Source organism: Ochotona princeps, chromosome 28 (genome assembly GCF_030435755.1).
Source record: "Ochotona princeps isolate mOchPri1 chromosome 28, mOchPri1.hap1, whole genome shotgun sequence".
NCBI classification, from domain to species: Eukaryota; Metazoa; Chordata; class Mammalia; order Lagomorpha; family Ochotonidae; genus Ochotona; species Ochotona princeps.
The window spans coordinates 9,184,017-9,256,105 of record NC_080859.1 but is presented as its reverse complement, the minus strand read 5'-3'; the positions used below and the strand labels follow the sequence as shown (position 1 = coordinate 9,256,105).

At 37.6% G+C, this 72,089-nt stretch overlaps 1 protein-coding gene across 1 annotated transcript; it reads right to left on the bottom strand.

The window, feature by feature from the left end:
* Positions 1-59,860: 59,860 nt before the first annotated feature.
* Positions 59,861-60,076, bottom strand: LOC131478154 (large ribosomal subunit protein P1-like). Its single transcript, XM_058656192.1, has one exon. The coding sequence runs from the start codon at positions 60,074-60,076 to the stop codon at positions 59,861-59,863; it is 216 nt and encodes a 71-aa protein (XP_058512175.1).
* Between the last annotated feature and the right edge of the window lie 12,013 nt (positions 60,077-72,089).

The window sequence follows — 72,089 nt, the reverse complement described above, 5'->3', positions numbered from 1 at the left end:
ATAGATAGACATTAAGGTAAAAATCAATAAAAGCACCAATATGGGCTCAAGTAACCAGGAAGAAAGGCAAAATGAAGATTATAGTACTGGACACAGCAGCTCACAGACTGCCACTAAGTGGTAAGAACTTTGGGCATTTTTCACAACCTGGGCATTTCATTCCAGAGCAGTGAAATTGAGTAAATACTCTTAGATTTACACATACAATCGTTTGGCTGTCTATTTGGGTATTTTTGCATTATGTGCAGGCTTTTCCTGTAGAGCAAACATTTCCGACGACTTACCACCATTTGTCTGATTTCCATTGTCTTGTTTCAGATGGAAAAACTGCTTTTTCTGAAGTTGTAATCCCCCATAAGAATTCTTCTCTCTTATGAAGTTTTTAGGGAATGTTCTTTTAAGAACATTTTATTCTACTGAGAAGCAATAGGGAAAGGGGAACTTAAGATGATACAGATTTAGAAGGAATAAAAATATGGTCTCTAAGACACAGCCTGTGAAACAAAAAGCTCTATTTTGTACCAAAATACCAAGTCAGTAACAAAAGACAGTCCCAAAATCTACCAAAGTAACAACAGGTCTTATTTCAAAAACAGTACACAGTGTATTAAACCAACTCCCAGTCTGTGCAAGTTTTAAAATATGCATTTCTTATTACTACTACATGGGATGCGTTGCAATGACGGTACACATCTTTAGACCGTGTCCATTGGAGCAAATGGACAGATTAGTCCTAATGTCAGGCTGCTAATCACCAAAACTAATCCTAGCTGGCATCTCATGGTGCAATGGACAGCCAGTGCTGGACATTATGAAGTTAAGTACTCTTTGGTCCACACTTTGAAAATGTTGTGCTCCAAGCCCTTTTAGACAATGACTAGCTGTTAAACTCGAAACTAATTAACATTTCAAAAACTAGTGTTAATCAATATTAGGAAGACTCTAGGGAGACATTTCCCCACAGACACCCTTTCCTTCCTTTGCTTTCGAGCCATAACTTGTAAATTATTACTTTAAATGTTGTGTTGGGCTCATGGTAAACAAATCCAAACATCAGTAAGCTAAAAGAAACAAAATCTCCATTGTTTCCTCATTTTTTTTTTCTCACTAACAGAGGAAATCTTTCTCTCCAGGTTTTGCCTGCTTATTGTAACTGACTCTACCAAGTGAAGTGACACTCCTCATCAGGACAGCTCATTAACTCAGACCCTGGAATCAATGCGTGAAAAGAGCAAGTTAGTCCCCTATAGTATTCACCCTGTTGTTGCTACCATCTACAGATTTGGGAATGCAGTTAGATTTCCAAGTTCTATGATATTAATGTAACCTGACGTAATAGTTCACATTTATATCTGGGAAGGACATTTTCAACCAAAATTTCTAGTTATTGACTCATTTTACACCTGCCAGCACTGAGGCCCAGAGCACATCTTAGGGTATAAATGTCTTTTATGTCTACTCATTATTCTCATTGGTGAATAAGTGACCAAATGATAATAACTGTGTGATTTAAACTCCAGCTTGAAGAAAGTATTTGGGGAGCAGGGAAGTCACCACTTAAGAACTGTGCATCTTTGGACCAGTATTCTGCCATATATAGCAGGTTCAGATGCCACTTGCGCCACTGATAATCCAACGTGCAACAGTTCCCACACAGGCTGCTCCATGTCCAGTCCATTCCTTGATAACATGCTGGGTAGGTCATTAGAGGGCAGTACAAATCCCTGGGTCCCTGCACTGACATGGGAGTCTAGGGAGAAGCTCCTGGCTCCTGTTGTTAGCTGGTCCAGCCTCAGCAATTGTGACTATTTGAAGAGTGAACTAGCAATGCGAGATCTCTCTGTGTCTGTCTGTCTCTTTCTCTCTCTCTCTCTCTCTCCCCTCTCTCTTTCTCTGACCTCTCTTGTTCCGTTTGTAACTCTGCCCTTCACATAAATAAAATAAATCTTCAAATTGTGTATTCCATGTTAGAATGGCCAGGTTCATGTCCCAGCTCCAGTTTTGATACCAGCTTCCCTCCAATGAGTGCCCTGGGTGGCAACTGCCAAAGACTAGAGAATTTGAATACCTGTCACCTTTGTGAGACATGAGCGTTAAGTTCCAGTCTCCTGTCTTTGACCCAGCTCTGGCTATTGTGGCCCTTGGGTGGTCAACAGGGACATAGTAAATCTCTGTATTTGTCCTTGGCTCTCTATCTGTTCCAAATACACAAATTAAAAGAATACTAACAATTCGAGTTTCATTTAGGTGAAGTATTTAAATAGCAATCAACCTCTATTTTGCAAAGAACATGTGAGATGTCGTAAAAGTATATATTTTTATATTCATAGACACATCCAGAAGGTGAAGCCTTTCCTTCTTATATTGGATCTGGGTACCACTTTTAATAAGCAATTTGTTACATATTGGATGAAAAGAGGACTCCTTGAACTCTAGTCCTTATTCCTGTACTTTGGTAACTCTGTGCCTTTGTAGATAAGGTCATTCCACTAAACTTTTGTTTTCTCATCTGTAAAAGGAAGATAATAATACTACCTACTGCTCACTGTGAATCTGAAAAGAGAGACTATGTATCTAGTCCTGCTTCACACATAGTAAGAGTTTAATGCTGCACCAAAATAGATAAAGGACTGTTTGGATAGCAAGGTCAGGACCAAGTGGAAAAATCATCTCATAGCATGGAACATTGAAGTACTACAAGATGCCTCTGAAACCATGGATACATTTGTGGGGGGACTTTTTCCTTTTGTAGCAGTCTTATCAAAGAAGCTGCATGTGACAATATAGATATGAAGTGATGTGTTCCTTGTTACCTTGCCTTTAAAAAATGAAATAAGTGGTTCCAGAGAGTTCATGGAAGAAGATAATCTGAGAAAGGACCTCCTACCTGGGAAGATTTCAAACAGTCACAGTGAGAGTGATAGAAGTCTTTGCTGACACTTTTTTTAGGCTTACAGACTGCATCTCACAAGCTGAGTAACAAATATAATCTTGAATCCTATAATGGTTTGAGGTTGTGTGGAAAACGATACTGAAGACTTGTGCTTTGCTGGTACAATGTGCTCATCCTAAAGCCCTCTGTGAATTGTCTCTCGTCCTAGCAGGCCAAGGCTCTGCACTGCCTTAATATAGTGTCGAGAGCTTTGCAATAGATTTTTATACTTAATGACATCCCGTCCAACCAGCTTCCATGGACATTTGGTTTGGCCACGCAAGCTGAGGCACCGTGTCCCCGTAATTGAACTCATCACTGACATAGAAAGGGCTCTTTGAATGTAAGTGTAGCTAAGGAAAACTCAGACTTTATGTAAGGATATTTTGCTGTTAGTTTTATGCCATTCAGAAAAGACAGAAGTGAGAAAGAAAGAAAGAAGAAAGAAAGAAAGTGATGGGAGGGAGGAAAGAGGGGAGATCATACTTCTTATCTCTCCACGTTACGTCTAATGATTACAGGAGACAAAACAGTCACAAAATCGTGAGGTGGCGCTTTGTTCCTCTCCCAACTGAATTATTTGATACCCCAAGCCCAATTAGTACGACCTACCATTCAATCTGCAGGGCGTGGTAAACATGAACACCATGCTGAAGAATCTCTGTAAATACTCAGTGTCCTATTTATTTTCTTTATTCATGCAATCTAAGAGCTTACGGGGAAGGACAGGAACACTGGAATCAAGTGGCATGCTAACCTTCTCCGTTGAAAAGCTCCCCTGAATTCCATTGTATTGTGGCTCTTGGGTGAATCTGGTTCCAAATGCTGAAGTAGGAGACAAAGACTGGGCAAGAGAGGATTATTTAGGGGCAACAAATGTTGCTGAGAGATCCTAAGATGATAAGAGTAAAAGTTATCTGACCCCTTAGTAAAGAAAGGATATGAACAGTTCCTACTGTACACATGACAGCAAACATTCGAGATGAATAAAATTTATATTTTAAACATAAAAAGTAACTATGTATATCAAGCCTATCCTTTGGGAGAAAATAAGTTCCAGACACGTCTTGTGAAGTTTATGGCATGTATAACATCATCTGAGGCTATGAAAAACTGTGGTTTGAAATGTACAGAAGAATAATGTATGCCCCAAATACTGAAAAATGTTTGCCTCCCTGGCAAAACAGAAAAATAAGGAAAGGATGTTTTTTTTCCCCTTGCCACATAATGCATATATGTAATGTGTAGAATTCAACATCATTGAAGGTTTATTCTTTTCATAAAATAAGGGTGACAAAAGCAAGCTCTATATTCAGATCTTTGGGGATCAGAACTCATGTCTCCTCTGTATACTAACTAGTATTTAATATTTGTATGAGGCTGTTTCCATATATGTAAAATTATGGCCATTCTAAGTCTAGAATTTTAAGATTACATGGTATAAATTAAGTACAATTCACAGGTGACTGGCACAAAGTAACTGTCAGTGTTAGTAGTAGTGCCATTATTTTTACTAATCAGGAAAAGCAGCAAACATTAAAAAAAAATACTGCAAATGTACTTGGAAAGGACCTGCAAGAAAACACTATTTCTTGAAATTATTTTCCTTCTTTTTGAGAGAGAACAAAAGTAATTTATTTAAAATAATTCATGTATATCAGTATGGACAATAAAACAGCATATTCAAATTACTGTAGTATATTTATTAGATTCTAGATTTTCAGACTGGATGTTTAAATCTTCAACTTCTTTCACATTGGAAACATTTTTAAAACTACTTATGTAGCATCTGTTATTTTTTGGTTTGCATTACTTCTAGCTAGTGAGAACTTCGTTATTCATTTTTTTAAAAAAAACATTTTTTAAATGCTTAGAAGTTATTTGCCTATTTATTTTTACTTGAAAGGCAGAGACAGAAAGAGAGAAAGAGTCAGACAGAGAGAAATCGTGCTGTTAAATCGTTCATTTCCCAAATGTCTAGAACAGCTGGGGCTGGGCTACACTGAAATCATGAAGCTGGAACTCAGTCTTGGTTTTTCCTGTTGGTGGCGGGAGCCCTTCTGTTTGAGCCATCCCCTGCTGCCTCCCAAGGTCTTTGGTAGCAGGATGCCAGAGTCAGAAGCACCTGTAGTGCTCCAAACGCTTTGATGTGGGATAGAAGCTCCCCAAGCAATGCTCCTGAACCAAATGCCTGCTTTTGACCACTGTCTCTATGTTCCTCCCTTTTCCATTTTCTTCTTCATCTGTATCATTTCTCATTAACTGTGTATTCACTTGCTCATCTTCTCCCTGTTTGTAGAGAAAGTTATCTCCCTGGATAGTAACCCAACACAGCTCTTCATCTCAAGAACCGGCACAAGGTCCTGCCACAGCATACAGAGAGTTCATATCTGACTCAGTCTTCTTTGTTTTCACACGATAAGATCCCAGTGCTGATTGTCTTGATAAGAGCCAGATTTCTGGGCTTCCATAGCCAATTCTGGAGCGTGTGGGTTTAAAGATTCCAGCCCAGTCTAGATTAAGGGGGTTCTTCAGGTACCTAACCTGAGTCTCTTCATGTTGGCATCTTTTTGCCCTTTGAAAACTCATGGTATTACACAGAGTGTGACTTGAAAAAAAGCCATAAATTTACATCCTCCTAGCTTGCCATGCAAAGGGGAAATCACAGAGTCTGTTACTGTGAGAAGACCCTGGGTTCTCTCACAATGTTTGGTCTAAAGAGGAGAGGCAGATGGGCAGCACTCCCAAATGTTGTGAAACTGTTCTGGAAGAGACAAGCAATACTGCAGAGAAAAGGTAATGACAAGGAAAGATGACATGGATGCCTTCTAACTGTTAAACCTCCAGATGTTTTGCTTTGTTTAGCATTGTTTTCTTCAGAAACAAAATGTCAGCATTAATCCCAGACTCCGTTTATATAATATAAACACAAGAGTTGATCGCTGAGGTAGAGTGAAGTTAACAGAGGCACACAGATGAGGCTGTGTGGATGAAGATGAACTTTATGCATCTAGCAGGTTCATTCTACCATTTTGGCTTGAAATAAATCGTTGAAGGAAGGAAGGAAGAAAGAAAGAAAGATGTACAATATTGAGTCCATTTTATTTCTTATTCTCTTCCTTTGTTGTAATTTTTAAATATTCCACTGCTTTAACTTCTATGGACATGAAATTAATGTCTGGGTGGCTGAATTAAAGAATCAGTGGAATTTGGTGATACTTCTTGAAAAAGTTAGTTTTCAGATTTAAAGATCGGTTGCTCTCAAACACCTCATGTTTACACCGAAATTTCTTTGACGTCTGGTGTCTGAACACAGCATAAAAAATGTATACTTATTGCACTCACTAACACATTTAGTATCAGAATCATAGTATATATGTTCAGGATAGTTTTAAGCTGATCCACGACCCACGAGTGGACACGCACAGGGTCATTTACTGATGGCGGAAAATCTTTGACTGCTTTGATAAATGCAGGTGATGATGAAGTGTGTGACATTGTTCCCACTAGGCAGCGCTGAATCAATCAGTGCCCTCAGTCAGCCTGATGCAATGGGTGCTCGGGTGCTCTCCTGAATACCACAGAGTGTGAAAATGAGGTCATGGCCACTTTCCATGGCACTTTGTGGGGGTGGGGCGGGCAGAGGGGAGGCAAGCTTGGCTACATTCCAGCTTGTCTAATTAAATGCTGTCTTTCTAAGATTCTTTTACAGTTTTAATTAGGGATGGTATTTCTCATGTAGTATATGGAATTGTTATTCACTGTCATAAGCAGTAGTGTATTTTATCACAAGGATCAAAGCCAGGGAACATGAATATAACTTTGAAGAGTGTTTGCAATGCTCTGAGCACTGCAGGAAAGCACTGAGTAGGAAAACAATGGTGTTCTTTAAATGTGGAATTTTGCTGCTGTCATTTTTTAAGGAAAATCTGAATATTGAAAATGTGTCTTCGGGTGCAGTTCAAGAAAAATGATTTAACTGTTTTACAAAAGAACACAGTTGTTATTTGTAGATTTAATAAAAATGTTTCTGTCTCTCGCAAGTCTGTATATTATCTATGTTTAGGGAAAATTGTTGGCAACTTCTAAACCTTTCTAAGAAGACACTGTGGGAGACACTGGTTTCTTATCACCAAGAAGAAAACCATTGCCTCTCAGTTTCTGTATTAGCCAGTGTTTTATTTACAGCTAATTTCCTCTTCCTTCTACACAGATTGACAGTCTATATTGAACAAATACACTCCTAGACAAATGATAAATTTTAACATCATGCTAAGGCTTTGTTTAGCCTATTTTTAGTTCTCTTAATGGATTGGTTCAGTCACACCTCTTGTGGGAGGCAGTACATGTACATTCACCCGTAGGAACAAACACAAAATAAGATCTCTTTAGCACAAAGATTGGATAGAAAGAAGGGGACAAGCAACTTTCTACTACGAGATAAAAGAGTTGATAAATTACTTCTCATTTTCCATGTATCTGTGGCTCTGGAATCAGTTTGATTTGACAGAGCACAATTAAATAGAAAATATAAGCAGTGAGGGCATTTTATTTGTTATCCATTAGTGTTTGCTTGAATATAATCTTTGATAAATCTTGATATTTTATCTCCCTTATTGTGTTATGTATTATAGTGCTTCATGCATTAGAAACTCTGTGACTATGAGTTAATATAAATTTACATATAGTGACGACAAGATTGATTCTTGATGCTTTATTTATATATGGGAAAACAATATATAAGCCAGAGGTTAAAAATACTTGCAAAAGGGCCCAGCGGCATGGCCTAGCAGCTAAAGTCCTCGCCTTGAAAGCCCTGGGATCTCATATGGGCGCCGGTTCTAATCCCGGCAGCTCCACTTCCCATCCAGCTCCCTGCTTGTGGCCTGGGAAAGCAGTCGAGGACGGCCCAATGCATTGGGACACTGCACCCACATGGGAGACCCGGATGAGGTTCCTGGTTCCCGGGTTCAGATCGGCGCGCATCGGCCCGTTGCGGCTCACTTGGGGAGTGAAACATCAGATGGAAGATCTTCCTCTCTGTCTCTCCTCCTCTCTGTATATCTTGCTGTAATAAAATTAATAAATCTTAAAAAAAAATACTTGCAAAAATATGAAGTGTTGCCATCGTTCTCACTAATTTTTTGGTTTGGAAAATGTAATCCCGTTCCACAATTTTTTTTTTTTTTGCTAGCCTTGTGTTTTTTTTAGTATAAAGTAATAAACACTCCAGAATTCAATTTATGATATGATAACAATGAACAGATATAACCCGTACACAGAAACCACTAATTTTAAAACTCATTGAGGAGATTTAACAGGCATATTAAAACAGAGCACTCGCTCTTAGAGAACACGCACTGTTGTTACTCGATGATAAACACAAGGAAAGCCAGGCGATCATAAACTCTGAGAGGTGAAGTTGTGTTTATCCTTAGTCAAAAAGTAAGTGGCTTATATTCATTCATCACAAATTCAGTTTTTCATTTAAAAATCAGTGTTCTAGGAACAGAGAGACATGGAATATGAGAGCTAGAGTGCATATTTAAGGATGAAAGAAAGACAGAGAATTTCCACAGACTGATTGGTTCACTCCCTGTTGGTAAGCTAGGACTGGGCCAGGCCAAAAGCTAGGAACCAGGAGTTTCATCTGGTCCCCCATGTGAATCCAGGGACCCATAGACTTGGGTCGTCTTCCACCTCATTGCCAGGCACTTCAAGAGGAAGTGGGATTGGAAGCGATACAGCTGGGAATTGGACCAGTACTCATTTTGAATGCCCGTACAACAGGTGGCTCTTCTACCCATTATGCTATAACACTGGCCCATTTTCAACACACTTTTATGCAACTAAGCTGTGGGTATACAAAGATAAAACAAATGATTACACCATTATTTCTTTTGTAGACCATAACTGGTCTAAATCAGTAATTATAAAGCAGTATAGCTGTGGGATCATATGGAAAACTTTTGTTTCATCAGGATTGTTGTTAAGATTACAATGAAAATACCTAGCATTATGAATAAACATGCTCAATGAATAATGTGGAATGGATCAGCATATGTTATAAGTAACACATGTTCATTTCCCACGCTTTACATATAGCCATATTTTTTTCTTATTCTACAAAATCAGTCACATTACATGATTTTTATAAGTTAATTTGGTACATGTTAGGTTTAATACAGGCGCTTATACAACACGTTTCTTTCTTCTGCAAAGTTATGCTCCTAGGTATATTTCAGTAGACGTAAAGAGAACACAATATAATCTACTGGCTAATTGTTGTCCTAGTTTCTTGTATGACTGATGTCCTTGACTTAGTGAGTATAACCATAGGAGTAACCTTAATGCCTCTTAAATCATCTCTCTACCGTGAGGAGAAGTCTGCACTCAGCACTGTGTTAACACAGAAGTGTGGTTTTATGCATTTGAAACTATATTGACAGGTTCATGCTATTTTATTACACACTTGGCTTTTTATCTTCTTGTTCACTGTGGTGATCAGCTTGTTCCATGGTGACCACCCCCTTCTGTCTGGCCCAGTATCTGAGCCAAGTACCCTGGGCACCCATGGGGTGAACTTGGCAGCTGTGAGCCCCAGATGCTCAGCTCCAGTGTGTAATTTTCCAGCAACAGCATCTGGGTATTTGGTTGGCCTTTTATCTGGCTTATGTTGTCTGTCATGGTAGCTGTTGACACCCTGTGTACTTGGCACGAGTTTCATCTCATCTACGGCCTAACTTGTCCACACAAAGGGCCTATCTTGTTATTTCCTGTTGTATTTCCATTTAATTCAGTACAGTTCTCCTCTGCTATGCTGCTGCTGGATTTAAAAATCAGAAAAAACTTCCCTACAAGTCATTTTACACATTAAACCTTTGGGCACGTTCCCACCCACCCTCTATTCATCTGTCTTCCCTGCCCATTCACACTGTTTTCTGCTTCCATTCTGTGGTCAGGTGTTAACTCTTGTTCCCATTTCCACTGTGAGTAGAAAGTGTAATAAAATGATTCGGTAGCTGGCACATGCGTGTATATGGGAGCCGTTACCCTGTGATTGGGCCCCCAGGGCTCCAGGCTCCTTTTGCTTTCAGGTTCTAATTTTAGACCCTATCCAAAATGCAATTCACATCTTATATGCCGTTTTTCCTTGTTGGAATCAAAGAATAAGATTATGAAAGTTAAAATAGGTTGGTTTTAAAATCAGAATATTAACATAACATGGATGTGTTTCATGCTCTATTTCTACAAATGGAAAATGTTTTAATTTTGTGTCTCCTCTAAATGTGATGATTTGAAAGAGTTGTATGCCTTCTTCTCTTCTCTGCTCTTCTTCCCCTCCTTTCTCTCTTTCCTTCCTTTTGTTTCTGGTTCTAGGCTATTAAAAGAAAAAAAAAAAACCTTTCCATTTTATGGAGGACCTAAAACATTTCAGTTCATTAAGACCCCAGCTTCTTCCCACCTGCAAAATTTACATGGTTTCTTTTGTGTTTTTGCATGAATTTAAAGAAACAATGTGTTCCAAACAATTATTACCAGAAAATGTGCTAAATTAGAAAAGTTGAAAGCTGGAATAACTGTTATTGGATTGTAAAAACTAGATTAGATTTATGTTCCCTACAATCTAACTGATGAAAATATAAACAATATAGACATAAAACGTCCTTGATGTTATAACATAGCTCCCTGTACGGGGGGACAGGAATATGTGACATCTTTCCAACTGACAAGTACTTACAATCCTGTTCATTAATTTTATCACTAACATAAACTTTTAATACGCATATGATCAGAATGTAGGACTTCCAGGGCAGCTTAAAGTGACTGTAACCTGTAATTACTGTTCCTGTACTTGATTAAAATAATCTGATTGCAATTATTCGTGATTTTTAATACAAGCCTCAAGCTACATAACAATAATTCAAGTGCAGTGATTGGGAACATGTTTCTGTTTGGCTGTGAAATGATGTTCTAATCCATAGTGATTCAAAGGTCTAACTGTAGTTCTGTGCAGGTAATTAAAGTGCATTAATATTGTCAGGTAAAATAAGCTTATTTGAAATAGATTAATTATTGTGAACAGTCCATATAAGAGAAAACAGCTCATTACCATGCATCCTTTAAGGAAAGGTAATTAAAGATTCTCTTGGTTGGGTCAATTGACCTAGGATGTGTCTCTTATAAGCACATTAATGTTACCTTAAATCTTGCCACTCAACTAGGGTTCTTGAAAAGTTTCAAGGCCAAATAAATAATGCACAATTCAATCTGTAGAAAAGTTTCAAGACCCAAAACTCAAAAAAAATTGATAAAGAAATAATTTCAGATATGATGAGGCAAGCGGACATATGATCAGGACAGAAACTTATCTTTGTCAAGTATTTTCAGGGAACTGTCTCTAGAAAGAAAATATCCTTGAAAGAAAAACTTATTGGCTATTTGATCGGTGGCATTCTGCTGGATTTTATGTGGGTATTTCTTTCCTTTCCTTTCGTTAGTTAAAATTAGCCAGCAGTAACCTTTTACTCCGAAGCAGGAAATGTTGAACACTAAGTAAGGCTCCTAGACAATCTAACAGTGAAGGAGTAGTTCAAAATGAGAGACATACTGTTCTATACGAGAGGAATAGTTTTAAGATACTGTCTTGAACTAAAATGTCAGAATTACTGGACTGCCTGAAGGGGTAGAAGAGGCAGACCCAATAGACTTTCTTGAAAAATGGATCCCTAAGGCTCTTCAACTCAATCTAACAAGTGACCCAATTTTCTTCTAGAGGTGCTTAAGAATTCCAGGAAACAAAGGAGCAAGGGAGGAAAGCATAATCCTGATTTTTTGTTAAATTCCCAATTGGAGAACTAAAGAATGAATTATCCTCTGTGTGACAGATGAGGTGCACAAAACACAAAAAAGTACTTTCTCCTTCTGACATTGGACCCTCAATTAGGGGAAAGGATCAGAAAAGTGAAATGAAAACAGACATGATCGCCCAGCAATTGAGGTTCAAAGGTGTTCTTTTAGTTTCCATGTAAATGTGAAGCGTGCAGTCAGGTGAGAATAATCTGGTTTAGAAGAAATCTCCTAGGACTACTCAGAAAGGAAGGGGTGTTTCCGCACAGCTGACCCATCCATCATTCCCAAGGCTTATTCACAGCGTAGGGTGAATCTGCCAACAGGGCCACCACATGTACTGGGCAGTGTTTCTGAAGCGTGCTCCCAAGTACAGAAGCGTATGCATCACCAAACTTTTAGTTTGGGCCTCGGTATCAAATCATCTCTACCCTTTTTTGCTAAAACAAGGAGAAATTTACAGCATGGAATTTTTCCCCCTTAGAAGTAATTGAAAAAAAAAAAAGGTTTTGAACACAAGATGAGGGGCAGGGCAAAATATAGATTTCATGACTTATTTTCTTACATGCAGCTGGGAAGAAAAAAACAACCGTGTTTACAGGAATTATATGACAGTGGCAAATTACCTAAATTTGACAAAAGAGATTTAAAAATGATTACACAGGCATGATGTTAAGTATCAGTCTCTCTCACCATGCTGATTCTGATTCTTCGTATCGCTGGCTTCAGGGTACCACATTGCCTCCCGGCAGAAGGCCCCTATGAAGACATTGTTAATCTGATCAAGTTTACCTGGAGATAAAACTCAAAGTCTGCCAAGTCAGAAGAATTCTTTACATCCACTACTTGCTCCCTGGAAGATGCAAACATTTTTTTTGCAACTGTGGATCTTCTCGTTTCTAGCTATGACACAGGATTATCTCCTGCTAATCTACAAGAGACAGTATTTCAGCACTACAAAAATATGGTACTTACAATTTAAAATAGACTATAGCAATTTGGGGGTTTAGTCCTGGGTTCTACTAAGATATGTGGTTGGCCAAATCATATGACAAAAATGAAAACTCATGCTTGTGTAGGGGCATAGGGCTATTGGGCTTCTGGAATTCTCTGGAAGGATGTTGCGGAATCACCAATGGTTTCCACTCACACGTGGTTTGTAAGCAACAGTTTCATTCTTGTCAAATATTAAAAACCAAAGGAGTCAGCCTTGTGGACATGAGGGTTTGAGTCCCAGCTGCTTTACCTCTGGTCCAATCCCCTGCTGATGTCCAAGGAAAAGAAAGAAAATGGTCCCCATGCTTAGGCTGCACCGACGTGTAAGGCCTGGAAAAAGCTCCTGGCTTTAACCTGGCACAGCCCTGGCAGTTGTAACCATGCGGGCAGTAAATCAACAGGCCAAAGATCTTCTCTTTTTGTCTTTCCCTCTCTCACTGGAACTCTGTCTTTCAAAAAAACAAAAACAAATATTTGAAAGCAAAGACCATTTTTAGTTATGTTGTTATCAATTGGTTTATTATTAATTTGGTTTACTCATAAACCATAATTATAGAATTACATTTATTGCATTTTCATTTGGGGTTTTAAAAAAAAGCTCCAAGTTGAGATTAAAAGCATTATGATACAAATATGTACCACTTACACATTCCTTTTTCTTATTACTTTCTTCTGAATCTTCTAATCTGAATCCTTGTTTAAGAATCTTTGTCCATTTGTGATTTTTTTTTTTTTTTTGGTAACACAATAAATCTTGGGCGGACAGTTTTCTATAACAAAGCTTTTGAAGTGATGAAATTAAAACAGGAATGACTGTGTGCTGAGATTCAGTGAATTACGCATTTACTAAGCTTGTGTAAAGATTTAGTATGCTACTATGTGTGCAATCATAAAAATTTAAAGTGATGCCCTCAAAGATGACAAAAAGCACATATTCCATGGATGCATAATTTTGTTATGTACAAGTGTTTAAAGCGTGTAAATCTGAAACATTCTAAATACGTTAAGCTCCCCTCTTACTGAACAGTCAGTGATGCTCTCCAAGGAAGGAAGGCTTTTAAATATCCAGGATCATCTATCTATCTTGTGCCTATGTTGCCCCAAGGCAGCCCTGCCTCCACAGCAACTCGCGAAGCTTTCCCACACATAGAAACAGGGGATGCCACAGGACTGTTGCGAGCTGGAGTCCCTGTGGCCAGACACTGATAGAATGGATACCTACGGGCTAACCTTGCAAAAAAAAAATCCCAATGGAGAAAAATGTCCTGAAAGTCATTCATTACAAATGAACGAGCTACTGAAGAAGCCTAAGACTGAGGTAAGGGGACAGAGGTGTTAGATGTGAGTAGAAATTGTGAACTTTCTCTAAAGAAGTCAGAAGAAAGGGTGCAGGAGGAGTCATATCCTAGAAAGTAGAGCAGTGGGAGAGTGAGTGGAGCTCATACCCTGAAACCGTCTGCATGTCTCTGTTACATGCCTCAGCCTGACGCTCTTGGTCATTCTGAGAAGTAAAAGGGAAACATATAGACCCACTTTTAGTATCAGAACAACACAGAGAACAGGCACAAACAGGAAACTGGACCCCCAGAGGAAGGCGGCGAAAGCATATTCCTGACATTCCATGCTACACATAGCCACAGTTTGGTCTGTTTTCTTCACTGCAGCATGATAGAGGGGCTTCTCATATTTTATTTATGCATTAAGAGATTTCTTGAGGGAAGCTAAACTATGTCAGGGAATATGCAAGCCTATCTTTGAGTTACAGGTGAAATCTGTAAACAAAACTACGTTTTCCTCTATGTTTTTCTTATAAGATCTATTTATTTGAAACTAAAAGCCTCAGAGCCAAAGGAAACTACAGAGCCACAGCAAAAGAGACAGGATGACAGAGATCTTCCATCTACTGGTTGACTCCCAGGTAGCTACATCAGCCAAGGCCTGGATCCAGGGGCTGGGTGGGTCTCCTATGGGGGTTCAGGAGTTCAAACACATAGGCTGTGTTCTACCACCCCATGCCAGGAGGAGGATTGAAAATGGAGTAACTGGGACATGAACCTGTGCCCATGTGAGATGCCAGCATTGCAGGTGGCAGCTGTATTCACCATGCCGTTATGACAGCCCCCAAAATTAGCTTTTTAATGTGTTTTAGAGACCATAGGAACTAAGTAGGAGTAATCAAAATGATATGATGTAACTTTACAACATGTAACATTGTAAGTCATGTATTTGAGTTGTTACTAAATTATTCTCTAAAAGTCAACACAAAATGGTTGGTTTCTGGAAAGAAAGTAATGTTATAGGTCGTTAACAGTTATTAGTAGATAACTGAAGCTTCCGGTTTCATTGCTTACAGGACAAAAACTGGCTGTTAGCTACAGAAGGAACCTAAGGGAAGACTGGAAGGTAAGAAGTTTGTAAACATTCCATGTCTACTTTAGAATCCTGAGGGTCAGGGAATAACTGTAGGTGCTCATTACCCTAAAGGCTTAATGTGCCTTTTGGATGTGCCCTGAGACACTATTGAATATGGATGGGTATATGCTACTCTTTGGCCCATTAGTTCCATTATTCTATTGCTGCCTGGAAGTTGCCAGCTTTGTTTTATAAAATTAATTTGGGGAAGTTGGTGGGAAAATTGTAATGTACTCTAGATGCCTATTACTATGTATACTATATATTACTATATATATATCATGATGCTGGTACAGGTTCTTTAAAACAGAATAACTCATGATATCATTTTATTCTGCGATTACTACCTTAAGATAGTCTAATGAAGGCCAGAATTTCAAACAAAGAAATAGAGAAATAAGGAAAAATTTTTTAAATTAAGAAAGATAGGAAAATCTGCTGAGCCCAGTGTATACCTGCTGTATTTTGATCTATTTATCAATTATGAAAACATTGAAGAGTAATCTCTCTGATATCTTTTTCCTGATCAGGTTTTAACAGGATGACTTTTGTTCATCTAAAGTGGCTTCAAGTTCATCAACTTCAATAAAAGAAACAGATATACTGCAACTACTTTCCAGTCTCCAGAGACACTTCCCAAACCATTAACCAAGTAGAGTGTCTAACCACTAATTCCACAGCTGCTTTTGTCTAATGACATTTGGTTAATACCTAGCAAAAAGATTTTTCCATCAGAGAAGAAAGTTATTGGTCCCAATTGTATAACCCAGCACAGGAAACCACAGTTTTATTGACCTCAGCTACCACAAATTCACATTTTGATTTCCTTTCGTTTTCTGCAACAGCAGTAGTTTGTTCTAGACTCATATTTTTTTTGCATGTTAACACTGTTAGCCCTGAAGATTGAAATAGATAGCCCCAGTAATTTTTTACCAAGGAGGCACATTGTGTGTTTTTAAGTCTGCTTTATAACATTAAGGTAATTTCTTTTGAGATTCTGTCCAATCATGAAAAAGAATAAAAGATTGAAAGTCAAAAGACTCAAATTGCAGTCTCCAGTTAAACCACCAGGGAAGTCACTTCTGTGTGGTAAGTTAGGCTTTTATCTCTCCCATACCTCAAAGGGATTTATGAATATAAAAATTCATGAAAGTTATGAATATGTTAGCTGTGTGTAGGGTCAGGTGTTTCACTTATTGTCCATTATGCATAAGTTTAAAGACTACTGAAAAGTCATTTAGTGAACATGCAATTACTAAAGGTTGTGTCTTGGATTTCTGCTGGCAGCTCTGTTTTTCTCTGCCTTCTGCAGGACAGATGTTCTGCACAGAGCACCGCCATGATCTGCGTGCATTTGGAAGGACTTCTCCCTGGCCTGCATGGCACACCGTGCTTCGGATGCTCCTTAACAAGGTTGACACCATCAGCCCTTAAAGTAGTGGTTCCCTTAACAGCCTCAGCAACACCTGGAGAGTTCTTCAAAATGCAATCCCAGGAACCTTCCCCAGCCCTACTTAACCTAACAGTAGCTAACGTTCACCTACTTTTTCTCATTAAGACTCCCTGGCCATCCAGATGTTAATCTTAGAGCATTGCATTTGCCACTCCCCTCTATTTATTTATTTATTTTTTGGTAGGTGGTGAAACATCTGTAGATAATATGCAAATCAGAGGACATGCCCATATTGTAAGAAAAACTTTATGAAAACCAGCTATAGGTTCTATTTGATCTAAAGGCCCCTGTTTGCAAACATTGTTGCGTGAGTATGAGTAGTTCTATACCATCTAGCAAGATGACTTGGTTTAGAACCTAAATGCCTCTTCAGATCTCCCAAAATTGTACCCTCTAATCTGAAGTACATGGAGAAATGAAGAGATGAAGGCCCTGGAATTTAGAGTGGACTTGAAGAACCAACTCCCACAGTGGTGGTGAGGTTTGAGTTTGTGGTAAAGGCAGAAGGTGACCACCATTGGTGCATGTATAGTGGTAAGCCTTGTACAATATAATGTTGTGGTATCTGGATGAACCCAATGAGGGAAAAGAAAGCAAGTATGATAAGATATATCATGTGCACTGTTTATTGTAGAACTATGTTTTTTTTCTTTCCTGTTTGGTAGTATGATCAGATGTAAATGCAATGATCAGATGTAAATGCAATGATTTAAAATAAGATTTTACAATCATTGTTGTTATCCCCTAGTTTCTAATTACCTTAAAACTATGTATTCAGGCCCAGCATCATGACCAACACTTCACCTTGCAAGTGCTAGGATTCCATATGGGTGCCGGTTCTTCATGTCCTGCTGCTCCATGTTTGTGGCCTGGGAAAGCAGTTAGCGGATGACCCAAAGCCTTGGGTTATCACACTCTTGTGGAAAACCCAAAAAAACTGGGCTCCTGGCTTCAGGTTGGCCCAGCTCTGGCCATTGTGGCCATCTGGCAAGTGAAGATTATTTCTCTCCATTTCTTCTTCTCTCCATAAATCTGATGTGCCTTTCCATTAAAGAAATAAATTAGTTAAATCTTATGTTAAAAAGCCATGTATTCACATTTTTTTTGTCCAATGATACCTGATACACCTTTCCAACCTCCCACATAGGCATCATGCCAGAAATCCATTACAATGAACCTACAAAATTCTAGGTGCTGATTGACCTATGATATGTCTGATGACATATTGTTTGGGGATAGAATAAATTGTTGATGAGAAGATGTATGGCAGTCAATGACAGGAAGAGGCAAATGGTCAGTTGTGACAACCTCTGCAAACCAATGCTGTATCCAATAAATGAGGAAAAGATTCTAGGTTTACAATGGAAGTGACTTCTTTTATTCTAAACTTGATTTACTGAATTGGCATGTTAAATCAATGATTTATGTGTATAAAAGATAATCCATACTATCAACAATAAAATTAGTTTCAAAAAGTGCAGTTGAAGATGGATGCTAATTTGTGTCATTTGCATAGTTACCTCCTACAGGAATGTGTGTGTGTGTGTGTGTGTGTGTGTGTGTCTTAAGTGGTATATTGGTAAATGTCTGCCTGGCCAAGTTGATGCTAAAACTTTATTATAGTATAATGTAGCTTGCTTTACTTTGCATTTATTTAGAAAATGCCATTAAATACTTCTATTTGTAGTTAATGTTTTGCTTACAGTTAATAATATTTACATAGCTACCAAAGTACAAAAGCATCAAATAAAAAGCATTAAAAGGTGGATTGTCAAAGTGAAAGAATTGAATGCAAAATGCATGTCCTGGAGAATGAGCTAAACTGCTTATCCTTTCTTACGTTATAAATTGTGATGAAGGCATCCTATTCAAAAGTTCTTTCTCTTTAGCATCACATACACTTTTTGCTAGGGGGACTAGAAGACTAAGTTTAAATAAACAACCATGCGATGAACTCTTTAATCCATGTGACACTGAAGATTCCAGAGGTGGTTCAAGGATTAATATTGTCATGTGGCATAATTTTTTCTCAAAGAATTTCTCAAGTTTTTCTTGAAGGCTGAACCTAGTTACCATGTCCTTAGCATATGTTCTTTTCAAGAACAGCTGTTCTACAGCTTTGTGAAGCAAAAACACGAGACTAATATGGGATCTAAAGCTGACACAGGGGTGGTCAAATGGTGGGTTATATGTCAGTTATAGCAACCTGGGCAATTTTCCAGCCCTTCAGCTCTCTGGCACCCATTTCCAAATCAACATGACTGAACTGTCAGCTATTGGCTGTAGCTGACATTGTGCCGATATTAAAGAAGACTCATACATAAAGTGAATTAGATTCCAAAAAGAAGCCTGCCTTTGGGAAAGGGGCTTTATTACTTCATGTAAGATAATCTGCATGAAAGAGTTAACATTATACTCACTAGTCAGAGGAATCTAAAAATCGACTGTCAAATATTAGGTTTTGGGGGGTTTATTATACTAACATTTTTCTTTTTCTACATATTCCATGATTATCTTTGCTAATTCAGCAATAGAACCCTTAGACAAAGGCGTTATATTCATGAAAACCTAATCAAGATCAAAATTTCAAAGCTGTAACTACTGTTTCTTTTTCTACACATGTGACTAGCAGATGAACAACTAGCATTACAAGTAAACAATCTCTGAAAAATCTTCCAGAAGTAAACAAGAACATAAATTGTAGTTCCTCTTCGGAATTTTTTTTTTAACTATCCAAATTTTCTTTTTTTGTTGTTTTTTATTTTATTTTATTTTATTTTATTGTATCGTTGTTGACAATCTTTACAGAGTTAATTGCGGTTTAAAAAAAAAGGTTCAGGGGGTATAGGGAAGTGGGTAATGCTATTATGTCCATATTGTTTCCATCATGTATCTGAGGTAAAGGGGGATATTGATGGAGAAGCCCCACCCGGTTTCCCACCCACCCCAAGTCCCTGATGTGGGGCATGCTCTGAGATATTTGCTCAAGTGGTTTTAATAGTTCTCCAATTATGAATTGCTGCCAGTTTCACTCAATGAGGTGGTCCACTGATTGATATGGTCCATCATAAAGTCTCCATTTGCCCCATATTTCGCTGCCAACATATAGCTGAGATGAATGATTGACCTGTTCTGTCTTCTGTCTTTTCTTGGTTAGAGTTCTGAGTCCAGCAGTTCGATTGGGGAGATCTCCAAAGAAACCTTGTTATTGTGGGTCGCCCCGACTAGGCTGCAGCTCCCACTGGTTGATGTAAGGGCCGAGTATGTGCTGGGCAGAACCAGACTGGACTGCAACACCCATTGGTTCCAGTGCAACTCGGGACTGAAAACAGAACCAACTCAGCAATTGCAACCACCAGCTGATCGGGGTGATGGATTATGCCAGGCCCTGTGCTTGCTAGAACATACAAGAATCTGGTCTGGGAATACCTCAAGGTTTCTTTGGAGATCCTCTTTGGAATTTAAAGAAAGGGAAATAGTAGCTTTAGATTGATGTATTTAATTAAAAGTCTTGTTTTACTTCCCTTATGTTTTCAAGTTTAACAGAGCTCTTTGCCAACTTTGTGGAATGTTGGAAGTACTGAGAAAGCTAATGTGCGTCCTCATGGAGGCAGAATATTAGAATGCTCCTCATTGTTGGGATCAAGGATTTATATCTGAGAAAATTTCATAACACATTTGCCCTAACCGAAAATTGACTCCAATTAATATTTCCTCTAAGACAAATGAGATATTCCATTGAGATGTGTTCCTTATTTCACTCAAAGGGTAATTATCCAGGTTCAGGAATGATTGGCTTAATAAAATTTCTAGTGATCATATATAAAGTATGTATAGTGTAAATAAAAAGAATAAAAATGTATGTAATTTCTACATAAAACAGTATAAACACTTGTCATGAAATATTATACCATCCTAACCTTCTTCATGTAGAATTTTCCAAATACATCCAGCTTAGATTATTTTACTTCTTTAAGTAATCAGTTGTTGGAAAACACATAAGCATGTGCTTAGATTTTTAAGGAATATTGTACATATTGTTGGTATGTATGATTATAAATGGATTTATAGATAAGTGTATTTATAGGCAGTAGCATACATTTTCTGTACGTTTCTATGTTGGCTTCTTCATTAATATAATTTGATTTCTGAAATTGTTTTGCATTTGAAATCATTGGAGAGAACCTTTGACCTGCTGGGAGAGGCAATAAAATAGACTCTTATATTGAGAAAGTAGAAGGGGAAACTTTCTATTCATACTAATTCTAAAAGTGTTCCAGGTCACTGACCCGCAGTGATAGGGTGAACATTAAACTCCACCTATTGTTTCATGATACATTTAATTTCTGGATGCTAAATCTTAAACTGTTCCAGTTGTAACCTAATACATTGTTTCTTTGTATTTCAAGGGGAAAGAAGACTTGGTGTGATTCAAGCTGGATGCACACAGAAATGAAAATATTAGACAATGTGTGCTGTTTAATGTCTTTGCTAAACTTTAAATGCCCGTGTGAAATTAAATATAACGTTAACTGTCTGCTGGTTATTTTTCCTTAGAAGAAAGAACATAATGAATTTTATTTTTATGGACTCAGTGAACAATTAGATTAAAAGTTTAGGTTACTGACAACAAAGAATACTTGAGTTGGTTTGAAGCTAAATTGCGTTTTCACATCACTCTGAATTTATCACTATACACATGTACTCTAGCAGTATTTGAGTCCTGCCGCAAAAACTTAATTGAAGAGAGTTATGTATTTTCTGTATTGATTTAGGTACCACATGTGGAAATAAGTGTTGTAAACCTTTCTAGTACTCTAATGAGCACATTCGAAGAGATTAGTAACACCTTTTCAACTCCATAACTTCTCCACCCTGCCCCAAGGGAGTCCACGAGCCCTTGACCTCAGAAAGATTTTAAGAAGAAAAACAAATTTGATAAAACTTAATCATGTAAGCTGAAAGCTGGAAGGATATTTTCATGCTCCTCCTAAGCCACCAAGTTCCATTACCTGAATCCCATCAACATAATCCTTTTTGAGAAGAAAAGAGTGAATCAAATGGAAAGATTTGTAATTGAATTACTTTCCCTTACAGACATAAATAGGAGCAGTTAGAAACTTTCTTTCTCTTTCTTTCTATCTTTCTTTCTATCTATCTATCTATCTTTCTTTCTTTCTTTCTTTCGTTTCTTTTCTTTGTTTCTTTCTTTCCTTTCTCCTTCTTTCTTTCTTTCTTTCAATCTTTCCTGCCTTACTTCTTTTCTTCTTTCCTTCCTTCTTTTTTTTCCTCTCTCTTTCTCTCTTCCTTTCTATTTTTTTTTCTAATTGGCACACCTAGATGTAACCTTGACTGATACTGATTAGTCCATCAACTTAGGTAATAGGGAATGTAAGAAGATTTTCCTGTGTTGTAAGTTGAAGAGTGCATATTGCTGGTGGAATATTTACTATTCCTGTAAGAACAGATGAGGAGAGAATAAAGAACTGCATTCACAATAGGATTAAGTGTTAGCATAGTGCTTCCCTTACTGAATAGAGGTCATTCCTTTTCCTAGAAAGAATAATAACTCTATTATTGTCTATATCTTCTTTAGCTATTATTTAGCTTTAGTCCATAGTATCATTTGATGAAACAATCATGTAGTATATGGTTTATATTAAAATAGATATATCAGCACAACAATGAGTTTTAAAAATCATTTTGTATAATACGGATGATGGCCAAAGTAGAATTGGGAGAGATGTAATACAGGCATTGCAAACCGATATCTGAGTAGTCAGAATGTTCAGAACTGTCAAACTCCATTTCAGTTCTCATATTGAATCCAAAAGGGATCATATTTGATTCTTCTACTCTTTTCTAAGAAGGACAATATTCTTCTTGTTTTCCCTATTAGAAGGTTTTCTAAATGAACATTTTGAGTTCTTCTGAACACTATTCTTATCAAATTGGAAAGAAGGACGCACAGACAATTGCCCGAGGATGGGTTTTGTTTTTTATTTGACTTCCTTTTACATGTGAGGTATATTTCACAGAACTCAGTTTTAAGAGGGAATGAGCTAATTGTTAAAGAATAGAACCTTAAACATGTATTTTTCACTTGCAAGTAAGAACAGTAATGCTTTGGGTATTATTAGTGCAACCAATGTTTCTTAGTAATTATTAGTGAAAGAAAAAATTTTCCTTCATTTATGCTAAAGGTATTATAAATACTTTCTAACGTAATTATATGGTCTTTTTTCCCCCCAATGATAGTGTTCAAGAGTTCTTGCTTTTCTTCCTCTTCTAGTGGTAAAATTATGAGTAGCTTTAAAGTAAACCATTTGTATCCAGAATGCAGTTTTCTAACAGCAGAGGCCTACCAAGGACCTTCGAGAGACCTGACACTTATTATACATGAACTCTAGATAAAAGAAAAAGAGATACAATTAGTGAGGCCAAGTTGTACTTAACTGTGAACCCACTTCCTTAATAGCTTAATATGGGGATAATTGTGAGGTAGTGCTAGTAAAAACAAATATCAATGATGAAAAAAAGCGTTTTCTTACTTTGGAAAATCACATCTTCAGTGATTTTGAGATACAGTAAGGAAACTGAGTGAGGAAAAAGGATTTTACACTTATTAAGATATACGCTCTTTTCCTAAATTAACGGTGAACCAAATGAGTCATTTTGAATCTTTTTGTTGAGTAATATTCTTTCTGTGAAACTTTCAGGTAATCAAAACTTATTGAGCTGGAGAGAAATGATTTTTGTGTAAACATACTGTTTGTAGTTGCCAATTGCAATTTAGGAGTTGTCCCAGGTGTGCGATTTTCACCATTATTACGTGTTACCTTTTGAAAATGAACTGTATTATATTACCATAGCTGGAATAAAGAATCATTAACTCTACAGATTAGCTCCTATTTTTACTAACACATCTTTCTGTATTATTGTTAACTATTTGGATGGTTGGTAGGGCACTGCATAGTTCTTAGTTACCTCTATGGCTTATCCAGCTCCATATTTAATGATTTCCTATTGTGCTTGTGAATATTAATGGGTTAAGGATAGGAACTGTCACTTCAGATTTGCACTTGTGAGTTTCTAACTCTTGATCCTGGTTCTTTTGCTGCAAGGAATTCATTCCTAATCTAAGAAAAAGATGTACTCTTATTAGACAATATTTTTTCAGGGAGTTATAGGTCACTTTCCATCTCCTGATATTATTCTCTTGTACATAGTACTCAGGAAAAGAAGGAAAAACTATATACGAGATACAGCTTCATCTATCTATCTGAAGTCAAAATATTTATTTATAATCAATAACCAAGTTAATGGTTTTAGAAGCATAGAAAGATAAATGATCACGAGAACTTAAATTTAAACACTGCACCAAATGTCTGAATTTTACATCAGGGTAAGTTTGTAATTACCTGTTTGAAATAAAGTTAAAATAATTTTATCCTGTAGGTTGACTAAAAGTTTATGTGTTTAGTTCAACTTGCATTACAATTATCTGAACAGATGTGAGAAATTCAAAGTAAAAATATTGGACATAGCCAATGAGAATAGTCTTTCTGACTGCTGAAAATTAAATGGATGGTCTTTGCATTCATTTGGTAGTAAGAAAGCGATGGCCATAGACAAATTATCTAACTTCCAAACCATAAGTTGTACTTTCATTTTAATCTTTTCATTCAAATTATCACCTAAATATTCTTAGTGCACAAGTTTAAACTATCCTCTACCCTTCAAACATCTCAGTGTTAGCAGAAAATATGTCTTAAAGTATGCCAAAATAAAGCTGTAATGATGACTTGAAAACCACTAATAATTTAGTTGCATCTGTTATTACATCCTAATATCACAAAATTTCTCTAGGTAGATAAAATAAAATATAACATAGGTCATGATAGTGGAGAAATATATTTTCTAACTAGTAGAACATCGAGGTGCCGCTTTTATTTTCTCTATTGCCAAACTATAGTAAGGCAAAAATGCTTTCCTGCAATAAAATCTTGGTCAGATACTATCTATAGCTAAGGTATTAAAAATAATTCAGCTCTCACTGGTAGAAAGGAAAAGTAGCCGATGGAGGAGTCTCTCATTTGTCATAATGGTTTTAAGTGTCATAATAATGTCACGATTTATAATCCTCTCCATCTTCCTACTTTTCTTATTAAAGACCCTGTTAAAATTTCCAGTGTTTGAAACAAGCAAGAAACTCTTACTGTGTGTCAATGACACGTACAGCAATAACCCCACCTTTGAATGTTCTCTAGGACTGCTATAGTACTTCTGAAACAATCAGCATGATTCATGGTAAATAGATTCATTCTTATTATTCACTATTTAGTTGCGCAAACTGTATTGATACGTGTGAACGCAGTTTGGAGAGCTGACACTCAGTTTGCTAGATAAAATGCAATGATCAGGTACAGGGTACATACTGTAACCTAGTTCCTATTCCATAGAAAAACTCATAGTTGGTGTTAGTAAATTTATTCTACTCAGAAATAACTTTGCCAAAATGTAAATGCGTGACGATAAGACAATGTCTTTGAAGTAGTCCATTTGTCACTTCCCTCCCTCCCTCCCCAAACATACTTACTACACATTTTGAACATTTAGAACCTTACTTTATGACAAAGGCAACTGAACATGAGTGAATATTTGTATCTTTTGTTCCTCTGAGCTTTAGATGTAAGAGAAAAATTTTTGAATATATTTTTCTTCTTTGGGATGCAAGCCTTGATTTGAGATTTAGTTAGAAAAGAGCTGCACATAAATCTCTATGACCAGAAGAGATAAGTAGATCATAAAACGTCCACACACATCATAATCTTGCTCATCATGCAGCAGGAAGCACAGTTACAGATCATCGTGGCACAGATAGCTTGATAATCTGTGGTGAATCTATGATAGGTTTCCAACTACAACAAATGCAGTGACTCATTTTTGAAAAAGAAACAAGCCATGGAGTCATAAATTTACCCTGAGATTTGTGTCACTAAGAACCTGAATAGTTTAAAGTCAAATATTATGTGGCATGCTATAGATTGCTCTTGTGAAAGGCACTATAGAAATGTCACCCTATTATAACCTACTGTATTTAAGAATTAACTGCAGCAGAACAGCCAGGGGAGATGAATATACAGCAACGGGATCACCCCCATTTATTTCTTACCAGCAGTTCAGACCAGGCACACTTTAGAAAAGTGTCTTTAAGACAAAGAAATACATGCCTTGCTTAAAGGGATGCTTTTAATATCAGGATTTCTTTTTATTAATTCTAACAGACCCTTCTACTATCGTATTTTCCCTTAAATAATAGGGCCTTTCATTTAAATGATGCAATCAGTATGCCATAGGCAGGTTCTTTCTTTGGTGGGTGGAGTTAGCAGTTCCAACATTCAATTGACCTGTTTCCAAATAATCTACAGGATAAAAATGAAGATTAAGTCCTCTAACAAGAGCAGTTTTCACAGTCCTGGGTACAAAGAGAGGGATTCGGTAAAAAGATGAGAGGGCGAGCCGCATTGTGCTGTCCCACTTAAATCTTATTTCCAATTCACTAAATGTGTTATTTGACTTGGCAAGTGAGCTAGTATGTGTATTAGATCAGCAGGATGCCTAATGAAGGAGATGCCAAGTTTACTGCAGCCCCTCTGAGCTGCATTAGCCTCAACTAGTGACCTTAAGCAAAGTGGGTGGTTGAACCCAAAAGAGAATAGCATTAACTTTTGCTTGAAGTTCAGTCTGATTTGAAGTCTCCTTTTGTGCTGCATTCTTTAAAAAAAAAATGCAAAAAGCATTTAACAGAATTGAATCTAGTCTGCTCAGCACCATCTTCACTTGCAAAGCTTCATAGAAGCTTGCCTCCATTAATGCTGACACATGCAAAAGAAATGAAAAGCCTCAACTCAGCTGAGGCCCTTGATTTTGCAGCTGCACAACAATTCGCTTTGTAACTCGGTAACTCAGATGGGGTTTTTCCACCCAGATAAACTGCTAATTTGCTAATTGATACAGAAGTATTTTCAAATATTAAATAAACTGCAAACAAAGCAAAAAAAAAAAAAAAAAAAAAAACAACCACTAAATTACCAGGACACATACTATGGTTGAAGGCTTCTAAGTATAATACTGATTTTTCAAGTCTTCTTTTACCTTGAACCTAGCATTGAGTATCCATTCCTAGTTGCATATAGTTGACTGTATGTATGTAACAAACTATATGTAGCAGTGAATTCTTCCACATTTTGTACCAAGGTAAAACGAAAACACTTGCAGTTAAAAAATGTTGCTGAAGAAATTCAAGCAATGCAGTTTTCTTTAGTAATAAATTTGTTCTGGATTTAATTCCCCCATTTAAAGGGGTGCTTTAAAGCTTGCTATTTTGTTTATATGTTCAAACACTTCTGCCAGTTTTATCCACAGTGCTTTGGAACTTGTTGCCATTCATGCTTAATTCCAGAATGTTGGACTCAAATTTTAAAACAGCAAATATCAGTAATGGGTGAAGGTTATCAAGTTCTCAAAGTTGGAAACAGGAAAAACTTATAGGAACCTCTGAAAGTCCTTTGGTCGCAAAACTTTACTGTTTTCTAAGGTCGCACGAGGAGCTCTGGCCATCCCTTACTTAATCTTCCAGTGTCAGCTTGCCTTCCCTCTTCAAATCTGAAATGATGCCAAGCCGAGCGTCATCACCTCCCTGGGAATGCGGAAACTACTGTTGAGATCAACAAAGACGAGTGCCCTTCCTAGAGATTCAGCTCTTTGACACATTTAAGGAATGGAGTGAGTCTACAGAACTGAGACACCCCATTTAGCTGGATCCCCCAGGTCATAGAGATGTTTTACTGAAGCACTTTTCAAAAGACCATGAAGCCACCACTTCCATTTCTGCTGTCAGGTAGGAATAACTGTCTTTGTATCCTGTATTTTTAGTGAAAGTGGCTCAATATAATCCAAACAATATTTTAGGAAAAAAGATGCTGCAATAATTGGAACTGACATTACTTTCCCAATGCTGGGATTTCAAAACATTTTCCAAACATTATTTGCAATAGGACCCTGGAGAGGCTGGTAGTATCATATTTTGCAGCATGATAAACGGAGAGCCGAGGATCCATTCTTGCCTTGCCCGGTGCCCTTCAGGGCCTGAACAAGCTCAGAGCTCCCTTCAAAATCATTGGCTCAGCTCCGTGAGAGCACAGAGGAAAATGAGAATTGGGCTGTCAGAGAATTCGCTGATTTTGTGAGGTCATGAACAAGTGAGCTGCAGCTGAGAGTCGAAGCAGGAAATCTGAGATTTCTCACTTGTAGATTTCTTCGTTTCAACCTTTGAACCATTCACATAAGAAGAACAGACTTGCCAAAAGATGGCCATCGCAGTCAGCTGCTGCACCTCTTAGAGTCACTTCTCATCCCCCAAATGGCTCTCATTGATTTGAATAAAAAATAAGTGGCTGTGTTCTCAGGGGCAGCATGCATAGAAGGCCAGCCAGGGCCCACGTGAATTTCTGCATGGACTTTTCAACATTGCGAAAGAGGTGTTAACAGCCTCATTTGTAGTACAGAGTAAATTCTGCTGCTGGATCTGGTGGCTTGATAAAGGCAAGTCCCTATCCAGAAGGTGAAATGAGGGGTTAAAAGTCACCCCAAACATACTGCAAAGACCTGTAGGCATCCCAACCTTTTTTCTTTAATTGGGAGGAGAAGAGCTTTTGACTAAAGAGTGAGTTCCACAATATAGGCCGGTAGCCCAACTGGGAAATACCCTTGATTTGAACGGTTTGCAGCAGCTGTATTCTGAACTCTTTATATAGATTCTCTTTCAATACTGGGACACATATTTTAAGGTAAAAAAAAAAAGGGGGCATTTTACTAATTTTTTAATGAAGCTTTGACTGCAAGCAATACTTGAAGTTCGTAATCATTGGCAGGTTCCTTTCCCTGCTGCGCTGCAGGAATGAGGGCACTGTCACAGCTGGTTGTCAGCACCGTTCTTATTACTAACACCAATTATTGATTTTTAAAAGGCCTACACTATTAGTACCCTGCTACATCTCCTCACGTACAATATACGTTTTAAAAATTCCTTTTTAAAAAGTAGAGGATCCGAGTTTTCGTCTTTCTGTCATCACAACGCTTTCTCTTTCTATTTTATCTTAAACCTTCACAGGAAAGCAAACCTGGATTTTTTTTTTAAGCTTGTAGGCTAATTTAGAAGCAGACAGGCTCTGCCCATATGATCTCTCTGGCAGGTATCCCCTTAGGATAAAGCAAATGGTGGCGCGTGCAGGGAGATTGGAAGAACACAATCAGAAGGTTTAGGATGTTCTATCTCCATTCCTCTGCCTTCGTTTCATGCTATCCCAATCTTGGCTTGAGACAGTCACAAAATCAAAAACTTTGACCCCAAATTGGGCTTCTCTCACTCCTCAGAGTTGCCAGTGAAGGTTAACCATAAGAATTCTTTCAGCAAAACTCTTCAGTTTAGTCACTCTGTTTACACATCCCTCCCACTACAAGTATTTATGAAAATATTCACCTTTGGCCAAAGTTGATGTAGGTGTGTTTGTTTCCCTTGGCAGCTGAGAGGAATTACTGCAGTAACAGACATTCACTGTCATAGTTTTGGAGACAACAAGGCCTGAATGACAGTAATAAGGGGTTGGTTACATCTGAGGGATGTGGGGAAGAAGCAGTTTCCAAAGAGGGTCACTTACACACATACTGGACATAAAGACCTCAGCTTCTGCGGATACACAAGTCAAAACCTGGCAATTAGTTCAGTTGAATGTCTCTATACAGCCTTGCCACTAAAAACCCAACTCCAGTTCCTCAGCACAGAAAATAACTTTTCACCTTCCACATGAATAGTTAATTTTTACACAATAGAGCCAGTATTGGCAATGAACAGAATCTGAATTTTATAAGGATTCTGGAACCTTGCATGTTAGAAGATGGAGTTTATTTAATCCCTCATGTGCTAAGTGAATATCTAAAGCACAATCTATACATCAATAACCATTCTTCAGAAACACACGTTCAACAGGAACTAGAACAGATTATGGCGTCGTGTTCATGGGAGGACCCCAGGTGAAGTAAGACACTATCTTTTTGAACATACACACTAAGTCTTCTACTAAAGTACACAGCTTATTCAAGCATATTTCATGAACTTCTGCTAATATTACTTTGTTTTATTTGTTTAAGGGCAGACGGGGGAGGAGAGAGAGGCAGTAGGGATAAAGATAGACTCTGATTGATGCTTTAGTTTCCAAATGCCTACAAGCACTGGGACGGAAGCCAGGAGCCAGCAACCCAGTATAGGAACCCTGGATGGGTGTCAGGAAACCAACTGTTTGATCCACCACCTGCTACCTCCCAGGGTAAATGATGGAGAGTCTGACATCAGGAGATGGAGGTTAGAACCCACCTGAGGTTGCCTATGGGAGTCTCAACTGCTAGGATAAACACCATTCCATGGAGTTAGTAATCGTTTATTTTGTGGCTAAAGAAGATTCCGGAACTCTGAAGTGTGCCTGTTCCTTATCCTGTTACTAGAATTTTTGAACACCACTTCCACTACTCACTCCAGGAACTAGCATTAAACATTATGGACAACAGACACCTGAGTAGGGCTAGTTCAACACCAACTTCCACAAAGGGGTAATGTCTTCAGCCTAGCCAAGATTATCACTGCAAGATGTTATTGTTTAAATAATGAATGTGTTGACCATTTAAGTTGCCTGCCCCCTGTCACAATTCATCAAAGGGAAATTAGTATAGTTAAAGTCGCCAAAAGGAAACGATTAAAACATAAATGTTTTCATTTCTTCTGATCTTGTGCTTTTCCCACAGTGCTATCTATCACTTCAATGCTTCTTAATTAAGAGTGATGTCTTCCTCTAACGTAGACGCAAGTGTTCCCGAACTCACGCCATTGCTTTACCAAGTAGAATATAAAGCTGGATTGCATTATCTTCAAGGCAAATCAATGCCACTATGTAGCTTTGAGCGGTTTATAACAGTGACTTCACTGGAGGCAGTAAAAATGTATCTGGGAATGAGATATATTCTCTTTTCAATTATGGAGATATACCTCCTTCCTTGGAAATTAACACTGTGTTTTATTACCTTACACAATCTCATCATCCATGTGTCATCGACTTCTAGCATGCTAAATATAGGATCCATCTTCATACTAGGCATCGTATATTACCGTGTCTCGCACTACGTTATTGCAAAAAAGTCAAAATGCCTATGCCTTAAGTAAGTATCTTTTCCATAGAAACATTTAAAATAATGGTATAACATGCTGTTTTTCATGTAACACTTTGTGGAGATAACTGTCTATTTGCATGCAGTTTCAAGAAAGTATACAGAGATCCTGTATAAACATTGCCTCCTTTCTACCAATGGTGAAACTTAAATATCAAGCCAGGAGAGTGATGAGGACAACACACCGATTTCATCCAGCCTTCCCCAGTTTCACCTTGATTCAACAGTGGCTGTACATATTTAATTCCATATGATTGTATCTATTTGCATTTCTTAATATTCAATCGTAACATATCAATATTTTCTTAGCTAGCTTTTGGTGAAAGAATATAAATGAAATTGCATATAGCTAATGCTAAAATACTAGAAGACTACTAGAATGGGTTTTCTTTGGAATGCCAATCTTTTAAATGCATTACATTTTTTGACTTGGTTAAATGTGGGGATGGCTTCAAAAGCTCCTGAGGAATGTGCGTTTTAGTGTAATTCTATGTTTTGAAGCCCCGCACTTCAATCCTCAGTAGTCTGTAAATATTGGCTATAGGTGTCCCATACGACGAGTCAGAAACCAGTGTTGATGTTTTTGCAGTTGTTTCGTATGAATTCACACCACATTTTCAGAGTTCAAAAGAGGTGAAGACATGAAAATTCCATTTCAATATTTGGGGCACTAGCTCATTAAGAGTAATATAGCAGGCTTGCTTTTAAAAAAATGTGCTTTCTCAAACGTGTCATGATTTCACTTTCAAATTTCTTTTATCTCAGCTGCTTCAACAAATACAAGTACTTTAGATATAGTAAGAAGACTAATGAGCATTGCAGATGATTAAAACAACTTTCTAATACTTCCCAAGGCATAATGACATTTTCCCCAAATTAACAACAAAAATGTTTCCTTGTTGGAGTCCTGACTGCCTGAACATGACTTTAGTTGAAACTAGAAATGCAACTTTTGAACACCTCTATGAATAAAATATTTTGTGAATAGGATTTCTTAGTTTATTAAGAAAGTTTTATTAACTTTAGCAAGGACTATGTATATGCAACTGGATTACATCTTTAAAAGAAAATGTGCCAAAATGGGTCATTTGAAATCACTGGCTCATGGCAGCTTAGAGCTGGCATTTTGTGGATGAGCTCACCATGAACTCTTAGGTACTTGGCCTGCTAAGTGGTCACAAGTCCGGCCTTCCTATGTTACAGTTGGATGCACTAAGTAAAAGGACCATTTTTTTCCTTACTTCAGCTCCAGCGTATAGAAGCTCTTTTCAGCAATGTCTGTACTGAAACAGTAAGAGGTACAAAGGGATCCATTTGTTCAGAATGGTCATCGTTCTGTTTACTTAGAATTGGTAACAGAAATCAGCAAAGAGGCCTATAACCAAGACCATGAAACATCATTTAGAAACTCTAAAGTCAAATCATAACATGACCACAAAATAAGACATCTGCAAACCGCTGTAGCGATCTGTAGAATGAGAAGTCCTCCAGGGCCTCCTCCAGGAGCTTAGGGCTACTTTTGGCTTTCTTTCATTCTGGGTTTCAAGACAAGATTATTTTACGAGGTCCATCAGCCTTCTGGGAATAGCAATTTCCTCTACCCCTCACAGGAACACAAACGTAACTTTTTAAATTGTTTATCTTTAATCAAAAATATATCACTTTAGAAGGCTAAGTAAACAGCCCAACAATTTGTCATAGAAATTATTGCTTCCTGTGGGGTGTGTGTGTGTGTGTGGCTGCTTTCTGTTTCGTGTCTCTCTGCATTTCCCTCCTAAACGTTTTCTGAGCAATTCGCAAGGAGAACAGGTAACCCTGCCATTTTAAAATTGTTTTTTGTAAGGATGTAGGAAAAACATTTTGAAATAACGATCTGTTCTTTAATGTAATAAATAAATGACTATGCTGCCAGGAATTACACCCAGCTTCCTCACTCAATAGTCTTGGGAACTCGTGCAGCAACCACAACCCACAGGCGGAATGCAGGAAATGACATGGAACTTTGCCATCGCATTACTGGACCACTGTGGTTACCAGGAAGACCGCTCCAGCATTGCCCAAGCTTCCGAATACCAACATCAAGAGGATGGATAACACGGAAACGTGCTGACATGTTGCTGTACTCAACTGTGCCTTTTTTTGATTTTGAAATAATTTGATAGCTGTCTACTAAGTAATAACTATTGAAAATATTAGGTTTAAATATTAATAGGAAAACAGCCTAAGTAGAATAATTACTCAATTTTGCCTTTTGCTGCTTTGTAAAATGCATATCAATCCCGACATAGACTCTCTAATGTTTTTCATATTCTTCAATATGCTTTTTATCTTGCTCTAGATTTTAATTGATTATTTAACCCAAATTAATATAGTTTAAATAATATAAAATCAAAGCAAAATCATCATTGAAACTGAATGTTATAGATTCTTTTAATAGCCATCTTAGATACTGGTTTTGTTCCTATTATTTGCCTCTTCTTCCAAAATTGGCTGTGGAGGATTTATTGCTTATTCGTTATTTATTTATTTATTTAAATGTTTGTGGAGGTTATTGTTGCAGATGCACATGGCACATCCTGCTTGAAGGGATCCTAAAGTCTGAGGTGATCAGTTTGCTATTTTCCTTCTTTTGTGATCGGTATCTCGCTGGCTCGCCATCCGCACCACACTGAGACTTCACCACAAACAATTTGAATTCAGAGACTTCAATCCTGCCTTCTTTAACCTTAACATACTTGTCCATTAGATTACTATTTCCTGTGCATATTGGTCACCTCATCCTTCCTTTTTTAAAGATTTATTTATTTTTATTGGAAAGTCAGACATACAGAGAAGAGGAGAGACAGAGAGGAAGATCTTCCATCTGCTTATTCACTCCCTAAATGGCCACAAGAACTGGAGCTGAGTCGACTTAAAGCCAGAAGCTTCCTCCTGGTCTCCCACGCGGGTGCAAGGTCCCAAGGCTTTGGGTCATCCTCGACTACCTTTCCAGGCCACAAGCAGGGAGCTGGATGGGAAGTGGGGCTGCCGGAATATGAATCCGTGTCCATGTAGGATACCGGAACATGCAAGGAGAGGACCTTAACCACTAGGCTACACCCCCAGGCCCACCTCATCCTTTACTTAACAAAGGAGCTTGGACAACGGCATAATTCATGAGAAGAGGAGAACTTTGTTTCTTATGATCTCTATTTTCATCACTACTCTGACAGTTTGAAAATAAAACCTGCCTCTCCAGCATTTCAGGGTGTTTCACATGCTGTCTTTACTTTCTTCCCCCTGCAGTCCACTGCAAGGACTTTGCTGGAAGTTTCTACTGACCAACTTGGAAGACCATGTTGTACTCTTCAGAGTCTTCCTGCAGTGTTTGGTAACAAGGGTCAAATGTTGATGACTGAGCCAAATTTTTTTTCTTGAAGTACTGTACTCCATTACTCTATGTGGAAGCCTGTACACAAACATGCACAGAGAACTGTGCAACAAGTGTGGCCTCCATTCCTGACAGTTTCTTTTCATGCCATGAGACTGAAGATTTCAAGGGCTATTTCTTGATAGGAAGTAGACAAAGACATAAAATCTAATATTGTTTCTGTCCACAGTCATAAAAATAGGTTAGGTCCTTTGCTTTCCGATCCCTCCTTAAGTGAGCATAGAGCACTCAACACATCAAAGATGAGTTGATTCCTGTTTTGTGAAGATATAAAACACAAGAGAAGCTTAACTATCGAGCAATTGGAAAACTTACATTAATTACTCTTTAATCTTGTTTAACCTGAGAAAATACCTTCTTTGGTTTTAAGAGATGAAATGTAGAACACCAATATTGTAAAGAACTGTGTTAATCATAATATAGAACGCAAGAAAAGAAACAAAACAAAACAAAACAAAAAAACCTCAGGACAGATACTTGATATAGCAATTAAGGTGCCTCGCAGAACACCTGCACTCGGTCGTCAGTTGCTCGGGTTTGGGTACCAGATCGGCTGCTATTCCAGCTTTCTGTTCATGTATGTGCTGGAAGGCAGGAGGCGACGGCTCAAGTGCAGGGCTCTATGCCATACAGGTGGGATGGAGCCATCTCCAGGTATGTAGCTGGCTGAGCTTCTCAGCCCTGCTACCCGGGGCAATTAAGGGGAGTGAATTGGTGGTTAGAAACCACCCCCTTTCTCTTTCTCTACACCTCACTTGAACTCTTCTCTTTCACTTAAATGAAAAAAGGAAAAAAAAACTTCATACAGCCTCAAATCAATTAAAAAAAAGAAGAACATATATAATAAATTAAAATACACCCAAAGGTAAAATTTTGATACCACTTACAAATATCAAGAAAAGTTAAGGTTAATAAAAGGATACATTACACAAACAACTGAAATCTATTCTTTGCCATTTTTTGTATGTAAGGAATTATAATATACTGATGAAAGCGATTGTTTTGTAAAAGCCTAATATATATTTTAAGGAAATAATTCTACTTAATAAAAGTGAAATCTCATTTTTAATTCGGTATTCTTATTTTAACACGTTCACCACAATCTCAAAGTTAGAATGCTTTAAAATAGAAATATGTCTACTGTTAATCAAAGTCGGCCGGGAAGAGTTCTACTGGTAGCAGCACTTGGAGTATGTTCCTAAGATCTCACATTTGGTTCATTCAGGCGGCAGGCATACAGCGGCACCTTTGTGTCTATCTTGGTTTGACACCGTCTCTCTGCACTACTTGCTCACAGTGAGGGCTATCATTTCTAATACCCACAAGAATGTCTCAGAAATCAAATCATAACTGGCATGCAAAGAGACCTATCGAGTGTAAATGCAGTCTGGAAGACTCACTTGAAAACAATGTCAATGACTGAAATTGACCAGCGTATTTACTCAAGGTAGCAAACGAAATACTCAAGACAGCAAAAACATGCCATCTCATTGATGATGAAGTGGCCAAATTTCTTCTAAATTTAGGCAATCTCAGTAGATGTCTTCATTTCATTTTTAAAATTTGAGACATGCATCATCATGGTTTTCATTTAATATCCCAAAAGTCCGTAGAAAATGAAGTTAATGACAAGTATATTTTGGTGCAAAAATAGGAAGTTCATACGTAGTTTTTTCATAATTTACATATTCCATGGACATTTTTGCAGTCATTTCATAATGCGTAAGGATAATAAAACTATACCTTTCAGAAATTGCCGCTTTGCACTAATTGCTTCAGCGAGTTGGGATCCTCTTAAAGTAGGATTAAAGTCAGGATTGTGACATTGTTGGGGATCTCATTAGCAAAAGCAAATCCAAATGGAGCTAACCACTCCACAAAGAAGAGTAAATATTTTTAAGAAATATCCTTCTTATCTTTCAGCACTCTATGCTATTGTATTGTACTTCTGGGTCATTGTACTGTAGCCTGTGACAACACTCAGACTGCCACCAATTTTTGTTTGCCCATAGCAAGTAGTTAATAAAAAGAACATGTTGTGATCTGTAAAAATTCTAAAGCCAGTGTTTATAGATAGCTTTATTACAAGACAGCACACGTGTCACTTTGGAATCTGTAGCTGCTTTCACACTGCGGAGGTGAGCGGCTGGGACAGAGACCATATGGCTTAGGAAGCCTAAATTACTTACCCTAGGGTGATTTGCAGGAAAAAAGCATGAGAACCCCAATTCAAGTTCATAGACTGACCCTTCTGGAAACAAATGCCCCAGAGATAAATAAATGCTTGCCCAAAAATCTGAATCCTGGCAACCTAGACAAGATGACAACCACCTTCTCAATTCTCTTCTCTGCTTCAACTGTAATTAAAAAGTAATAACTAACTCAAAAATAGCACTAAGAGAAAAGGCAGTACTGTGAGGGGAAGGAGGAAGGCATTTGAAGCTCACTGGAGACATGTGACAATTCTGCCCAGAGGGTACCCAGCCGCGAAGGTCATCCACCCAAGTGCCTCCCGTAACGGATGCCCATGTCAGGCAGAACAGTGCTGGCCAAAGCTGGACTGCAGGGCAACTACATGGTTTTGCTCCAGGGTCCAGCAGATCCCTCGGGAGGACAGAGAACATGAATGCATGAGGTGTCTTCTCAGGAAAGGTCTGTGTTCAATTCTCCAAGTCCCTTGACTTCACATAATGTAGCAGGTCATTGTCACCACTAACCCTGTTCGTCTCAGAACCAGGACTACCATCTGTTTTTAAAGGAGATCCTGAGCCATCAAAGCAGTATGAAGTCTTTATCTTAGTGCGAATGTGACCATGTATCCGAAAACTTGTTCTAATCTAATGGGTCATTTTTTGGAAATAATGTTCTCAAAATGTTGAAGGATGCTTTCTTCATTTTTATGGCACTGTTTTGTGTACTATTACAGTGATTTCTGTACTTGATTATATTTTAAACATATATTGTATCTTTCCCTACATTGCTCATAATATATATCCTAAAATGACTCTAGATAGGAAAAAATGTATGCATATTTTCGTTTACAGCAAAGATAGTAGCGTGGGAAGATAGTAGCATGACTCTTCCCATTTTAAGTCTTAAATGAACCTTTATGTTTGCACTTATTACACTAGCTCTTCTTTTTTTTTTTGTAAGATTGATTTTATTTTAACTGAAAAGTCAGAAATACTGAGAGGAGAGACAGAGAGGAAGATCTTCTGTCCATTGAGTCACTTCCCAAGTGGACACAATGACCAGAACTGCACCAATCCAAAGCCAGGAGCCAGGAGCTTCCTCCTGGTCTCCCACATGGGTACAGAGTCCCAAAGGCTTTGGGTTATCCTCGACTGGTTTCCCAGGCCACAGGTAGGGAGCTGGATGGGAAGTGGAGCTGCTGGGATTAGAACCTGCACCCATATTGGATCCCGGTGTGTGCAAGGCGAGGACTTAAGCCGCTAAGCTACTACGCCCCACCACTTGCTGTTCTTTAATTATTGTTTGGATGAAAATTACTATCTTTAACTTGAGATTTAGAGAGTTAAAACTTTCTCTAGTACTTCACAGTTATGGCATAGCTTTTTAATTGTACTTTACAGATCCAGTAAACTTTGAGCAAGTGGAAATGCCAAAATAAATTTACTAAATCATTTTCAAAAATCATTGTATTTGAAAAACAAACAGACTTTTAAAACCTCTGTTATGTTAGCAGATTAGAATGAAATGGGAATATACAATTGGACAACTAAAAAGGATGTTAGCTATCAACTCATGAAATGTTTAAACTTTAAGCCAAATGCTTAGATCATGGGAAAGTGTTTCCCAGGTCAACAGCTCTCAAGCTGTTCAAACACCTAGCATAATAGTTTTTTCCCCACCAGTTTGCAAACAGGAAATTAACTTACAAAAAGAAGAAAGCTTAAGCAACAAGTTCTCCTTTGCAAATCTCATACTTATAAAGCCCACAGAAGTTTGAGGTCTGCTGAATTCCAATCTCACATACACTTTTAGATTGGATCCAATTTACAAGTATAAAACAGGTTTAACAGACAACCCAGCAAATTCAAATGAAAAAAAAAACCAAAAAAACAAAAAACTAGCCTTTGTTCACAAAGATAGCCAGGGATTTGGTCTCACTTGCTCTATTCTTAGAAATGTATGCGATTGTTACCACACATGTTCCTTCATGTTGGATTAAGTACGTTTTCATTTTATGTGCTTTTATTATTCATAATGGTAATTTGATATTTTTTGCCTTGCTGACTGGCATAATTTTCTGTTTTAAAAGAATCAAAATAACCATTTAAAAATATTTATTTTAAAGGCAGAATGATGGAAAAAAGGAGAGAAAAAGCCATCCACAAATGACTGTAGTTTGTTCAGACCAAAGCCAGAAGCCCCAAATTCCATCTGGGTCTCTTCCAGTGTCCTTTATGCATAACAGGGCCACAGCACTCGGGCAACCTTCTGTTCTTTTCCTAGGAGTATTAAGAATGAGAGAGATCATAATCAGAGAACCCAGTTTTACAAACACATTGTTGGGCATTCTCCATTTCCCCATAATGGGTCAGCCTTTGGTGCCTCTGACTTTGTAAGTGAAGAACTATCCTCTTTGCTACTTCAAAGTCATTTGAAAAACGAAAAGAAAAAAATCAATGCTATGTATAATAAAGTAAATACATTGAAGGGTCCAAACACTATGATGCGTATGAGGATCGGAGGATGATTGCCTCTGCATCCCAGTCACATTTTGTGTCCTCCCATCAAAGCTTCTTTATATGTGCCTACTGTCTCAAAAAAGCTCTTATAAAAATAAATCCTCCAACTCTGAAATAACTAACAACCAGCACTCCACCTCCATGCTTGTTTGCATCTTGTGTGGAAATACAGAACCAAATGCAGATGATCATGGAAAAAATAAGGTACCATCCTTGAAAAAACGTAGTTGAAAATAAAATTAAAGCATCCAATTTGTAATGAAACACCGAACTTCCAGAACAGCATCATTGCTAAACTGGATTTGAAATGTATGTCTTAATGCCCTAGATATAAAGATCATGTGAGTGACTAATTAGAGTCTTTTGACACCAAGTCCACCAACATAAATAGTGTCAATTTGTGTGATGCTTAGGACAAGAAACACCTTGAAGAGGAAATGAATCTACCAGACTAAACTATTACAAAAAATTGGTTGCACTGATTTCCCAATATACCACCTATTTACACTGAAACTCAGCACTGGACTCTGTGTCTGCATGAACATTCACATCTCTACATGATACATATTTTGTCATGTAATTTTTATGATTTCATAAATGATATTACTGATAACTAATTATACATAAGATAAATTGATTTCCATCTCCAAGGGTTCCATGTCAATAAGAGTTTTAATAGGTGAACTTTTTGGAAGCATGAGATAATATTCTAAAGGGGTGGTTTTCAATCAACATACTTTGTTTTTAAAGATTTATTTTGTTTTTATTGGAAAGTCAGATAAACAGAGAGAAGAAGAGACAGGAAGATCTTGTATCCGAAGCTGGAAGCCAGAAGCTTCTTCTGGGTCTCCCACATGGGTCAGGGTCCCAAGGCTTTGGGTTGTCCTCAAATACTTTCCCAAGCTAAAAACAGGGAGCTGGATGGGCAGTAGGGCCACCGGGTTTAGAACTGGCAGCCATATGGGATCCCAGCGCAGCAAAGAGAAGAACGTTAGCTGCTACTGTACCATGCCAGGCAGGCCCTTCAATAAACTGTTGAGATGTTTCTGACCACTTTTGTGCATATTGACACAAATTGATTGCCCATAAATATTTTGCAAAAGCATGTACAAAGTTTTGACAACTGAATCACAAGTATCATCATTAATTTGAGGAAATGTTTGATCATATATGACAACACAGACTGAACATAAAACAACAAATAACTAGAATAACTGGACCCTTCTCAGCATAAAAACATTAGAATAGTAAAGCATTTGTAATACTGGTTTCGAAATGTTTCCATGATATAAGCAAAATTCATCTCAGTGATGACTAGTAACCCAAGGATGTTACACCTTATGAAATTATTATATTTCAATGACTAGTTTATTGTTTTTAATGTGGGACAGTGTTTGATGAGAGAAAAATAATCAGAGAAGTAAAGTAAAAGAAATGGAACAAAGTGAAAAATTCAGTTTCTTACACTGAATAATAAAACATCCATTATTTTTTCCAAAAGGGTAACATAGGAAAAGATGATAATAAAAAGGAATCAAGTTTTGATTTATTGCTTTAATTGCATTTGATTTGTTACTGTGTATTCTTAAAAGTTAACTAAAGCCAGCTGCTGGGGAGTGATGCAAATGACTCAGCTTGCATTCTAATGCTGGAGAGAAAGAGTGTGCAGAAGGCGTCTCCACTGCACACCCACCTGGCTCAGGATGGCACACGTCGCTTGTTGTGGCCCAGTGTACAAATCGCAGTCGGTTGCCATAATAAAATGGCATCAAATGGTTGACTTTCCATCTATAGAAATGTATCTTTTATAGCTCTGAATGCAGGAAATTTTAGGAGATTTAAGATGAATTTGGTTCCTGCTAAGTGTGTAGCTCCTGGTTTTGTGAGCATTCCAATGGCCTTTCCTAACTGGCTGCTTTCAGAATTCTGCTGGGGCTGGTCAGACAGAGTTTGTGAGAGGCAGAAAGACGATAGAGAAAACGCTGTTTCCCCACTGATTCTATTAAATTATAACTCCACCAATATGATCTCACTTAAACTTAATTACCTCCTAAAGCTTTATTTTCAAATACAATCAAACTGACATGAATTTGGCAATGTGCAGTTAAATTCATTGTGGACTTTCAGGCAAATCCTCTTCTCAAATACGGTGAGTATGAAAGGATCCATTTTACCTCTCACTTTGTCCTAGAAGATTCTATACATAGCCATGCTCATGTTTCCATTAAATGTTGTTGGGAAAGATTCACAGCAGGGTGTAATTGATTCCACTGCCCCATGCTAAGGCTTCTAGGGATAAACTGAACGAGTGTATCTGATGCAATTGATTGTGAACTTTTCTTCAGCCAAGAAGCAGTGTTGAACATTTTTTAAAGTATCTAGCACAACAAGCAAGATAGTGATGAAAAATTTAGTCACCTTGATGCAGAAATGTAAATATTAATAACAACAGCAAAAATTATAAGTAACAACAAGACCTAAAGAAATGAAATATTAAATAGTAGGGCTAGTGTTACCGTGCAATACGTTAAGCTTCTTGCTGCCACACCCACAGCCTGTATCAGCTCTAGTTCGAGTGGTGGCTTCTCTGCTCCAATCCAACTTCCTGCTAACGTGCCTGGGAAAGCAGTGGAGGGTGGTCCAAACAATGGGGCCCGTGCCGTTCTTGTGGGAGACCTGGATGGAGTTCCCGAATACTCGTCTTGGTGCTGGAGCGGTACATTCTTTCACCTCTGCATTTCCTGTGTCCATCTTCCTTCTAAAAGTACATTATTAAATTTTCTAACAGTACAAGGAAATAGTAGCTGATAAACTCAAGTAGAAACAAGAAGTTAGAAAGCCAAATAGAGAATTAACGATGATTTATATGGATCCAAAGGATTAAACAACAAGAAAAAAATACCTAATAATGAGCTTATAAGGAAAATGATAAAGAAAATGACAAGGGGATGAAGAAGATAATAAGAAAACATCAAGAGGAAGTAGTTGAAAAGAAGACCTTAAAAAGATGAAAAAAATTTAAAAACCTGGAGTAACTTAGTGTTTAAACTATCATCCATGAAAATGCTCAGGTGATTGAACTTTACACATTGAAAAGGTATCCCTAGTACTGTCTAAAACTGACACGCAGCTATCAACTCCGGGTTGCATTCTGGCAAATCTCTTAGATTTCAGAGATAGAGGAGAAATCTTGCAAGGCCCCTTTACAAAGAGAATGAATAAATTTGCACGTCCCAAAATTAGACTCCCATCATCCTTTTCAAAAACAACATCAAGATAAGTATAAATCACCATTAAAGTGTAAAAAGGAAGAGGAGGAGAGAGAAGGAGAAAAATAAGGAGATGGAAGTGTCAGAGAAAGAAGAAAATGAAAGAAAAGAGAAGGAGATCAGGCAGAAGAGCAAGAATTAGGAAGAAACGAAAATCAAGCAAGAAACGTGCATTAAGGGTTTTGTACTCTTGCAAACTGTCCCTTAATTATTAAGGCCACTGAGAAACATTTTTAATTGTGCAAAAACTCAGGATCTATTCTCTTGAAAAGACATCTTGGGAAATCTGTTTTATAAAGTTAATTTGTTATCTTAATGCAATATTAAAATCAATATCAACCTTTTTGTAGCTAATCACAGTGATATTAAAAAGCACATGAAAATGAATGTGCAAGAATATCTAGGAAAACACTGAGCAATAAAGGCCATGAGATGCAGCCAGATTAACGATAGATTAACCGTAGTATCTGGCAAAATTTGTTAATGATCTCATCTATCTTTGAGTTTGCGGACACTTTTTCATGTGTTATTTCCAAACTACTGTTACGAAAATCAAATGATTTTTTTTCAAAAGTATTTCACTTTTTCATGCTAGAATTTCCAAACTGATCTTTTATAAAATAATTGTCATTTCTCATCTGAGCTTGCTTCCTGTTCACTCGTTAGCACTATATTTTCTGTATTTATATATTGTACAATATTAAATATTTCATGAGAATATCCCAAAATATTTAGGGGAGAAGGAACACTAAGATAAATGCATTTGTTGCAAAAAAATTCATGTCTACAATTTTCACAATACACATACTCCATGAACATTTTGAAGGTCCACCTACATATCATTGTTAAATTTGCTACAGCACGCCTCCAGCCCCTAGAATTTTTTAAGTTGCTGATTTTCAGTTTCATCTCATGGTAATCAAAAAACACAAATAATATGATTTCAGTTCTTTTTTTTATTATTTGCTAGAACTTGTCTTGTGTCTTAGCATGTTCTCTATCCTAGAGAAGGTTGTTCGAACTGATGAAAGAATGTATATTTTGAAACTCTGGCGTGAAATGCTTTTAAATCTAAATCAGGTTTATTTGGCCCAGAGTAATAGATCAGCTCTGTTGTTCGTTGTTTTTCTGTGGACCTGTTCTGTCCATTAGTGAAAGCAAGTTGCTGACGTGCCCCGTTATTGTATGAGAGTCTGTGTCTTCTTCTAGATCCATTAGCAACTGCATTCAATAGCCGATGCCCTGGCACTGGGTATATACACATTTACCAAAGTCACTTCTTATTGAATTGATCCCTTGATCTTTATGTAATTCCCTTCTTCATCTCTTCATAGTTTTTTGTGCTAAAGTGCACTTTGGCTGGTGCTGGAATAGCTACCCCTGCTCGTGTTTCCTTTCCATTGGTGTGGATTATCTTCCTCTATCCTTTTGCTTTCAGTCCATGTGTATCTTTGCTTGTGAGGTATGTTTCTTGCAAGCAGCAATAAGATGGGTCTTGTTTTTTAGTCCATTCACACAGCCTGTATCTTTTGTTTACAGAGCTGAAATCATTTGCCTTCAGGTTTGTTACCGAAAGGCAAGCACTTGGTTGCACCATTTTTCCAGGTGTATGCTCTCTGTCTGCTTGGCATATCCTTTGTCTGTTAGAGATTTTCCACCTTCTCATTCTTTCGTTATAGTGGCTATCATTCTTTGATTCTCTGTGTAGTGTGCAGTGCCGATTGCGTGGTGGCAATTGCATCCAATTTCTTCTTGTTTGGGAAGGTTTGCTCTATATGGCATTTTAGGTTAGTAGTTCCATGGTTTTCTATCATGTCTTCACTGAAAATTTCTGTATGTCAGTTTCCTGAAAACACAGTCCTTCCTTCATTCTTTTCACATTCCAGAGAAACTTGCTGTGATTATCATCTGTGCAGCCATCTTGGGTCTTTTTTTGGAAAGTCAGACATATAAAAAGGAGAGACAGAGAAGAAGATCTTCCATCATTTGATTCACTCCCCAAACGGCCACAATGGAACTGCACGGATCCGAACCCAGAAGCCAGGAACTTCTTTGGGGCCTCCCACGTGTTGACAGGGTCCCAAGGATTTGGGCTGTCCTCAACTTCTTTCCCAGGCCACCAGCAGGAAGCTGCAGGGGAGGTGGGGCAACCAGGACTAGAACTGAAACCCATACGGGATCCCAGCGTGTGTAAGACAAAAACTTTAGCTACTGGGATACCGCACTGGGTCCTATTTTAATATTAATTAAATACTCATTTTATTATTTGAAGGCAGAGTAGTGCCAAGTAGGAGTGAGATCTTCCATGCACTTCCCAAATGCTAGAGGTGGGTCAGGCCACAGCTAAAAGACTGGGCTTCCATCCATGTCTTCTGTATGGCTGACGTGAGCCTACATTCCTGGGCCACCTTCCACTGTATCCCCAGTCACAGTAGCAGGAGGCGGGATCAGATATCAGGAACATTTAATAAAGTGATTGTGTTCCACTCTGATATGTGATGACATGTTACATGTGAAAAGCAAGGTAGCCACTTGGACCTATCGTTTAAGAATGTGGCCTTTCCAAATCCATCCTCAACTGTCTGCTGGAAAATCAGTCAGGTCTTCAGTGAGCTGAGCTTTCTCTTGTGCATTGCCAGTTTCAGGCAAAAATAAGCACACATAGCCTTCCATCCTCTTTCTTAAAGCTACACTTCTCCAACAAATGTGGTCTGCGTCACAATTTGCCTTAGCTTTTCCGACTTGGAGTTCATTGAGGTACACCAAGATGTTGACACAGCTGAGAGCTGTTAACATTAGATGGGATTTGAAACTATGCTAAAGAATGAATAGACAAACGGAAACAACCATACAGATACTAAAGTAATCAATAAAATTTGTGATAAGTGGAATTAAAACATGTTTTTCGATGCAAACATCTTGAAATACTTACATACAAGCCGCCTTCCACTGCGTATTATCACTGAGCAATCCATAGACTTCCTACTTTTTTTTTTGCAACAGTGTGAACGCATCTTTAATTTCTGTGTTTCATGAACTTTATGAAGTGCTCTAAGATATATCCTGTTCGCCATGAGCCTCTCTCTCATTCAGAAAGTTAGATATTTCATATGTCTTTATGCTCACTGAAGAATATCATTTTGGCATTTTTATTGTAGTAAATTCGAAGTTGTAAGTTAATTTAGGGATAATTCATATCATCAGAAAACATCTGGCTTAGATTGAACATAATGTTTCAGTTATAGGCTTTTTCTGTAGAGTCATTCCAGTTGCTTGAAGTATTTTTCATTTAGACCCAGAATATTTGAACTAGATTCCCTCATAGGTACGGAAAAATAGCCTTTTTAATTCCATTTGATTCTTGAACATGTTACCACGTGCACAGAGGCATGTACACTTGGTTTTGACACTACTTTTGCATGCAGAAATTATTTTCTTTCGATTTTATTCACTTTCTCATATCACACTTGGATTTTCCAGCTATATAATGTTTTCTGAACTTATTTTTTTTTCCTTTTAAAATGGAAACTTATGCCTTAAAAAGGGGGTAGTCAGCAGCCTGGTCTAGTGGCTAAAGTCCTCGCCTTGAATGTGCAGGGAACCCATTTGGGCGCCGGTTCTAATGCCAGCAGCTCCAGTTCCCATCCAGCTCCCTGCTTGTGGCCTGGGAAAGCAGTCGAGGACGGCCCAAAGCCTTGGGACCCTGCACCTGCGTGGGAGACCCGGAAGAGGTTCCTGGCTCCTGGCTTCAGATCAGTACAGCGCCATCTGTTGCAGTCACTTGGGACAGAAGATCTTCCTCTCTGTCTCTCCTCCTCTATATACATCTGACTTTCCAATAAAAATAAATAAACCTTTAAATACTTTGCTATGCTTCCTTCAATAACCTCAACTATTTATTACATTCACTAGGTCCACCCTATGTCAAACACAGTCCCTACCTTCAAATCATTGAGATTATTTTTCTAACTTTTTCATCCTGCCATACTTTGTTTCTTTCTATACTCTAATGAAACAGGGAGCATGACGAGAAGATGATACAGGCCCTTACACAGCACATCCAGAGAACTGTAGGTCATTTCTTTCTGTGTGCACGTACATACATTTTAAAAAACAAAATTATTGTTATTGGAAAGGCAGATCAGATTTGCAGAGAGAAGCAAAGACAGAAATACCTGTCATCTGCTTGCTCACTCTCCACATAGCTTCAATGGCCAGAGCCAAAGTCAGGAGATTTTTCCGAGTCTCTGACAAAGGTTCAGATGCCAAGGCTAAATGCCATCCTCTCCTGCTTTCCCAGACCGTAAGCAGGAAGCTGGATGGGAAGTGCAGCAGCCAGTGCACAAACTAGTACCCATATGGAATTCCTGTATTTGCAAGGTCAGGATTTCGCCAGTGAGCTAACCTGCTGAACCTGATTAATACTCATGGTGCTATTAGACTTTATATCCGAAATATTATTGCCTGAGTCAAACCAGAATTCAGACTGTGTTAATATGCCTTTTATTCTAGTTACAAAATCATTATCTTTGTGTTTTGCCACTTACAGAACAGAAACATGTTAATTTATTTCAAAAGCCTTTGAGCTTTTAATAAACCAATTTTTTAGACATTATGTTTTAAGCACATTTTTATTTTCAAGAAATATAATTCATGTTTTTTCCCTGATTTTTTCACTTAATTTACTCAAATGTTCTTGCCAATGAAGGTACTAATGGAGAAGGAGACTAATTGGGTATTTAAAATGCTTTAAAATAACAACAATCTGCCAAAATGCATAGTAATTCTGAAATGTGATGTTCTTTAGCATCTATGAAATGCATGCTCATCAAATTTATTTGAACATTTTATTTCAGAACTCCCACAGAAATGCATCACACTCTTTGAAAAGCAATGATATTGTTATATCCTGTGTGTCAAATTATTTAGACCTTATTTCCAGATCTTTATAATCTGGTTTAACTGCACATTCATACGTGTGTTTCAGACAATGACAAAAAAATTAAAATATTGTTACTAAAAAAAGGCTGTCTTAAGTTGAGAATAACTGAGTAGCTGAATGGAAGTCAATAGGTAACTGCAGTTACGCAAGCAAAAGTGACAAAGGATATGTAATAGCTGTGTTTACTGAGAGCAAATTCTTGGAAGCCTACGTAAGATCTTCTTACATCTGATCGGCCCAAAAATAATTACATGGCCAAAATAAGGTCTTACGAACAATTAAAACTAAAATCTGGTTGTCTATATGGACAGCTCTGCGGTTTATTAAACATGAAATAAGTTCAGACCAGATGTTGCAAAATAATATGTCCTTTTGACACATGATCTAAATATGGCTATTTTAAAAATTCTCTAAATTATTTTCTACTCAGTTAATAAACAAACACAGTGCAAGAACTTTACTTTGTATATGCTAAATCTCTGTTCATAAAATCCTGTGTTCCCAGATGTCTGCTCCCTGCCCTGCCCCAACATACCTTATCAAACCATCATCATTGTCATCTTCTTCTGAGATGTGATCATTTAGTAAGCTTCTCTTGCATCTTGTGATGACCCTGCTGGTTTTGAAGCACATCAAGATCCTCCTTGGAAGAATATCCTTCTGATGAGATTTAACAGATATTTTTCCCTTGTGATTGGACAGGGGTGATAACACCGAAAAGCAAAAAGCCGTTTTCATCACATCAGAACAAGTGCACTAAACTTCAGCCCAGCTCATCACCATGGATCAACTGGAACCACATGTCCGAGGTCAGCTTAGACAGATTTCCCAAAGTTAACATTATTCTTGTTCATGCCTTTTTCCATTTTTCTCCTGTGAGGAAGGCAAAAACTACAGCTCCTTCAGACAGAACAGAGATTTAAAAAACAAAAAACCCACCATCCTTAAAATAGAATATCCATATATACTACGTTGGTCTCTTTGGACCAGAGGTTCTTCCCTCTGACTTACTGACCCAATCATTCACTTACATATCATTTTTATATGTATGAAAATGTTAAGGGATCAAACAGGCTTATTTTATTTTTAACATGTATTATCTTGTCACTGTTACTATTGCAGTTTTGGCACTAGTAACAAGATGGGTCAGGGGCCTGAGTGTCAGACACAAATAGACAGAGTTTGTTTTTCTGTGTGGTTGGGATAGAGCGGACAGAGGTAAAGAAAGGTGTCAAGGACACAAAGTTAGTGAGAAAGTGGCAGGTGTTTGGGCTATGATTTCATGCACACGTTTCTTCTTTTTTTCTTCCAACAAGGACCTTCTCTGTCATCTCAGCATCACAGTGGCAGACACGGCGATCACCCAGGGCTGCACTGCTCTATAGTCGTGATGGTGATGGCATTGCTTGAGGGACTGCTTGCTATTGTAGAGCGAACAGTAGGACATGCAAACTAGGACGCTGTTCTGACCCGCTATTCTCTGTTCCTCAGGGAGGCCTCTTTTTTTTTATTTTTCTCAAACAGGTAAATCATTGATTTTTTTTTCCCACAAAAACCCCCACACATATATCACAACTGGTAGTAAATTGCCCATGATTCCTGTATTATGTTTCCCAGGGAGTCTTCTGTAAGGGGAAACCGATGATTAAACTTTTCAGGTATGAAGTTGCCCTTAAATTATCTCCTTTATCGTCTTAGTCCATACTGTGTCAATAACAGGAAGACAAAAAGGGAACATAGTTCAAGCACACGAAGAACAGATATTTGCTGAAAAGGAAAAGACAAGAAAATTTACTTGGCTGGGTTTCGGTCTACATTTAAATAGAAATCAATTTATTCTCTCCATAAATGCATGAATATGTTAGGTCTCAATCAATACACCCACTTGTAAGCAGACCAGATAAAATATAAATTGAACTCCAACTCAGTATCATTGTCATTATCTCTATGCATAATCAAAATTTGCTAGGTTAAAAGTATTCAAAATTATTTTATTCTCATTTTCATGCAATGTTTCTATTTTTTAAATATCCCATTCTCTGTCATCATAGGAACAAAAGCTCTTCTTCTGAATAAATCTGAAAATATGTTAACATTAAGAATTCAATAGGGATAGATGAAAAAAATGAATGAAAGTTAATGTGAAAGGACATATATCTTTACTACCTCATTTAAAATAAATGGTGATATTTAGGGTAGTAGTGTAATACGAGAGGAATGTAAAATCTGATATTACAACAGAGTTCAAGCAATGTGCAGTGAATGATAATCTAAGTAGCACTAGTACTTGGCACCCACAGGATGTGCCACCTCCTCACCGACAACGCCAAATCTTGTCTATTGCTACACACTTTCAGGAGCTCAGTCTCGCACAGACCAGCTCCCTTTCCGTACTCTAATTTGTTAGCAACCGTGGCGCTAAGAAATCACCTGCATGGGGTCCGGTGCGATAGCCTAGCAGCTACAGTTCTCGCCTTGCACGCCCCAGGATCCCATATAGGCAACAGTTATAACCCCAGCAGCCCTGCTCCCCATCCAGCTCTCTGCTTGTGGCCTGCGAAAGCAACCGAGATGCTCCAAAGCCTTGGGCCCCTGCACTCATGTGGGAGACTCGGAAGAAGTCCAGGCTCCTGGCTTCGAATTGGCTCCACTCCAGCTGTTGTGGCCTCTTGGGGAGTGAAGCATCGGATGAAAGATCTTCCTCTCTGTATCTCCTCTCTCTGCATATCTGACTGTCCAACAAAAATACATCTTAAAAAAAAAAGCAAGCACCTGCACAGTGGACACATCTGCAAATGTCCTGCCCTTCACTCAGACTGCTTTGTTTCATTTTGGTTTCATGGTCCAGTCGTGGTGGCTGAGGCGGTTGGATTCTTACTGCACTGTTTCAGCTCTAATAGCAGTGTGAACAAAGTCAACCCAATGTGAAACACATGAGTAATGATTTAACCTAAGAGACATCTGGATAGAGAAATAAAAAGGGGGAGGATTAGATTTTTGTCAGACAAATATCTTGCATACATCTTGAATTTTCAAACGAATGGTAAGTGCTAAAATTTGGTATGTGTTCAGTTTTGCACATCCAAGGATAGCTTTTGCTTTACCTATTTTTTTCAATGCATTATGCAGTAGAAGCAAAAGTTTTATTAGGACAAAAGTGCTGACTGGGCTTGGAGTAAGATCAATCACTATTTCAATTTGTCATTGACCTAGTCAAAGACTTTTCAGTGGTCAAAAGCACTCTCATACTATCCAGCACCTCTGGGCAAATATACAAACAAATTGAAACCAGAATGTCAAGAGAGACCTGCCTTTCAATATTTATTAAAGTATTATGGACAATAACCAAGATAAGAAGTAAACCGAGGTGTATGTCCATCATGAACAGATAAAGAAGCTATAATGTGAGTGTGAATATGTTTGCATGTATGTGTGTCATAGGTATATTCTAAAAATAAACGAAACCCTGTCCTTGGATGAGACCAGAGGCATTATGTTAAGGGAATTAACGTGGTCACAGAGAGATAAATACTCAATGATTTAATATTTGGGATCTAAAATATGCAACTTAGACAGGTTCTATAGAATGGTGGTTACCAGTTCCTGGGGCCAGCAATGGGCATTAGAAATGGGTAGACTTGTTGAAGGACACAAAAGTCAAGTTAGGAGGAATATATGTTTGAAATCTACTTCACAGCTTGGCAATCACAGCAAGGATAATATATCATATATTTTCAAATATATTAAGAGGGAATTTCAAACACTGTCATGACAAAATACATGTATATAAGATAGATATGTTAACCAACTTAATCATTCTGTGACAGATCTATATATCAAAATACCACATTATGTCTCATACATAAATGTAACTACGATAGTCTAAAATAAATGCAAATACAGTAAGTAACCATGTACCAAAGGAGGCTGCTTAAGTCATGTCTTAGCCTTTCCACTTTGTGGTTCTGTCATCCATAAAAATTTTTGCTGATGGTATGTTGGAGCTTTCAATTGACTGGGATGATACTCTGCTGGCTCTGTCTTCAGACCAGAGAGGGTATACCTAAGAAGCCGTTGAACTTGACTGGACAATAAGATGCTGGACTCTATGTTTGGTATACGCTTGCAATGGGGGAATCTCAACTGAACTTGAGCTGTGGTTATGCAACTAGGTGGAGGAATCCACCATGGTGGGGGGGTTTGGGGAGGGGTGGGGAGAACCCAAGTATCTATATAATTGTGTCACATAATACAATGTAATTACTGAAGTTAAATAATAAACAATTAAAAAAAACTGTCATTGACCATTTTACCAATCATATCTGAAGGAGCTGAAACCAGATGGGTGGCCTCTACAAAAAGAATGATGTCATGTGATCTTAACAGCAGAGGAAGAAAGACTTCTTGTATTTGGGAGGACTCCAAACTTCATGCGCTATCCAATGGTCCTGCATTTCATTCACATTTCCCTTATAGTCCGTTGTAATTCCTCAACAAAATCAAACACCATCCAAACAGACGCTACAAGATTGCATTTTCATTTTCGTTTGCCTTGCTATTGCATACCTAAAGAAAAATAAATAAAAACCCTGAAAGGCAGCCAACTCAAATATTGCACACCTGGCTCCTATTTGTTACAAGATTATCACTGAAAACAAAGATTCTTGACTTTTACAGCCCTCAATGCTGGGGCCTCCTCGTACTCCACGCAGTCTAACCTGGTAGAAGCTAAGCCAAGAAAACACCGTCCAATAGATCCGTGTTATGATCTCCATATTAACGTCTCCCTCTCCTGGTCCCTGAACTCAATGACAGCATTTAAAACAAAGGTATAAAAAAAAAGGGAAATTTGACAGTAAGAGGCATGCTGGGCTTCTTCCATTCTACCACCCACGTATAACAATAAAACTGAAATACGACAAAAACATTTTCCTTTGGCAGGGAATTTTTGCTTTTCTTTGGGAGAGACCAAGGCCTCGCAAAATAAAAACATTCCCATCTTCAGTTATTTCCGTCTTCACAATGTTTAAGTTTCTTAAATGTGAGATTGGATTAGAAAATCAAGAACAAAAACTTCAGTGAACAGAATTCCAGGAGGGCTGCCGGCTGCCTAGGGGTGTCTACATCTCACCATTCCATTTCATCGCAGCTTTAAATCGTGATTTCTAATCCCATAGGCTTGCCAGGTGCCTGGGGTTTGTGAAGAAAGTGAACAGAAAGAACAGAAATGGAAGCAGAGAGCTCTGTGCCACAAAGAAGGATCACCTTCATGAGAAGGGTGCCTCTGGCTTGGAGTCTGTTCAGGTACCCAGGGTCTGAGCAGGATGCTGTCCAACCTTCCTTTTCCTGGAAGGTCTAGACACATATTTTTGAATAATAACCTCATCTCATTTAAAAGCATCCACATGTCTGCAGAGGTTTATCCACAGGAAATTTTATGTCACAATTGGTGTGTGCTTTAACCCTGTTTTAGAACTCTCATTTACATACGGAAACCTACAGAGTTCTCTCCGTTGATGCTACATACATTGTTCACATGTGATGGAGTCTCCACACATTTATGGAAACATGTGTTTAAAATGTAATGTTGGCATGAAAAGTTTTAAAATTTATGTAGATTTTTTTCATTAGGCACACTTTCCATGCATTTTTGAAAAGTTTTTATACTTTGACCTATTAGCTATCTAATTGAAAACATCATCAAACCAAAGCCACTTGGTAACCTGCCAGATGTACTCAGAGCAAATGTAGTGTTATTTTTTCTTCTGTTTCTTTTCTCTCGGGTTTTGTAGATACCCTGATCCTCTCTCTTAGCATGGAAGTCTCTGAGAACTTATCCCTCATAGGTAAGTAGAGGAAACTGTAGTTTCTGGAGCTAATGCTTCACATTGTTTTTGTTCCTTGGTGAACTTCTTCAGGCTATCTTGTAATCTTTGGGTTGTGTCCTCAAAACTAGCCAGGCTACATATCAGGAATATTCAGCTTCATTAGATCTACGAATCTCCAAACTGCCTTTCACTGCAAAACTTTAATATTTAGGAAAATACCTCCAGTTTAAAATTTGTCTATGCCATGTTACAAATAAAATCATTTGTCTGAGGAAGGAAGGAGGAGGGACCTTAGGAGCTGTTGATCTTATGGACTGCTTCTCTGTCAAGCAAAATCTTTGAGCCGAGACTGTGGAGTCTGGAGTGGGAACAAAGGCAAACTTTTCTTTCTAAGACACCCAAAATCCGTAAGGACTTGGTACTAGCTGGGACTGGGAGAAATAGCTTCAACGTCTTGTTCTATTGCCTTGCTTCTAATCTGGAACTACAATCTCATGAATGGGAATATGGGCTGTCTGAGCTTCCTCCGTGTTCATACTACATTCAGATACAAACTACAGTTCCTGAAAGGGAGAGAAAGGCGCAGTTGGAGTTAAGTACCCACACACAGCTTCCAAAGTAGGCAGCTCAGGGCAGGAGAAGGCATGCTCAAGTCTTGCTCCCTCCAGGTCTACATGGGAGCTGATACAAATCTTGGTGCCAACAAGGTGAACTCTCATCTGTGTTTTGGAGTTTTTGTATACTGTCTTAAGTAGGCATTTCCTCACAGCTGCTGCTTTTAGGACCATTTCCAGAGGCGTCATATGGCTGCACTGTCTTCCTCATTTTCCCAGTTTTCCTAAGGAGTAGGAAAGTGCTAACATGCAAGAAGGAAGTCTCCTGTTATATTAGGCGGCTAAGTTTTACAGAAGTTTATATAGACTGTAAGGGTATTTAACAAGGAGAAGTAGCAATATTAAATGGGTAACTTGATGATATAGTCACAGCAAGGGAAGGCGATATGACAAAGTGGGTGGTTCTGAGATGCAAAGTGGGATTTGGAGACTGGGTTGTGATATGTGTGTGAATCACAACTCTGTTTTTTTTTTTTTTTTGTCAGTGAGAAATACTGGCAAGTTTTGTGGGATAGAGAATGGTCGTATTTTCATTTTTATCTTTTTGAAATAGTTCCACTGAGCAGAAGAGTGGGCAAAGTATCTGAGGTGTTTTCCTAGGGAAGTGTTGTTGAAGGGCCCATATAATTTGGTGGCTAAATTTATAGGTGTAGTAGCAACATTTCCAGTTATGTCATTTTCTTCGAAGGAGAAGTGGGTAAAATAATTTGGGTTATCTCTGGATTGGGATTTCTCCAAGCAGATACGGTATAAACATATGGGCCCGGGAATTTAGAATATTGAGAAAAAATTAAATCATGAAGATAGGGCTACATTTATGAAACAAAAATGCATCTTTGTAAACAGAACAAAATTGGAGAGTTGTGGCACTAGACATTCTAAAGAGGTTAAAAGAACAGCTATTGGGGAAGAGTGACAACAAGTAATCTAAGTAACAGGTCGCTGGAAAATCTTTTCTATGACTGTATAGCAAAACCCAGAATTGATCACAAGTGTGTCTCCATGAGAGACTGAAATCAAGCTTTTCTGAAGAGATAATGTCAAAGAAACAAGCAAATTTCATTTTCCCTGTATCACCATATTCAATCCATTTGAAACAATGGCGTGAGTTAAGGTCTACTAGAAACTAGTAACATGCCTTACACATGTTCAAACAAGGAGAAGGAGCCAGGCGCCTACTGTTGGCAACCACTGAAGGCAGACTAAACTTCTACGTGTATGAGCTGAGAGCTCTTTTCTGTTTTAAGACTAAATATTCAGTTCTATAGAGCAGTAAGATTTTTTTAGAGGTTAAAATAACAGTTGTATAACAGAGAACTTGGCTTTATTGCTTATCACAGCAAATATTGGTGATTTAATTATTATGGAGTGCAAATCAAAGCAGAATAATATGGACAAAGTTATTGAAAATATGTAGCAAGACTTTGGGTGATTTTTTCCCTTTACTTCCATAAACCAGTCAAAATATTTGCAACATATCAAAATTCACCAAAGGAACAATAAAGGAAATTTTTATTTTGAAAACAAAATGTAACTAACTCTAATTGATCATGAAACTGTTAGTCTACTGTATCCATCAGAAGTTAACGTTACAGTCAGAAGCCTCAATATAACTCTGAGTAAATTCTGGGAAGCCAATTTCCCCCGGTCTCCAGTTTCTTCACAGGCATCGTCCTCAAAAATCAGTACAGCTACACTCTTTGCTGAACATGTTGGGCAAATAAAGGTACATATTTATTACTTAATATATTTTGAAGTTAACCATGTATTTTATCTTCTATAGATACATGATGATAAACCTCTAATTAAATGGAAGAAAAATCAATTGATGAAAGCTAATCCTGGCTGTTTTGTGTCTTATAATGGGGAGGTAGGAAACTAACAGTCTATAAACAATCTCCGTTATACTTCTGATTTGCATAAAGGACATTTAGTGGCATGCTCAGGAAAGGAATCACAGAAACATAGATGAACCTATATATTCCAAAATTTCAAGTTCTATATTAATGGTTCCATTCTCAAAATTTTCCAATGAACTTGAAAGAACACAAAGACCTTTATCATATGAATTGTTTTCACTCTAATAGTCTATACAATGTGCTACTTGCTTACAAAAAGTATTTTTCTATAGATTACTTAATAAAAGTTTGTCTGTTCGTGAATGACTAAATAGTCTTATCATTGCTTTAGTAAGAGGACCAGATTATAAAGTTGTATATTGCTATCTTATAAAACTGGTATTAATTTGTCAAATAAAAGAACGAGTATAAAACACTTTACAAATATACTGAATCTTTACAAGTCAGATCTATTCCTATATATTTAGTAAATGTCTAGTCCCAATTTTTAAAATAAGCCCTCCAATCACATGTGCTTTCATTTGGAAAAAAAAGCTTGGAAGAAAATATTTTAGGATATTAACAAATATTTGTGGGAATATTTAATTATATTTTGCCTTCTTTTTCTGCATTTTTGAAATTTGTGATGTTTACTAAATCATAAAATTGATCAACATCATTAATTAATTCAAAATAATGTTACAACTACTGTTGATATTTAATGGATCAAATATTTACTTGTCTTCAGGTTTTCATTTGTTCATTTCCCTTCATGCTTTACTGATAGTTCATTCTTTTTTTTTTGTAAAGATTTATTTTATTTTATTTTTACTGTGAAGGCAGATCAGAGAGAGAGAGAGAAAGAAAAAGATATTTCATAAACAAAGAAACCTTTGTTTGTGGACTCTGTAGAACTGTTTGGACAATATGGTTCTGTATATCAGCCTGATATGAAAACAGCAGGATTTTCAGAACATGATCTTGTCTGCATATGAACATAGACAATGCTTACTCTTATGACTGGTGTTTTCCACCTGAAATGAAAAGGTACATCCTGCTCATAGTAGGAAACGATGAAGTAGTTTCAAAGGAGAACTTAAAATTGGATCTTTCGGCTAATCCAAAGGACAAACTACGGTCCCACAAGGAATACTTTCCCAGATAAGTTTACTTACTGTCAAGATAAATGGTGTATTTGAAGGCGAAGGCAATAGCAGGTGTGAGAGTGAAAATTGTGGGCTTGATTCTGGGTCGAGAGACCAGCAGGAAGGCGTGCAGTTAGCCCACACCAGAGGCAATCAGATAAAGTTCCAGGGAATGGGGAAGAGAAACACAAAAGAAACAGTCTAATAAGCAGAGTTTCGAGTTTTGAGAAAGCGCCGTGCACAACACGACCAACACATGCTGCTGCTCTATTCTGTTTGGAAGGCGAGTCCACGTTGACGACATGCCCAGTTGCGTCTGATCTGTGCACCTGAAACACTGAACAAGTTGGCTCATTCATCTTACTGCTTTGTTTGTGGCCAGTGGAAGTGTCATATTGTAAAATTAATAATTTCAGTGCAACCATTTTGTTCTTTTCCATATCTTTGACAGCTATTTAGGGTGATTTAAGATAGATTGAGCCTTAGCATTTCCTTATTTAATATATTTTGTTTATTTAAAAATACACGATTCTAAACTTGTACCTTTTCTGTACCTTAGCTGAATGAGTTAAACAGCTGGGAATGAAGAAATTTCTGAAAAGAAGCAGAAACAATTTAAATTGAGATTGCAAGTTCACGCTTCCACGTACCCGGGTAATGGATACATGTTATGGATAAGAGAATGGATTATTTAGAAAACAGAAGCGATAAAGGAGATGACAGGATTGAAAATTTTGAACGAAAATAGGAAATCCTAAGGGGGAATTTAGTGTTTCTTTTATGTGGCAGATCATGTAAATTTCTGATATAATGCCCAAGGGAGTCTTTAGTAAATATCTTTCTCTTTTTACAAATTTACTTATTTTGTTTGAAAGGAGGATTTATAGAAAAAAGAGACACAGAGAGAAGTCTTTGATCTATTGGTTCACTCCCAAAAGACCATGACAGCCAGAGCAGAGATGATCTTAAGGGGGATGCTGCTCCTGTATCTCCCACATTCAGAGACCCAAGGACTTTTGGCACCTCCCTGGTTTTGCAGGCCACAAGCAGCTGGCTGGATCAGAAGTGGAACAGTCCAGACACAAACCAAAGTTGTATGGGATGCTGGAACCACAGGTGGAAAACTAGTGTGCTATGCCACTGTGTCATCGTCTCTTTTTAAATTGATATATTTTGAAACTTAGTTAAGGAACTGTAATAAAGTGTCACACTTTGAGTCAAAGAGGATTTGCATAAGGACGGAGATGGTTCACAAAAATTTAGAGCAATATCAGGTTGTAGTAGTAAAGCAATTTCTTGGCAGGACTGGTAATTAAACAGAGAATTATGGGTATCATTACTAATGCCTTGATGGTATCTGACATTTAATAAATACCTTTGATGATTTAGGCATATGCTGAAAGCTTTCCATGAATTATTTCTTTTAATCCACACAATGGACCATTCTGCTATTTTGTTGTTATAATGTCACACATATATCACATCACCTTCGTTTCTAGTCACTTTCAACACTGACTCCAGCTTTGGTTAGGTAACCTATTAGCACGTTATGGCACTAGTGTATATAATGGAACACTGTTGAAGAAACTGGTGTAGTGTCTTTAGGGATAAATGACTCCAGAGACTAATGCGAAGACATTAGAGCTAAGCCCAGTCCCCACCCAGAGTATCATTGAGAAACAGCCATATGAGTGATTCCAAACTAGACTAACCAAATATAATTACAGAATTCTGAGAAATGCCAAATTATTTTTGTTTCAAGTCTTTGAGGTTTTCTTTTTAATCCAGAAGAAGATACATGATAGAAATTCATATCCTATGGAGTAGTCCCATTCACAGAGAACTAAATCAGGTGGAATTGGCTTTGTGATGAAGTCAGAGTAAAGTCTTAGATGAAAAGCAGCATTTGCCGTGGCAGGTTAAAAAAGTGGTGGGTAAACTACTGGAGGACAGGGTGATGGTGCCCCTGTTTTGTACAAGTGTGACATTTTGCAGATGTATCATCTCTGTTAAGTGGAAGACAGAGATCTGCCAAAGCCGATTTCAAACTATCAGACTTAAAATGCCAGTTGATTTTTATAGCTGCATAGGAATAAGCAGGTGATACAATCCTGAAGATGAATATCATTCCTGTCACCAATTTAGAAGTGAAGAAGTAAACTTGATCAAGATTACTGCAAAGGTATTTCTTTTAGGACAGAATAGGCCACCCATCGCAGTATCTATGGGTATTCAAGAAGGAATTTGCTCTGTATTATTGTGACGCAGTTATAAGTGATTAATATTTTGTGATTCATAAACCAAAGAGATGATGTTTAAATTATATGTAAGTGTAAAAGTTTAGTATTTTCAGAGAGTATGAAACAGTTTCTATGTCAAACAGAGTGGTGGTTCCATTGCTTCTTTGTATATGGACTACCATTTAAAGATTTATTTATTTTTATTTGCAAGGTATATTTACAGAAAGAGAATCAGAGAGAGAGAGAGAGAGAGAGAGAGAGAGAGACCAGGAGGCACAGAACGACCTTTCATCTACTGGTTCACTCCCCAAATGGTCACAAAAGCCAGAACTGAGCAGATCCGAAGCCAGGAGCCAAGAGCTGCTTCTGAGTCTCTCCTGTGGGTGCAGAGGCCTTAGGACTTGAACCATCCTCCAACCATCCTCCACTGCTTTCCCAGTTCTAGGTACAGAGCTAGGCTGGCAGGGCAGCAGAGCGGCTGTGAACAGGTGCCCCAGTTATGTTGGTCCCACAGGTAGAGGATCAATTTGTTATCCATGGTGCCGACTCCATATCCTAACTATATTAGCTAAGAGTCTTGCTTGCTTGTTGTGTCATCAGATGTCATTAGAGCAATATCTGAACCTCTTGCTTTTCTCAAGACATATTTTACATGTAAATATTTCTTTCTGGTCAAATTTGTGTGTCTGGAACTATGCTTCTCTATAATGTACTCTTCCTTTTCTCTGACTCAGACTGGTCTAATCAAAGTCCCATGGACACACACTTCTACTTCCATAAATGTTGTTCTTTTACTTTTACCAATATAGTTCTACTTCCATAAGTGTGTAAACTCTTGTTCTCTTATCTTTACTAATATGTTTGTATCATTATGACCTGCTAGCTTTTTTTCTTTTCTTTTTTTCACAAGCTGTTCTTTTTATTGAAGAATAAACTTAGAAAGCCCGAAGCCCATGTCGTCATCAGACTCCTCGGTCTCTTCCTTCTTGTCTCTCACTTTCTTCTCAGCTGCAGCGGCCGCTGTGGCAGGTGCAGGGCCTCCCGCGGGGCAGCTCCTGTCCTCCGGGACGGTCATCTCTTCCGCACGCACGATGACAGCCGAGTAGGTGCAAGCAAGCTCGGAGACGGAGGCCATGGTGCTGCCCGGCATGGTGCTAGTCACCGGGTGAAGTGAGGACCTCGCCCCAACGCGGCCTTAGGTTCCCCAGAAGGACAGAGCACTTGGCCGGCAGCCAGGGAGAAGAATGGCCTGCTATCTTGCATAGAAATATGGACGCCAACAAACTGGCTTTCATTAGAACACCGCACACGCTCAACTTCTCGCATCTTTCAAGGTTGCTCCTTCGAAACCATCGAAGCGTCACACCTAGGGTAACAGCAGCTTCCTAAGACACTTCCTAAGACAAGTGTGTTGAAAACTAAACATGCATTATCTATTTCATAGAGTTCAACCCGTGGAAAGATTTTACTGCAACATAAAATAATTCAGCAGCAAGGCAAAAATGTTTGTGATGAAAGATTTTCTACATATCTAAAATGCTTTTGCAATAAAGACAGGGGTACGATTTAAATTTTCTAGAAAATGGAGTAAAATAATCTAGTTTAAAAATGACATTGATGAGACATAATTTATAGCCAGGTAACACATAAACATTAAAGTGTATCAAAATGAATGTAATTGGTTTAATGATGAAGTAGAAATGGCTAAGCACTAGAAAATGTCATCAGGAAACCTAACATTGCACTGTTAGAAATACAGCTGAACTAAACAAAAACAAGAGTGTTTTCCAAAGCAGTAGGTGAAAATATGCCTAAAACATTTTTTAACATTAAAACATAGTAGCTGAAACTTTCAAAATGACAGAAATTTGAACTATAAGTTTTTATAAGGAAATACATTCAATCAAAATTAATTAAATAAAGTTTTAGGTCTAAAACCTGCATCTCCCAGTTGCCATGACAATTTAAGAATACATAATTCTGAGCAGTAAAATCATTTTTTTGCATGCAAGACGATTTTGATAATAGATTTCTATTCTAATTGTTCATTTATTTTATATCAAAGCAATGGTAATGAGGAAAGTGATAATAATAGTAATGAATCTACCTGCTTAATTACTGTCACTGAATTAAATGAAATAAAATTAGCAAATATATTCCATAATGTCATTGTTGAAGGGGAAAGGTCAAAGACTGGGGAAGACAGGGCTGTAAAAGCAAAAGTCCCCAACAAAGAAAAGCAATTGAAACTACATAATGGTCAAATACTGTTTCCCAAGAGTCATAAACTAAGAATGGAAATAAACCATTAGTCCACGTTCTGAGTCAGGTATTGGAATCCATCAACAGCCTAGGATTCTGCTGAAGAAACCTGATGAGTGTTAAATAATTGATCCTGGAGAGGGAAGGCTTTCCTCTGACTTCCTTATCGTTGTCCTTAGCAAAATGCTCAACTGATACGTGTAGGAGCTCAAGAATTGAGTGGATGAATGGCCGATATTTCCAATTTTGCATATAATATCCTATACAAATTTTAAAAAACTATTTCCGTATAGATACTTAGCATAATTAAAAAATAATGGTTTTCCATTGAAAAGATAACTTTTCCACTGTCAAATAATCAATACATGTTTCCCTTGATTACACAACCACTATGAAATCCCAATATCTATTTAAATATAAATAAAGGAGCATATGTGTATGTGTCTGTGAATACTTAAGTCTTAATGTTCAAATAACCCTATTTTCTAAACAATTTAGTATATGTATGCATTTCACAGATTATTTCGTTTTTGCCTGATGCCTTCTTGCTCGTCTGTGGTATTTTTGTTTCCTACAGCAAAGAATCAAGAAACACCATCTAAAGTGCCTACAAGAACACCCTGATAATCGTGACTTGGTATGTAACGACAAACCCTACCTAATAAGTTGGACACATAAATGTTTTTATTTTTTACTTTTTCTTATGATAAGTATTTAAAAGAGTGTAACATAGATTTTTAAACATTCAGTAATAATAAGTGCACATGCTATTAAAAGGATGTGCCAAGAAGAGAAAGAATGAACAAGTTGGTAATGTATATAAGTTACAGATATATAGAAGAAATAATTTCTAGTATACCTTTGCATAATAACTTGGCCATAAATAGCACTAATGTATTGTATACTTAAAAAAAAAAACAGGAGGAGACATATTCAATTTTTAACAAAATTAGGTGATGAATGGTTGATATATAAGCTGGCTCTGATTTTACAGTTTGTGCTCTTTGGAACCATCACAAAGTAGCTTGTACAATTATTGTGCAAATTTTTAAAAATTAATCTAGTCCACAAATAAGCAAACTGGTTGACTCACACTTGGGCTATTTAATTTCAGAACTTTTAAGATAGTCTTAAATATAAAATTATTCATATTTCATGTGGAACTTTTTGATGTGTGCAAATATTTGTTCTTGTTCTTTTAAATGTCTTTTGAAAAATATATTCCATTACGCCTTTGGGAGAGCAACTCTTGGCTCATCAGGGGCTTTCATGGTGAGTAGGTTTATCCAAAGTTTTACACACAGAGGTGGTATGGTAGAATAGAATTCTGGTTGCTGTAGAATTTGGAAATTGTTCACTAACACTAATATGGATCCTGAAATCTGCCTGGCCACAGTCGTGTTCTTTGTTTTTGGTCATCTATTACTCAAATGATAATGAATAAATGTTCATAAAGAAGGGCTACATTAAACTTCACTAAATTCCAAAAATCATTTACCACGACTATGTTATATGTATAAAAATTCATGAGGAATTTGTTAATTTTAACTGATTAGAACAGCCTTAATTCATTATTCAAAGTACTAATAAAAAGTTGATCTTGATTTTATGTATTTTTCTCCACAAATTGTTTCACATATCTTTATCTTGATCCTGAGCACTCACTCAATAAGAATCCATTTCAGTGTTCTACTAAATGCCTGCAAAAGAAGAAAAAACAATACATATTCATAAACAAACAAAATTAGAAGTCAGTGTTCTGAAAAAAGAGCGTTTGAAAAAACACCATGATTTTAAGCCTTGCAGAGCATATCATTGTAGTCAGTGTAGGAGGTGAAGACAAGAGGCAATTTATTCTGCAGCTGGTTTCAAAATAAACACAGCAAAGAAAGATAAGGAGGAAAAAAGGGATCAATCCACCGGCAGCAAACTTGATGGACAGACAGGCTGCCATTAACAATGCTGTTGCCTTTGTAAGTACAGAGTGATGTGGAGATACCCTGGCATTTATACTGTAGACATGGTCCTTAAAGATTTTACACCTCCAATTCCTTAGAATTATCAGCTATCTCCAACCTGCCAGTCATGCCAGCAATCTTAGATTTTTAGCTTGCAGGCCAGGCAGATTATTGACAAAGCAATCCAGGGTGATATAACACACCCTGACACACAACAGTGAGGGGATTGTGTTTACCACTTCCACTGCACCAATTCCATGGAATTAATTCTTAACACTGGAAGTAAACTTTCTCTTGATAACCATTCACTCCCTGCCAATGCTGTTTCGCCTCCTAGCACTAGCTCCAGTGCAGGTGTTGGAGTTCGGATGCAGGTAATTTAATCTGGTGGGGACTAATGGAAGCCAAGAAGGTATCTGTCTCCACAGTGTGAAGGTTAATGAGGATACGTGTAAATAAAACTCTCTATACTCTAATGAGGTTAAAGGTTTGATTAAAGTTCAAGAAAGTAGCTGAATTAGATCTGCCAGTCTATCCCAATTCAACCATGGAAACTATAGGAACTGAATAGGTTGAATTTCTCAATAGTGTTCCCAGCACAAAGGTCAAAAGTAACATAAGAATCACTACAAACAAACAAATATACGGATAGGCATAAATATATGCTAAGCATCTTTTTCATGAAACTCTGTTTTTGGCCACGGGCAATTGTAGCATTTGATCGATAAACGTAGAACAAGCAAAGAGAAATTGTAGGATGAAAAATAATTTTCTTTTAGGGTACAACATTGACACTCCCATAATTTTAATTGGTGTTTTGAGCATTGCCCACATTTGGAGCTAATTATTTAGACTATGTTAATTTTTTAAAAAATATGTTACATATTAAATCACTTACAGCACATAAGTGCCATATGTAATTGTTGTGTTGAAATAATTTCTCTGGTCTCATAGTTCGAATTTTTAAGGCTAATTTTAATAGCTTTAGACTAAAACTCATGTTTTTCATGGAAAATCCTAATGCTATTACTGTTATATGAAAATGTGTCTTTCAATGCTTTGAAATGTCTTGAGATGCATATTTATTGACAAAATTGCCTCAATTTAATAAAACAACACGAATATTGGCTTTGTTCAAATGTAGAACTGGAGCATAATTTTCATTAAAAAATGAATATTTATAAAGCACATCAATGTATTTGGTTAAAATCACAAACAATCTTGGTATAACACATAACTCAGTCTTTTGTCAACTAAAAATCAAGATAATTACAAGTACGAAAATTAATCAATTGACTAGTAGTTTCATGACCTTGGATCCTTCTCACCTTCATTGCATTTTGGTGATATCTGATGTTTTGCTTTCCAATTTTTCTCTTTTCCTTTAAATTCAGCCTGAAGAGACTCCATACTGGATAATCTGCAGCACCCTGGTCTTACTGCTTTTTCTTCTAGAACCTTGTTCATTTATTTCTGCTGCTAAGATCCCGAATCTTCACATAGCTAAGCACTTAGCCAGATGGAAACATGAATATCACTCTTTCCAGGTCTTCTTTACTAACACTCATTTTTTAAAATTAAAAAAAAATTAGAAAGTCAGATATACAGAGAGGAGGAGAGTCAGAGAGGAAGAGCTTCTGTCTGTTGATTCACTTCACAAGCAGCCACAATGGTCAAAGCTGAGCCAAGCCAAAGCCAGGAGCCCCGTGCCTCTTCCAGGTCTCCCACATGGGTGCAGGTCCCAAGGCTTTGGGCCGTACTGGACTGCATTTCCAGGCCACAGGCAGGGAGCTGGATGGGAAGCAGGGCTGCCGGAATTAGAATGCGTGCCCATATGGGATCCTGTTCAAGGTGAGGACTTTAGCCGCTAGGCTATAGCGCTGGGCACTGCTAACCCTAATTTAAATAATATCTTTCATTCATCTACTATCCTCTTCCCTGCTTTACTTTTATGTACATTTCACTATTCAAATGCATACAATTGTTAATGTGTTTACCTGTTGATTTCTTTATTTCCCTTCATCAGAAAATGAGGTATATGGAGATTGAATGCTGTCTGTGGAATATGTCCATCATTAATTGGACATAAGCAACACTCTATTAAAGAAAGATATAGATGCATCTAATTTTCTTAAGAATACACGAGGGACAAATGAGACTATTAGAAATGGATATTTGAAATGACTTAGAAGATTTATGAAGGAAATTACAATATAAGATTACTATGCATTTTTTATCTAAGCAAAGGATCAAACAATATGTGACATCTGTCTTGAGAAAATACAACGTTTCCTTTGCGGGCAAATGCAAAGCTTTACAGAGAAGGGGATTAGAACAGTGGTTATCTGCCAGTGGGGCTAGGGTTTGCTACCGTGTGCAAATTTGGCAACTTCTTAGAACATGTCTTGTTGTTGGCACTGTTGCTGTTATAAATGGATGGAAGTGGAGGCTGGAGGATGTGTTAAGCATTCCGTAACGTGTAGGACATGCCCCACAGCAAAGGGTTGGCCAGTTTTCAAGTGTCAGTAAAGGCGGTATTGAGAAACTCTGGGTCAGAAACACAAATGCCTGTGAGATGGCTGTTTACATGAGATTAGGTCAGATAAGTTATGGAAAGGAGTTGCTTCTGATATTTGCCTAGCACCTTGGCAGGTGTAATTCTAAGACATTTTACATGTATTAGCTCCACTAAATTATGTATAACAATTTGATAGAAAGGTCATTGGCATGAAGAGCTCACAGATAAAAACACAAAATCTTTTTGTATCAATTGAAATAACCTTACATACTTTTTAAAAAAATATTCTTCATATAAAGTAAAGCAACTTGCTCAAAATTACAAAGCTGGAGAGCAGTAGGACCAATTGTAAAACCAGTTAACTTTTAGAGAAAAATGAGAAACAGCTGCTAAAGCAAGTATAAATAATTCGATGGAAGTGTAGAAAGCTAATTAAAACAATCTGAAATTGAAAAAAAAATCACAGAGATATTTATAAAGATGGTTATGTCATGTTGATTAGATGCTGAAGAATTCCAAAGCAATGTTATTGGAATTGGCAACTAATCACTGATGACTTTATAAAGATCAATTTTGGGCAAGGAAGATAGAGACATTGACCTTGGATTTAGGGTGCATTGTTTTGAAGGAAATGCATCGTGCAGGAGTTTCAAGGAGGATGAGGACAGCAGGACAGATGTTTTAAACTCAGAAATCTCAGTTTGGGGAAAGGGACGTGAAATGAAGTAGATTCAAATTTGTCCTTTGAGAGCACAGCAAACTTGGAGCAATGCTATGGAAAAATCAACACAATTACACTAAAAAAATGAAATCATCCAGGCCAGTGACCACATCAAATATAAGGACATAGACTCCATACAAACCCAAAATGTGTATTTTCTTTTGTTCCCCCAGAAAGATAACTGGTAGTTTTTAGATAAGGATTGATATGGACTATGATAAAGGGTAACTGGCATTGAAACATCTCCATTGTGTCCAGTTTCATTACTAATAACTTTATTATGAAATGAATGAGACAATGGTATACAGCAGCAACCTGGATTAGGCAGTTCCTGGGAGTTCTGATAAATAAGGTGTGAGGCTTTTGTCGACTCAAAGTCTCCTAGTGGAGCTCTTTGCTTGCCCTGTGCCAGTAGGGGTCCTTACGTGGGCCCTCATGTTAGTGGCCATGCTTCCAGCTTCTCCCCATTCGGTATGATGCTGGCTGTGAGTTCGCCTTTAGTATTGAGATATGTTTTTTGTATATCCATTTTTAAAGGTTTTTATTCAGGAACCAATTTTTTTTGCCAAAATCTTTTTGTGTAACCATTGAGATAACTCCATGTGTGTTTTTCTTAAATATTCATTCTGTTCTGTGCTGCATCATACTTACTGATTTATATATATTGAACCATCTTTGCATTCTTGTGACAAATGTTGCTGGTCAGGGTGGATAATCTCTTTGATGTGTTGTTGGATTAAATCTGCCAGGAGTTTTTTTTTTTTTTAATACTTTTGCGTCTACATTCAATGTGGCTCTTTCACTTTGTGATACTAATGTGTGTTTTATTTTTAAAAACTTATTTTTTTTTACTTATTTATGTATTTGGAAGTCAGTTACAGAGAGACTCATACAGAGAGACAGAGATCTATCTGCCGATTTACTCCCTAAACACCTATAACAGCCAGGATTGAGCCAGGCGAAAGCCACAAACAAGCACCTGTTCACAGATACTCACTTGCATGGCTGGAACCCAAGCACTTCGGCCATCCGCTGCTGTCTTTCCCAGGATTTTCAGAGGGAGATGTGTCACAAGCGAAGCAGGTGCGAGCTTTACCGCCAACGCCAGCCCCAATATCTCTGTTCAAAACAAACCAACGATAGTATGGAAGTATACATATATACTGGTCACATCTGAGATGAAAGTGGCAAGATTTTATAAAATCCTCAAAAAATTGTGTCAAATGTAGCCCATTTTCCACTTTCTATAGTTTGTTTTTTACTCTTTGTAAAATGTACAACCTAAGAAAATTGGTTTAATGATGTTACTTCAATGACGAATAGTCTAAAGAACATGTCATTATTTAGTTTAAATAAAGACACAAAATTCCTATTAATTTCACCACAAATAAAAATTCGTATGTACACACAGAAAGATTTATATCAGCATCTTTTTTAACATTTTCCTGCCATTGGTCACTTTGTAAGTATAGCGGTGATGCTTTTATGTTTATAATAGATCAAAGCTTATTTAAATGTGTTTAAGTGGTGGATTTTGGAGTCCTAAGTACAATTTTCACTACTGTGTCTGCACTTAAAAAATAGATTCACACCTTGTACACATGTGCAAACATATACAGACACACAGTAACATCAGCAATGTCATATTTCTCTGTTTATTAGTGTGACTGTGTAAATAGATCCATGGATATTTACATATAAACTTTCATACAAATAAAGGTGAAACACATGAAGCTTTATTTTTGACACGCTTAAGTAAATGTTAAAACCTCTGTATGGCATCAGGCTAATCTAGGGGAAAGTTTCCTATTATTTCTGACCTCTGACTAATTTCTAGTAAGGTAGGGAACAATGAAAAATGCTACAAACCCTTTTCAAGTAACATATTCTTAATCAATCACCAGCGCTCACCGCAAAGGAAACGGGCTTTATTGTAACAATGATATTTTGTATGTTTAATAATTTATAAGGAGACAATGTCGAGTTTCTAAAAATCTCTTCACAAAAAATTTCTCAATATAAATCTTGCTGATAAACAGTAACACTGCTCCCTCTTTGCTTCCAGCCGTGCTGTGTAAACCCTTTCATTAGTGCACGCCTTTACTTCAGGGGCTTGCTCTAACAAAGGGATCCTGCACCTCGTAATGACTTTTAGAGTTAAGAGATGACTGTGGCAAAACCATAAATACCCCTCTTATTAAGATCCGTCAGTTTTGGCAGTCATGAGCAGTTTTATATTTGGTTTCTCCGTCACATTTTCAGTTCCGGCAGAATCCCAGGGATACACTCCAGAGAAACACGTAATGAGGTCAGATGGAAAATCTTGTCCTGTTTCAGATATGAATCCCATCCATCCTCGCTTTCATGTGAGACAGTATTCACAGAAGCCACTGCTGCTGACACGTTTTAACTTCACTGACACTGGGTGATGTTAGCCTCCCCCTGAACACAGAGAACTATTATGCAGAATAATATTAGAGATGGCCACACATTCAAAAAAGAAGCTGGTTACGTCTGTGTTTCACCTTTTACTCTATCTACCACACAATGATTATTGTGTTGGTTAATTTTTGCTTCATAAAATATGAATAATGTAAATCAATGCTAGTTCAGGCCATTTGTTGTTGTTGTTGTACTGTGTCTTTCATTGCCTGGAGTCTGGCAAATTGGCTAGGAGAAGTGGAAGGCATAACAGAGGGGAAAGGGAAAAATAATAATATAATAATGGCTGTATATTTTCAAAAGCACAACCTTGGTATTTAGGAAGTTCTTTAAAACCTGTCCCTGGATCCACACAGTGAAATCATAGCACATAATTATTTGAATGAGAATTAAAAAATGACTTGGCACTATTTGGTTAAAATGTTTCCTACTAAAATCCTAGTTATTGTCTTAATATATCAAATGCAATTTTGAGCCTAATGATAAGGAAAATGAGAACAATCTGAATGTGATCATTGAGTTGTGTATCAGAAAAGAGAGTGGATTCCTAAGGCAAACATGTTAGAAGATGCAAAGCATAACATGGGAAAATGCCATGAGGATGCATAATATTAATTTGTCTTCGTATAGATGCTGCTGGTCTAAAACGAGATCTGTGTATGAAGTTTTCCTTTTGTAAAAAATAAAGGGGCTAATCATAGATTTCCCGTATGGTATTCCTACCTCATTTAGCTTTGCTGTGTCTGTCTTCTTTTTGAGGAACATGTTCACAGGAATGGATAAAAATAAGCAAAGCTGACAAGTCAACATGTTTCCCTCATTCCTACCTTCAGTCTGAGTACCCTAACTTAGCTTTCAGAGTATCAGCTTCCCAGTTCAATATCCAGGACCCAATCCCTTCCCTCTTGGGAACTTTGCTTCTCCATGTGTGTTTTCATCTGTTTGTATTGCTGTAACAAAATGCCTGGCACGGAGTGAGCGGTGATAAATACAAAGCTATGTGCCTCATGGTTCTGGAGGACAGACAGGTAGTCCAAGGGCTTCGGCCATCTGTGTGGCATCTAGCGAAGGCCTCCTTGCCACAATGTCACATGGCAGGGTAGTTAAAACTTAACAGAAATCTGAACACAAAGGGCTAAGAATGCTAGTGACCCAACACTGAACAAAATAGCATTGATGTCAGTCTAATATGCTCAGATAAAATGCACTTTAATCTTAAGGAATTACTTAGAAGAAAAAAAACTATTTTTCTCCATTTCTTTGAGAACGTGATGTAAGGGGGGTTCTCGCTTTCCTCCTCACCTGCCTGGTGAAGCCCAGGCCCTCACTCCCTGCCTTCATTAATGTAGCAGCCCATTTAAAAGTCTTTATGCTTTTAGTTATTACATTTCAGATCAAATTAAAGCTTTACTAAAATAATTTTACTTCCTATCCTACAAAGTCAGCCTAAGGCATCACTATTTTTTTTTTTAACATTGTGTTGTTTCTAAAACATTCCGCATGTAATTTCCACTCTAATATCAAAATCTCTCAGACACTGCAAATGAGCCAGAGTAATCCTGGATGATAATTTGATCAAAGGTGAAAAGATGAAATTTATTTCACAAATCTAGGTTTAAATCACTAAAATGTTCTTATGAACATTAATTTCTCATAAAACTCATCCTATTTCAATGTTTCAATTTCATAATGCTTATCATGCCATAATCATCAATATCAATATGCTAAAGAGAGAATGTAATACTGATCTTGCGTGGCAAACCCCTAACATGGTGCATGTTGTAGCAGTTCAGACCATGACCTCTCGTGTCAGATAGCTTATATTTTATTTATTTGGGAAGCAGTATAATAGTGAAAGAGAATGGCAAAGTAGGCAGATAGCCAGAGAACCCCATCTACTGATTTACTCCCCAAATGCCCACAGCCACTGGGCTATGCTAAGATGAATCTGGGAGTTGGGAAGTTAGTCCTGGTTTCTTACAGAATCAGAGAGCCAACCACACGAGCCATCATCATTATCTTGCAAGGTGTGCATTAGCAGGAAACTAGAATCAAGACCCAGAGTTGGGAATCAAATCTTGTCAGTTCCAGTATAGGTCACAGGCGTCTTAACTAGTGATTTTTCTTTTTCCACTAGTAATTTTTTCTTTGGCTTTGCTCTTGAAATTTTTCTTATGTATCTGAAAGGCAGAGTTACAGAGACACGTCTTCCTTCTTCTGGTTCACTGACTAGATGGGCTAGTCCAAGCTGAAACTAAGAGCCCAAAACCCCATTCAGGTCTTCCACATGGATGAGGAGGTTCATCTACCACTGCCTGCCCACGTACAAGGGGGTCTGAACCAAGTCTCAGAAGCGCTGCCAGCACCACAGATGGCAGCTTGACTCACAGCACCACAGGAGTAGCTTCTCAACTATTCTCTCAACCAATAGGCCAAACACCTACCTCGGATAGCTTGTGTTTTAATTCTGCATATTTCTCTTAAGCAATGCAGGCTTGGTTAATTTATACTCTTTCTGTTTTCACATGTAAAACATGAAGTTAAGCATAGCATTTAACTCATTGGATTGTTACAGGAATTAAGTGCATTACTGGTTGCAATGCAGTGCTTCAGATAAGTATGATCTAAATCAACATTCAGTATGTCTGTGGACGTTGAAGTTTAACAACAATGGTTTTCTTTGCTTCTTCTTCTTTTTTTCATTCTGGTGTTTCCTGCTGCTTAGCACCTTGCTAGCTTGAGTGAATAACAACTATACTAAATGTGTTTCAGAGAAAACATGTCCCCATAATGACAGATGCACTGAGTGAAGACTAGCACCTACCCTGGGCAATTATAATCACAATAGACTCCAGAGATTAAGTGATTAATGCAGGTTTTGGTATTTTACACAGAGAACAACTTAACAGTGGAGAGATTTGGGGCAATAAAAAAAAATAAGGCAGACCACAGTAGTAAATTCATGACCTTTCCATTGCTCTGTTATGTCTCTGAGTTGTACACACACACACACACACACACACACACACATACACACAGGTTCTAGCAGAACTGCAATCTGTGAAATAAACCAACTGAATACGGAGTATTAACTAATTTTTTTTATTGAAGTGGGGGATCTGGAAATGAAGGTATTTTTCAGCTTATCAAGAGAAAACATGAACTTCCTTTGTTTTGGTACTCACTGGACCAGTGCCTAGTATTCTAGATTTTTATACATCATTATAATAATGACAGAAAATGCAGG

Bases quoted from the DNA above. Each gene is read 5' to 3' on its own strand.
- LOC131478154 (XM_058656192.1), bottom strand. From the start codon at position 60,076: ATGGCCTCCGTCTCCGAGCTTGCTTGCACCTACTCGGCTGTCATCGTG.